This window comes from Cavia porcellus, unplaced genomic scaffold, assembly GCF_034190915.1.
Source record: "Cavia porcellus strain 051 isolate PalLab524CR breed Dunkin Hartley unplaced genomic scaffold, mCavPor4.1 scaffold_14, whole genome shotgun sequence".
Lineage (NCBI taxonomy): Eukaryota > Metazoa > Chordata > Mammalia > Rodentia > Caviidae > Cavia > Cavia porcellus.
The window spans coordinates 18,566,682-18,638,770 of NW_026947497.1; the positions used below are offsets into that span (position 1 = coordinate 18,566,682).

At 38.4% G+C, this 72,089-nt stretch overlaps 1 protein-coding gene across 1 annotated transcript; it reads right to left on the minus strand.

The window, feature by feature from the left end:
* Positions 1-12,830: 12,830 nt before the first annotated feature.
* Ndnf (neuron derived neurotrophic factor) lies at positions 12,831-50,076 on the minus strand. The gene is made up of 4 exons (XM_063260720.1): positions 49,766-50,076; positions 24,290-24,478; positions 16,653-16,777; positions 12,831-14,883 (listed from the first exon to the last, which is right to left on the minus strand). The coding sequence occupies exons 2-4, from the start codon at positions 24,475-24,477 to the stop codon at positions 13,490-13,492; spliced, it is 1,707 nt and encodes a 568-aa protein (XP_063116790.1). The 5' UTR covers position 24,478; positions 49,766-50,076; the 3' UTR covers positions 12,831-13,489.
* Positions 50,077-72,089: the final 22,013 nt, after the last annotated feature.

The following is a 72,089-nucleotide window of genomic DNA, read 5'->3' on the forward strand; positions in this document are numbered from 1 at the left end:
CCACACAACTTATAGATTGTGAAAAGACAGTCTTTGCAGGAACTTATTGATGTGAGGGAGAATGCACATTTTTAATAATTTTATGACAGACTTTTACCACTCGACCATGAATAAGCCCTAAACCAAATGTTTGAAAATTTTAAAGAATTAATTGCCCTCAGATCACATTTTCTGATGCAATGAGTTTAAGTCTATGTAAATAAGTAGAAGAAAACAATCCTAAGTAGAATTATGAAAGCTTTAATTAACAAAAATGCTTTATATAAAAATATATAGAAACCATTTCTATTTTTATTTAAAGAGAATATCATATTATTAGCCAATTTGCTCGGGACAAAATAACTGATATCCACAACTTAAGGGAGATAAGGCTCATTGTTACAGAGATTTCAGTCTGAAATGAGCTCTCTCCAAGCCAGGAACACCATGATGGAGCAAAGTTGCTTGCTTCATTAAAGGCACAGTAAAGAAGCACTAGCTGGATGTTCCCTCCAAAACACCCCTCTGTGACCCTCCCCTGAACTGTGACCCATTTCCTCATAGAACATTCAGCTATGAACATCAACGGATTACTCCATTGAGGAGTTTAGTACTCCATTATCCAATCTTCTGAGTGTCCCTTAATCCAGTCAAGCTGATAAGTAGGATTAATTGAAAACAGTCCCCTCTTGCTAGCTTGACACATAATCACATCTCCTTACTGACACTTAATCGTCAAATAAAAACAATAACATGTTAATAATTTCATCTACGAACATACAACTATCTGAAAACAACTGAAAAGTTACTAATTTCCTTCCTAAAATAGGATGCAGAGGCTTCCAGGAAGATGGCAGAGTAGTGAGCAGTGGAAAACCAGCTTTTCCAAACCTGGATGACCAGATGCTGGAGTATTGCAACTTGGGGAAGACAAGAAGGAGGGAGGTGGATATTAAATCCAGGAAAGCTCCAAAGGGAGAATTGGAGACCATGTGGAGAGTACAGTGATGGATCTGAAGGTAGAAGAGGGAGGTGGCAAACTCTGCTTTCTCTGGACTTCAGGCTTGCAGCATGAGAGAGAGGACTTAAGTCTACAAAGACATGGTGATGGTGGTAGGCCCTGCAGGCTTCCACAGAGAAATGAATTCTGTGGAATGTTGTGGACTGCAGTGGTTGGTGAGTGAACCGGGTCCAGACATCCATAGGAGAGAGCGATCAACTGAATGTCATGCTGAGATGGGGCCAGCTGAATCAAAGAGTCAGAGTAGCCACAGGCTGGCTTCATCTTGGGGTTCCATGTGTCATGGGGAGAAGCAATCTTGGGAGATGCCCAGAGTCAAGGACCTAAGATCAAGTTGGCAAGAAGCATCCATAGTGCTGTGGACTGAACAACTCAGGTCACAGAACCACAAACATAGACCAGGATCAGCCTGTATGTCTGTAGAGTTGAATTAGGATTCACCCTATTCCTAATGCAGGATTGCTGGGATTATACACTAAGGATACAGGGTCTGTCTGCTTCGTTTCTCTACCAATGACAGTTGAGATATACTCTGAAGTGAACATTACCACAAAACTGTAGACCTCAAAGATAGCCATAGGCTTGAAATCACAGAGAAATCTCTCTCTCTCTCTCTCTCTCTCTCTCTCTCTCTGTCTGTCTGTCTCTCGCTCTCTCTCTCTCCCTCTCTCCCTGTCTCCCTCTCTCCCTCTTTCTTTCTCTCTCTTGATTGCACATTCTTGTTTTTCCAGAGTGTGAACATCGTTTTTTTTTTTTTTTGTTTGTTTGTTATAATTTCTTCCTTCCTTGTTTCTAGGTAAATAGATGTACCTTGAGGACAATACTTTTAAGTGAAATGAATCAGGCGCACATTTAAATATTGCATTATTTCTCTTGGGTGAGAAACCAAAAGTTAAAAAAGGACTAAAATTTATAGTAGATGTTGGGATGTAGGGAGAAAATGATCAAATCAGAGGGGGAACAAAGAAGGGGGCAAGAGGAAGGGAAAGAAGGGAAAAGAAAGCAAAAGAGAATAGAAAAAAAAGAAAGAAAGATTTTGGGGAAGAAGGACTGAAGGGAGGGAAGGAGATGGAGAGAAAAGAAGAATCAAGGTAGAGCACGTACAAGTACAAAGTCGCTATGATAAAAGTGATTGTTGTGGATATCCTAAAACATACCAACAGAATTAATTTTTAAAAGTAAGAAGCTCAATTCTTCTTCAGTGATGCTTACTCTTCTATTTGCATTGTGTAAATAAATGCAATTTAGATTAAAAATACTGATTCTAAGCCAATCAATGTGGTATTATATGGTGTGGGATAAAAAGAAAGAAGGAAATCTTAACATGGATGTAAATGTGCACAAGTATATTCTTAATACAATATAAAGAAAATGTGACAATTACAATCCCATTTTCTTTAGCTGATTAAGTGACCATAGCTGATATTTGTAACTGTCTTTTGCTATGAACTATTTGGTATTCTCTTGACCTTCAGTGAGTACTTCAGTGGATCTTGATCTTTTACCTTTTGAGATGGTCCACATCTTCTTTCCTAAAGGATCTGCCCAGTTGTCATCCTGCGTCTATTGGGTTGTTATAGTTTCTCATTGATCTTACTAATGGGACATGATAGGACTAGGAACACCTTAATGGATTTCCTACACCCCAACATATCTTTTTTACCTCTATTGTGGAATAGCAGTCTGATTTGCCTTTGGTAATCTGGATCAGTCGACCCTTCCAACACCACACTCCCTTTTTAATCTGTTGTTGATTGGGAAGTATGAGGAACCCAAAATGGCAGGAGAAAATCTTAATTTCCGATTCAAGAAAACGAAACAAAAATAGTATGAGAAAGAAACATCAAAAAATATTCTCATTCTGGAACATGAAAGTGAAAATCTGAGTCAAATATGCTATGGTTTTTATAATCCATATATGGCTGCGTAACTTTATATTTTCTGATATCTATCTGTGTATAAGGTAAAATATATATAATTTTTTATGAATACATACATATTCCAGACTTGAACAACAAACTACATGTTAGTTTTAACTGTGTATTGTATAAAAACATAAACTTTTTTTCTGAATTATTCTGGAAATACACCACTGAAGTTTTAATTTGGTCCTCTCTAGTCCCTCAAGAATAATTTCATTTTAGTTCATTCAGATGGAATTTGGAAACAGGATGAAATGGGAAACTCAAGAACACTGAACTCAAGCTCTTCTCCTAGACAATTGTCTTGCAATTTAGCCCCCAGATAACCAAGATCTTGAACCTCCATCTCCCCCGATTTGGGCCTGCCAGGTATCAGTCCTCTGCCTCATAATTCCAAGGAGCAGGCTGGAAAAGGCCTCCAGATAATGTGAAGATGTTTGAAATTTACACCTAAGACTTAATTGTTTGGCAGTGAGTGAAAACGTGAGAGCTTTTTCCTCCCATTGCCTCCAATCCAAACAGGAAAGTCTCAAACCTCCTCAAAATATCTGATTGTGACTTAAAACATAAGTAGCAGCATGGCGATTTACTTTAGAAGGTCATGGATAAGATGTGACAAGCACATGAAACACAACCAAAAATGAACAAATGGTATTGTATCAAACCAAAAAGCTTTTGCATATCTAAAGTCATCTGTATAGAATAGAAAATATTTGCAAATGATACATCTGATAAAAATGCAATGTCTACAATATGTAAAAAACTTCCACAACACACTAGTAAAAAATATCAATGTCTAAATTAAAAATGGGCTACACAGTCAGCACATGGGCTGGGAGGCAAGAACACCCTCCACCACCACCACCCTGTAAGCAACCATCTGATTTGGAGGAGCACAGGCTGAATGGATAGCAACCGAGGTACAAAAACATGCCAATATATGGAAACAACCACAATAACAATCACAATAGTCAATATATGGAGCAATCACAATCACCAGCATATGGAAACAACCTACACATCCACAAGTAGATGCATGGATGAGCAAAATGTGGCGTGCTCACCATTCAGCCTTAAAAAGGATGTAAATTCTGTGATATGCAGCAACATGGATGGACCCAGAGAACATTATGTTAAGGCAAAAAAAAAAAAAAAAAAAAACAGTCACAGAAAGACAAATATTACACAGCTCCACTTATGAGGTATCTAGAAGTAAAATTCATAGAATGAAAGAGTGTGATGGTGGTTGCCTGGGGCCACAGGGACACAACATGAGGAATTACTTAGTGGTAGCCGTGACATTTCTATTAAGCAAGGTGGGTAAGTTTAGAGATCTGCTGCTCTACAATATACTTATAATCAACAATTATGTACATTAGCCATTCATTGAAAAATTTGTTGGGAGGTAGATATCATGGTAAGAATTTTCAACCACATTCAAACAAAATTGAAAAAAAAAAAAAAAGGAGAAAGTACTCGGCTCTTTGCTGTTGTTGGATCAAGTATTAGGGTAAGCAAAGGTTTCCAGGGATGGTAAAGAAGAAGGCAGATGACAGCGTGCTTTCAACCCATCAGTGTCACCTGCACAGGAACAGTGTCTACACAGAATATCAGTGTCATTCGCTGAATGTCAGCCTGATTAGTGTGAAGCAGAAACATCAGATCACCTCAAACAATTTTCAGTCTAAATGTTAATATAGAAATCACTGCCCTACAGAGAAGGAAAAATATCAAAATATAAGTAGGATTATTAAAAATACATTTCTTTGTGGAAAAAATTAGAGTGAAGATTCAATTTTTATGTTATGTGTTGTAGTAATGTTACAGTTTATATACACACGCATACACAAACACATACACACACAGCATTACTCTCACACACACATAGTATTACTTTGGCAATAAAAAGTATTTTTAATTCGGGGAAAGGGCAAAAAGGGCCAAAGGGCCCTCACTTCTGCTTAGCATCATCTAAGGAAGGCTAGGCAAAGAGACAGTGTGGACCACTCAGGCTCCAATGGCCCTTCCTGAATTCTGCCATTGGCTTTCTACTTTCCCTAAAAATTCCCCAGCCTTTCAGTCTGGAACTCAAGTAATGGCTATGTGTGAGCTTCTTCAATACCAAGTGTACAAGCAAATGTTTACATGAGACCAAAGCTATAATATTGCAAATCTGAAGTATATCAATGACAAACACTCAGGGTGCATCAAAGCAAATTCTATGTAGAATGAGCCCAAGGTTAACAATTACTAAGAGTAGATTTGTGCCAGTGAATTTTATGGAAATAAATCAATCTTTTTTCAAAAGGAAGTGAATGAAAATCATCCCTTCCAGCAATGTTTTATTTATAACCCATCATAGAATTTGACTCAGGGCTACACTTCTTATCAGTGGTATAAAAGTGGGGAAGTTGACTCCTTAGTTTCTTCATTAGTAAAAGGTAGAAAATAATGGTATTTACCTCATAAGATAGTTATGTGGATTAGCACTGTAATGCCTTGGTTAGCATGTAACTCTCAATTCAGAGCTTGACATGGGATGGAGACACCCAAATAACTTCTATTTCAGAAAAATTATAACAAAAGAAGACAAATACAAAGGCAAAACAAAAATTCTACATATGATTCAACACCAAGGCCTTAAATAGAGGTTTATTAACATTGTATTGCATATAAATTACGTCACATGGAGGTATATAGTAATTCTAGATAATATAAATGTTATATTCAGGCATTGCAAGGAAGACAATTTAATACAGGACATAAACTTTATAGAATTATTTTATAATAGTTACTCAAAGAATCAAATTCAGAAAGTACAGAAATCTGTTCACACACGGGCTGGGGATTTAGCTCAGCAGGCATATGCACCTGCCTTGCAAGCACGCAGTCATGAGTTCGATGCCCGGTACCAAAAAACAAAGCAAAACCAAAAAAGAATAGAAATCTATATACACACTAAAGACTCAAAGAATCCAGCTGAGTACTGGGTTCTATGGCAATGTCCTGCATGAGTCCAGCTGAAGGCCTAGAACCCATGACAATGACTCATGAAAGTCTGTTTTGCCGACCTGTGCAGGGAAGGCCCAAAGGTCAGTGGTGAGAGCAGGATAAAGGATCTGTGTTGTAGGCTGGTAGACTCCAGTGGTTCTGCACTGGGGTCAGGAAGCGGGTGGTCCAAGTAAGGACCGAAGCTCACCGGAAAAGTACCACAACCATCCTCAGCAACATGAAGTCCCAAGCTCCTCCAATGATAAGAACAGCTGAGTTCATGTCATGAAGCCGATGTGACAAGATTCTGCAGGAGATTGAACAGCACACCATTTTCCCTTCCAGAGTCATGAAGTGGTAATGTGGGACCAGAGCTCCAAAGTGAACCACAGCCATTCTCAGTGACAATAAGGTACTGAGCTCCTCTGATGATGATAACAGCCAAGTTCACATCGGGAAAGAGGTTTGACAAGTTGCTCCAGGAGAACTAAGAGCAACAGGAGAATCAACAACAAGGAGAACCAACAACACCAACTCTTCCTCCCCTGTGCTCCTTTGTATCTTGGTGGGAATCCTCAGGTGGGGCCATCCACATTCAGCACCATGCTGATTCAGTTCTTCTGGTATTACAATACCAGTTATCAATACACCATGATAAACAAATGCCAAGCAAGTTGTTGTGGTCGTGAAAGATGTACTAAAGGTCTAAGATGGGAAAATTCTGCACAAGAAAAGGAACTTAGCATACTTTGTCAATTATTTCTGTTCTGTCTCTAGCTCTCTATGTTTATACATTTCAAAGAGTTTGTTTACAGATATCCAAATAAAACTTAGGAGTGTAAACTTTCCTTTTTATTGATCTACACTTCATGTATTTTAGTGAGTTTTGGTTCATTCATAAGCACTAGAGTTCACAAATTTGCTGGTAGATTTAGAAAGATGAGTATGTATGGAGCCAGATATATCTAAATTTCAGTTGCTGTATTTACTTTGTGACCTTGGATATATTATGTAATTTCTTTATTCTCTGATCTGATCAATGAGAATACATTAATGTCTTCATCTGAGCATTTTTGTGAAGATTAAAAGACATTATTTCAAATGCCTGACATTCAGTATGTGCTTAAAGTTGCTAATTTCTCTGATTTTCCCAAAAGGAAACTTAGAGACCATCTTTTTTCTCATTTTCCAGGCAAGAAGGACTAAGTCCACAGAAGTTTAAACACGCACACACACACACACACACACACAGAGAGAGAGAGAGAGAGAGAGAGAGAGAGAGAGAGCCTGACGTGCTATTCCTACACCTTTTCAGTGCTGTGTTTTCTCTTACTAGCTTGCATAACTTCAATAGAGAAAATTCAGTGGAATCCAAATATATTCTTTTCTGCTTTTAATATAGGTAAGCCACCAAGAGACTTTAAAAGTAGTAGTGAGTTCTATGAAATGTAATAAGTAGTCTAAGAAATGTTTTAAGTTCCCAGAGATATTAAAAACAGAAGTTCTGTTTGTCCAAACTTTCCATAGAGAACATAAGTTTTCTGTATGCTTTGGCACCAAAAACTCCAGACCTCAGTATTTATCTGCACATTTCAACTCAGGCTTCTGGAATGCTCGCCCATGTAATTGGCAAAGCAACTGGCCTTTGGTATTTAGAGCAGTCAAGTTTACTCAGCACTCAGATGCATTTGAGGCACAGCTCGCTGCCCTGAGTCAATGGCACTGGTACAAAATGCAATAGAAATGGAAATGCTGTGATTCTCACCTGGCTGCCATGTTTCTGTCATCTGTTCTCATACCTGAAGATCATCCAGGGACAATCCAAGGGAACCCAGAATCATGTACAGGATGAGAAGAGACAGAATTGAACTACCTGATTTATAGCTGGGCCTCTTTATTTGTGGAAGAGTGACAAGCTTTGTTTGGCAAGAAAGAGATATTCAATACTACCATTTTCAAATGGTCAACCAAAGGAGTCTTATTTCTTTAATAACACGTTTCTAAAATGACATCTTGCCATATTAAAACTAGTTGAGTTTTATTTAGTTCTTTAAAAATTGTAGGTATGTGTGCTTGTCTCTCTCATTTAAAGTTCTTCCTACATCCAGAAAAAGCAGGAAACACTCAGTGTTGCCAAAGCTTCTTGTACTTGCTGTGATTCCTGGAAACTCAACCACTGGAAAAAGTCACTTTCTTGACTACGCGAGGAGCTTTTCCTGAATCACTCAGTTTGCGGAGCTGTATGGATCTGCGGAGGCCAGACAAACGCCAAGGCTGAGGGCACCCACCTGTGGTTATGGGGGTGACCTGCTGCTTTGAGACGTAGCTTATGACCTGGCCTCATGGAGATTTGCTATCCTGTGAGGTGAGGTGGCTGCTATGTTCAACAACATTTGAAAGGACAGAGTACGCTGTGTAAGAGATAAGACTGCAGAGCCAAATCCCTGTCCTGCTAAGGATTAATGTATTTTGTTCTGTTTGTTACACATAATTTTTCTCAGAAGCGAAACCCAGTCAGATTCATAATTAAATATGGATATTTTGAAAAAAACATGTTCTGAAACAACTATTAGATTACTCTGTGCTGCCCCATTTATAAAGTTGGAGGGTTTACACTAATAGGTAATTATACACAAGAGATGGATAGTTGCTTATTTCCAAATCATGGCCACTTGACTGGATATTAGTCTTGGCAGGTGTTTATGGGAAGAGAAACTGCAGTTTACCAGTACTGTGTGAAAAAATAAAACCAGAATCCATTACATCCCTTAACCATAACATGGTTATATTCTCATGCGTTCTAACTGAATCTCACTACCGACAGCCAGAACTGCTCTGTTCCGATCCCTCTGTTTCACACCTTTGTTTGCTTTCAGGAATATTCCAATTTCTAAAGCATCCCAGGAGCCTGGGAGGTTGTTTGATGTGCTAGTCCCTGGGTCAGAGTCCCTGAAATATACTTGTAACATATTTTGCTGAGAAAAATTTTTCGTTTCCTGAAACTCTGCTCTGTGGCTCAGTGGAATGATGAGTTGGTTCTGGTCTGCTACTTCAGTCTTCCTTGTGTTTTTAAGAGGTCTCTTATGAGGACTCGGGGTCCTCTCACGTACCTCCTCCTTCACAATGAAGGGGTAGCTGGTTTCTTTTAGGATCTAAATAAGGAAATCACAACAGTGGCACCAGCCTCAGACCTTGAACTTTTCAATCTTGGGCCAATTATTTTTCTGTGATGGAGACCAACAGCCTTATATTCCTTTTGCTCTCTGAAAGAATGTTCTAGGATACTTTTCAAAGTGTTACATGGGTAGATCTGAAAAGCTATTCTAAATTTTGGTCCTTAAGATTACTTCTCAGATTGAGAAGAAGGAATGTAAAGAGAAATGAAGGAAATCATGTTCAGATGCACACTCAACCACTCTTAGGAAATGAAGTGTCTATCAGTGAGACACTTTTAAAATACAGAGAAATGATTTAGGTCACAATCTTCAGAGTGAGTTGCATAGAACGGAGATTCCAGAACCTCAACAAAGTAAAACTTTACTATGGCTTATTTTGTTCTCTCAGGCTTCCGAGGAAGAGAAATGAGATAGAACTGTACTTCTTTCCTGCTTCCTCTGTCTACTCTGATTACTTCTACTTCCCACATTCAGGGGCCTAAATCCCCTACCACAGTGCATTTTTCTGGCCCAGACTCTCTGAGAAAAATCCGATGTATGGTGTGTGCCCTGATGTCTCCCAGGTCTTGCAGACAACTCTCAGTGGAGGACAGCTGATATCTGACAGTGGTCACTCTGCTTGGTCCTGGGGAGAGAGGCAAAAGGCCAGGTCCCAGCTGATTTCATCTGCTTCACACCATATCAAAGGGCGGAAGGGAGTGGCTGGAGATGCTCCAGATGAACTCGCTGTTCAAGTTCAATGCTAGCATTTTTTGTTTGTTTTGTTTCCAACCAACTAGTGCAGAGAGACACAGCAAACACTCTCAGCAAGTTGTTGCAAGCTTTCTAGATTGAAGATGTGCTGAAATGAGGTTCAGGATGAACCCTGATTTGGAATAAAGGAATCCAGCTTCCAATCTTAATTGGTCTTTGATTTCCTCACCTTTCAGATGAGAGAGCAGGACTAGAGGACCTCTGGAAGAGGCTGGTAAGGATCCTGGATTGATTTCAAGTCCGGAGATGCTTTGAAGTATGTGCCAAATTGTGTTTGTGTGTAGTTTCATTAAAGATGTCTGCCCTCAAAACCACTATGAATCAAGTCCTTTTCAAACTCTAAAATTTGTCAATACTGGGGATCGAACTCACGACCTTGCACTTACCCCATTGAGCTAAATTTCCAGCCCTATCAATACAATTTTTTTAAAAAAATTAATTTGTCTAGTGTTGTCATTGTCTAGTCAGGGTAGTGAAATTCTAATTTTTGTATGTGTTCTGAGTAATAAAAATCAGGAGTGAATAAGTACTTTTCAGAACTGATCACTGAATGCTTATTTAAGAAGTTAATCCAGGTATTCACTATAAAGTAATTAAGTTAACCAAGAAAATAATCCGCTATAATTCTTTCTAGATTCTGAAATGATTTAGCTTTTGAAAAACTAGACTTTATAATTAAGGAAGTAGACTAATGATCTTATAGTCTGAAGGGTATGTGCATACACACGTAGACTGGAAATACACTGTCTCCCAAACTGACAAAATGATATATTGTTTTTACTTGTAAATCTGAAGTGGTCAATTACATGTAATTCACACACTATTTTTTTGTTTTGTACTACTAGAGATTAAACCCAGGGACTTCCTACTAAACTTTATCTCTGTTTCCTTTTGCTGTTTGAAATAAGATCTCCTACGTGGCTAACTTGCCGGGCTGGGATTGCTCTAGCCTCTCAGACTGTTGGCTGGGATTACAGGTGTGCAGTCCACATGTTCCTAAGGAAATCTGAAATGGTCTTGAAGTATAAATTGTTTTAAAATCATAGAAAATTCAGTTTATTTTTGGAAACTGATCTACAGATGATTTTTTTTTAACTTTAAGAATTCTGGTTAGAATTCTGGAGCCTGGACAATGCCATTACTTAGCTGTTTTGTCTATGAGAAGTTCTTAATTTATTCTTGTATTTCAGGTCTTTAAATTTCTTTTTGCACTTGCAAAGTAAACGGTAGTGAACTAAATGTCCTCAAAACCTACATCCTCAATGACACACAAATGTACTTGGGATTTTAAATGTCTGTATAAGACATACAGCCCTCCTGAAGATTAATTTAGTGGACAAGACTGTCCTTTCATGTTAGCTAGCTTTTCAGTTCTTTTGTTAATTAAGAACAAGTTTTTCTTTTTTGTCTGTAGTTTACCACAATACTCCTAAAATCTAAGCACATTAGTGAATATGGCAACTTAATTATAATAGGTTTTCCCTTCTGTTTGAGAATGATATGGTTTTCAAAATGTATATTTTGCTTTCCTACAATTATACAAAGACAAATTTCAGTGGGGCCATGAAAGAGGTCTTGGGTTTATCCAGACTATTTATAAACCACCATCACAGCTGGATGAGAGGGGAAAGCTTGGTTAAATTGACTTGGCCTGGTTCCTAGGGTTTCCTGGGCATTAAGCAATATCTGAGAGTTAAGTCTGCCACCTTGAGAAGCAGCAATAGTCCTGATTCACTATCGTCTCACCTAACACGTTGCTCTATAAACTAATACATATGCAGATCATATAACTAAACTAATTCTCTTTCTAAGCAACCACATTTATAAGTTAGGATGTAACATCTCTGGGATGTTGTCAATTTTAAAGACTCTCTTTCCGAGGTGGTTGTTTAACATGACCAACGGGTTTGTATTCTTTACCTTTAAAAAAATTTCTTTCAGACATCAGATTTGACATAGATGTGGTCAGTTTCATCTGAGTATATTGATACTGAGGAGTTGAGTGACATGCTTTAAGGGGGATGGTTCCCCCTAATGTGTGCAGAGCACAATTCCTAAGGGTACCGACCCTGCTTCAGTTCTGAATTTCATAGACAGGCTGCTTCTGAACACTCCTATCTGAAAGGTGGTGGCACCAGCCAGAGGACAATGTACAGGGGAAGGGATTATCTTGGTCCCCACTTGTATTCACAGAATTTTGTGATTTATAGGCACAGAATTCTACAAAAGGCAACCTCTGATGACAGAAGGCATGTAACAGTTAAATCTTACCAAATTCTATCACTGAATTTATAGATGAGAAAAGGAGCTGATTGGAAGGAATACCTTTTCCCAAAGTTATATCATGTGAGTGATTGGAAATTCCAGACATTTCTGAATCTTGGTCCAGTGATCTCATGACATCTCATGATCTATGCATAGACTCCATGGGGAAGGAAACTACTTAACACTACCCTTTCTGTAGTCTCTGACAGTTTCAGTTATCACTTACTTAAACTGTATCTTACACCAAAATTACTTTTAAAAATACACCAAAGTTGATGTTAGAAGCTTTTACAGTGTTCTTGTTACTAACTAAAGTCCTGAATGATATTTGCTAAGTTGCTTCTGCTGGAAGTTAAAATACTATTTTGTAATATTCTAGCAGACAGAAATACTTGAAATATGTCAACTTTGTATTTAAAATAAATTCTTAAAATATGATACAGTTCAGCTTTTTAAGCACGATTGAATGATCATTACGCAGTTAAAAGTACTTGTCTTCTTCTTTTAAAACAAGAGTGCTGTAGCTTTTTCTACTCCCTCACAGCTGCTGGCTCCTATTCAATGCCAAAATATACACTTTAATAATTGTTTCTAATACCAGAGTAACTTTAGGGAGATGTAGCAGTCCCTTGTAACTATTAAAAAAGATCAAATTTGGTGCCAAAGAGCAGAAACGTACAATTTTAGGAACAGATTAGAAATTAAATACACCAAGGTAGCTGCTTGGGAAAATGAACAGTATATAATCTAATATCTTTAATTTTATGTACATGAATATAATGCATGTCAACTTTGTACATGAGATACATACAGTATTTAAACATTTTCTTCAACAAATAAGAATTTACAACAGCAATATAACTGACTAGAGGACTGTCCACGTAATAATACTTAGATTAGATTTGTACTTTAACAGGGAAAGAATTTAATAGTTTATAATCATAGAGACACTGACATTTAAAACAAGACTTTATAAAATAATTTATATATTTATATATATATATATCCTAGCATCTATAGACAGGAATGTTTTGCATTTGTGGATGTGTGCAATGAATGGCATATTTTAAATTTTTAAGTAATAAAATAATTTAGAAGCAGTTCATGCAGTGGTCAAAGCAAGGGATGGCAGTTCCTTCAAGATGTCCTCTATCTTTGACATCAACAGCATCAGACACATACTAGGTACCCCGGAGGGTACACTAGACCAAGTCTCCTTCAAGTTTTTATAAACATCAATATACACATGCTGATATCTTTCCTTCCATAGGTCAAACTTGTCCTAGTCACAACTTCTCTCCGCTGTGGGAGTACTGAGTCTATAGGTAAAATGATTTAAGTCCTTCCTGGGGCTCTACATAATATATGTCTATACCAGGTGACTAACAGAACTTCCTGGTTTTCACAATTTTACTCTGATACTTCACCGAATGCCCCCCATGTCCTATGACATAAACATCCAGCAGGTAAGATTTTCCAGGCTGGAGATCTCTAATGGTTTCTGTAGTCACTGCTTTCTGTAGGTTCTGGCTGTGAAAATATTTACAAAGGACCTTTTCGGATTTCTTCCTCGTATCCGGTCCTAGGCACTGGTTTTGCTCCCTTTTCTTCTGGTCTTCGCTGTAGTTATCATCCACTTCTTTTTTGTAGATGCAGAACTTGTTCCTCTCCTGGGTGCCCAGCCAGGCCACAGTGGCTGAAGTGCAGGTGCGGAGCTTATCGAAGGCTTTGATTCTCGTGTCCTCAGGAAGGGAGGGGAATGATTGCTTAGTAGGCCTGGTGGTGGCTAGAATTTTCAGCATTGATGCTCCTTTCTTGTTTCCTTTTAGTCGAATGAGGTACTTTGCTTTAGGTTTTCCTCTTAGCTGAAACTGCCGGATGCCTTCCATATTCTGAGACAGCAGAAGTTTCCCGTCCCTTCTCACTTGTATCTGGATGGCATCCAGGCAAGAGTGAATAAAGATGGTGACTTTTTGGTGGGAAGACACTGGAGCAAACCGGAGGAACTTGGCTCCCTTCCTTTTAATGAATACATCTGTCACTTTCCCGTCTTTGAGCTCCAAGGTCTTCTGTTTTGCTTCCTCCTTTGTCCTGGCAAAGGTACCCACGTAGGCGGTGCTTGTGTTGCTGTTGGTGTTGACCACGAAGATGTCAAAGTAGTACTGCGTGTCAGGTTTCAGATCCGAAATGGTGAAGATGTTCTTGTTTCCTATGCAGATCTGTTGGATGTCAACCTTGGGCCTGGAGTAGACCTGCCGGCCCAGTTTAGGAGATGGCTTTGCCAGGTAGCTGCGTTCTTTACCCAGATTATCTGCGGGAAATCCAAAGTGGGCAAAGTCAAAGGGGCTGAAATCCAGGCCAGGTTTGGGTGCTATCATGAAAGCGTCATCCGCACTCAGCTTTGCATCCACCGCACAGAGACTTTTAAAATTGTGTTCTCTGTTGATGACCACACAGTACTGGATGGGTTGTTTCAACAAAGAGGCTGTGGGGCTCGGTTTCCAGGCCAAAGTGACTGTGGTGCGTCCCAGGGAAGTCACATCCACTCTGGGGTCATAGGGTAACTCGGGGTAAGGCTGATCCGACTCTGGAGTGGTGGTGGCATACACTTTGAAATGTGTGTCTTTCTCTGTTGAAAGAAGCTCCAACTGATACAAGCCTGATGGAGAACTGGAAGAGATGAAATACTCCACATCGTTGCCCTTGTAGGAGAACAGCTCTGTGCCCTCCTCGTTAATGATCTGCTGCTTCTGCTGCTCCAGAGGTTCGGGGTCACCTGGAAGGACGAGAGAAACGCACGCTGGTGTCATTCGTGGCTTGAAATCTCAAATGTGTTTCTCAGGTTATCTTATTTTTTTTTTCTCCATTTGAGAGACATTATATGCTCACAATCAGAAAATAGGATTGATACAAAAATAACACATCCTTTGGTTCATAATCTCGAGACAGTATTTTATTACAACTTTTGTTTATTTATGTCAACCCGTACATATTTTTTGTGCAGTTGATACTATTTTCGCTCACTTTTCTCTGTAGCTTAATAACATTTATTATACATATGTGTATCTAGACAAACCTCTGCTTTTTGAATCCTGTTTTCCCACTTAATATATCAAAAAGTAATGTTGATTTTTGACTATAAATAATGCCTTTATATATATATATTATATAGAATATACATATCCATATATTCTATATATGTATATAAATGTATATATGTATATAAATCTATATCTATATCTGTCTCTCTCTCTATGTATATGGCTTTTCTGTTTTTAAGTTATTTCTTCAGAGTAGAAAACAATTAGTGGAATTTTTAAATCAAAATTGATAATGTTATTCCTGACTGCCAATCTGCTTACTGAAAAAATCCTATCAGTTTGTATTTTTTTTTCTGGTCCCAGGAATTGAGCTCATGACCTCGAGCTTGCCAGGGAAGCACTGTGCCACTGAGCTATATCCCTGGCTCTATCAGTTCATGTTTTAATGGCTAACAATCTTACTATAAGCAGGACTGGATAATCTTATTGACATATAGACAATAAAGCACCAGTGAGAGTAACTAAATTCAATACCCAGAGTGTGTATCCTGGAATAATACAGAGGAGGTAATGGGAAATTAATTTTTCCATTTTGTACTGCTGTTAACTTTGGGTATCATACAGATGTCAGTGTGTAGACAAGTTTCTAGAAGCTGGGGAAAGATTGGGTAAAGAGTGGGAACAAACTTTTTCCAAAGTGAGGTATGTAGAATTTTACAGCCCTGACCTGTGGGCTGAACACAATCAGTGTGGGGCTGTTACTCGAAGAGTTCATTTTCTTTATTTGTCCCCTCACCCTCTACAGTCATTTCCTGTATTTGCTAAGTGTGACGCTTGGTCTTCTTTGTAAGCTATAGCTTGCTGCCTGCTTCACAGGACACCCACTATCCGGCTTCATTCGTGAGCTATGACAGCCTTAAACGGACCAGCCTCTCTACAGGGCAGCAGAGGTACTGTTCCTTTTCACTTGTGTCTCACTATCCATTTTCTGCTATTTGCAGCTTCTTTAATTGCCAAATTATCTTCATCCTGATTTTCTTTTGTTCTTGGCCTTTGCTGATAGAGGCCTCTCTTTTCCTCTGTTTGATGATTCCCTAGAGGTTCTTAAACTGCTCTGAATATTAAAATAGACTAGGGGGAGCTTTTAAAAATTTAAATGCCCAAGTCACATCTCCTAGTAATTAAATCAGAACCTTTGAGGGAAAAATCCAAGAATCAATACTTTTCAAAGTCCTCCAGGTAATGAAAATGTTCAGACAAGATGGCCAATGACTATTATAGACGTCAAACCTCTCGCCCTCTCCCTAATTCTTCACCCTCTTATCTACCTTGCCTGATTTTTCGCTTTGCCTACATCGTTATCTTTCTCCCCTATCTCCTTCTCAGTCTCTGTCTCTACCTGTGCATCCCTGTGTGTTTTTCTTACTCAGAAAGGCATATGTGTTTCACAAGCCTCTCAGCCATCCGTGCAGAGGCCCAAGGCCAGCCCTGTCTTGCTGCTTACCTGAACCCTCCCCACTGGTCTCCTCTGGCAGCTCCTGGAGACTCAGCTTCCACTCTAAAGGCGCATCACAGGGAGTGACTGTGACTGACAGTGGGGTGTTGTCTTCTTCAACCACAAAGAAATACCTGTAGGAAAGTGGACCAATTCAGAGCATGGTAATTCTAATACTGACAATCAAAACTTACTGGGAAAATGGTTTAGTTTTCGTATTTGTGTCTTTACCAGAATAAAATTGACTACATGGCATAAGACACAGTGCAGCCTTCCCTATGGAAGTCCAACAGTCCCAAGATGCTGCAACCAGATTTGGCATTAACAAATAAAGCGTGAGATAATAGAAGAATTGGGCCAAAAGAATTCTGGGTTAAAAATCGACTCACACATGTCAATTAAATATTACTTAAAACAGGTCCTGGTCATGATGAAGAATTCTTGGGTATGGTGCCTTACAAGCAATGTATTTTCTATGAATTTGGTGATGCTTGTACAGTATCCTCTAGTTGTCCACTGTTTCAAAAGGTCATTTTCACAGCAACCTAGTTCTTAAATATATATTGATTTATGACAAGAAAGCACAGATATCCCATTCTCACATCGTGATTTTTATTCAAATTTACTATTCCATATCCTTTTGGAGTGAGGCGCTGAATCATCATTTGAAAAATAACTTTTAAAAGTAAAGCTACCTGTGTCTGCCAGTCAAAAGACATATTTTTCTATCATATCTTTTTGACTAATATTTCCTATTAGATTAAATAAGTTAATGGTTTTAAAGCAGAATACTAAAAAGTCAAGATTTTCAGCTCTGTGCCTTTTCCTTCAGACTTTTTAATGATGCTTCAAAAGACTTTTAAGGACAATAAAAATATTGCTGAACTATAAAGATGTGGTGTATTCTTACTCCGAGTAACTGAGATGATTTCATGTAATTATCTTCCAAACCCCACACTCATCGTGCAAAGCAGAAGCTGTGGTTTCGGTGCTTGGAGTCGAGCTCTGCTCTGGTTTTGTGGTGAACAGAATCAAGTTTGACATCCTGTACACTGTACAAGCAGGTGTCCCTTGTTTCCTTCCTCCTTTCTACATCCACCTCCGACTCCTCGCTAAACTGACGCCCTTACCTTCTGCGCTGCTTCCTTCTAACCCCAGCCTCTAAGCTCTGAGGTAACCACAGGTCTGTACATGAGCGTTTCTTTCCTGCCTGCCCTTACTTCCCGTGTGACCTTCCCCGGACCCACAGCTTTACTGCCTCTGGGTTACATCCCAGATTTAAATCCTCAACCTGGACTCTTACCTAATTCTTGCCCCCTTCACTAAGACATTACAGCAATTTCAAACTTAAGATGCTCAGTTCTGAAATAAATCAACCTCACATGTGTGAATACCGAATAGTTTCCCTAATGTAAGTAATGATTCAAATATATAAAAGTATGTGGTAATCATGATTCCCCATTATGTGGCCTTGAAGCCTTATAAAGTTTTCACTTACTAATTGGAATGGCTTTATTCTGGGCTGTTTGATATTATTGCCTGTGATGAAATGAACAGCTGTTTTGAAGAAAATAAGTCATCATAATAGCTAGTGCTGATTTACTATTTCTATCTTGTTTTGAAGCCCCACCAAACTATGGCTCTTGTCTCCATTGGTTTTATCATGATGTATCTTGCTGGATTTTATTATATGTGATAGTATAAACAAAAATTGTTATAGGCAAAGAGATGTTATAGAAACCATTGTTCGTTTTCTGTTAGGTGGTTCTAAATACCCTACAATGCCTTCATCCACTTGAATGGTTTTACACTGACTTGATATATTTGAAGGTATAGTATATCAAGTTATATTCAAATATTTCAAGGAAAAAGACACTATGGTAACTACTATTAAGTCGGGTTATTTAGTGGTGAAGCACTAGGTTGCTGAAACTGTCGTGCTTTGACCTGTATTGTTATGTTGTTGTGTCCTCTTTTGTCTCAATCTCTCCTTTATTCATTAAAAAAAATTATTTAGTTATTTTTTATGTTTTTTTAATTAAGGGGAAAAATAAAAAAAATTAGCAGGATATATTATAGTAACTATTTTTGATTTCCTATTAACTTGATTTGAAGTCCTGTAATACTCCCACTATCTTGTTTTGACTGATTAGACTCTGTTCCGATCTGTATAATAGTATCAAGTTTGAGGGTATAGGCAACTACTTTGAAGACAATAAGATTCACTAAGATGCCCATTCTGGTTTGACTATTATCTTCTTTTGAAGTCCTGTAATGTTTGCAAGGTTTAGGTTTTATTGGTCTTGTTCTCTACTGTTTTGTTCAACTTTATAATACCTAATGAGATAGACAATTCTTTTTAACGAAGCAAGACGCATTATGGTAACCATTGTTGATAACCTTGTACTCTGTTTTTACATCATGTGCTGTGTCTGTCCTTGGTTTTGACTGACAGCTTTGTTTTGCCATATTTGACTTTATTCTCTTCCAAAAAAAAAAAAAAGTAATAAGAACTAAGGAGTAATAAAACCCAAAATGTGCAAATTGTGTTGTAAAAAAAGAGAAGGAAAAAAAGTGCTCTAAAGGATACAACTGCAAGTGTGTTTAGGGGTATTAAATAGATGACCATATTAATGTTTTTGGTTGGATCATTGAACACAACTGTTTGCGGTCTTGCTGTTTGAATGTCCACTTTGTATGCTTTGATACTGTGACTTGAGCAACTATCTCTAAGATGATAGTGTGTAATCTATTAACTGGTGATTTCTTACTGTGTTTTTTTTTTGTAGTTCTGTATTACTTGTACCCTTACACTGCTTTGTTTTGTTTTGTTTTTTCTCTTTTTCCTCTTAAAAAAATTAAAAAAAACAAAGATGCTCAATTCAAATTTCAAATTGTATCCTCAAAATCAGCTTCTCCTGTAGTCTCTCCCTTCTCAGTAAAACTTCAGATCATTCAGAGTATTGCGGAGTTATTCTTTACTTTCTTTACCATTTCACATAAAGTGGATCCACAGACAGTTTACTCCACTTTTAAAATATATTAGAGTAGCCAAGTGGGGCAGGGAAAAGAAACAAGAAGCCAATTCTCCCTTCCCTTGAGCCAGCAGCAGCCACGTGGGACAAGAAGCCAAATCTCCCATTCTATGAGCCACCTGGCACACGAGCTGGGAGGCAAGAGGAACCCCCTCCCCCAAGCAATCGACTGATTCAGAGGCTCACGGGCTGAGCTGATAGCATCTGAGGCTCAAAAACAATTTAAATTTGAATTGTTTGATTGACTTCTCGGGCCTAAAACCAGTAGTCTGAGCATCTATTTAGAGGATAACAATATATAACATAGCAGCTATGGGGAATTTCCTTCTGTCTTGGTTTTGAAATCCAATATTGTTCTCACTGTTTTGTTCCTTTTCATTGTTTTGTTTTCTTCAGTGTTATATTTTGATTTTTTATTCTGTTCTGTTTTGATGGATTTTATTTTGTCTGATGGTATGGACAGCAGTTTTGAAGATAACCAGAGGCATTATGGTAACCATCATTGATTTCCTGTTACCCTGTTTTGAACTCCTGTATCACTTTTACTCTTTGGTTTTGCTTGAATTTAATCTGTTTTATTTTGTTTGGTTTTATTCTCTTTAAAATAAAATTTAAAAATTAAATATAATAAAATTTATTACTTTGTTCTAGTTTACCTGTTTCCACCTGCCTGACCCGACCCTCCCTTATCTCCCACCTGAGGCTTGCAGTCGCCTCCTGAGTGGTCTCCCTGGACACTCATCAGCCCCCTGATTCACTCTCCCCGTCTAAGCAGAGTGACCCTTGTAAACATTCCAAGTAGCATTTCTCCTTGCTCAAGCCCTTCAAGAGCATCTGATTCATCCAGCATACGAAACACAGAACTTCAATGCTTCACAAGTTCCTTCATGTTCAGTCCTTCATCTCTAAACTCTTCTTTTGCATTCTCTCTTTCATCCAGCTTCTTTTTCTTTTTCTTTTTTACCAGTACCAGGGATCGAACTCACGACCACACACTTGCAAGGCAGGTGCTTATGCTGCTGAGCTAAATCCTCAGCCCTCATCCAGCTTCTTACAAACCCCTGTCTCAAGGTCTCTGTGTTCTTGTTCCTCCACCTGACAGACCCTTTCTTCAGGTAGTGGCCAAGCTTTCTTGAACTCTTGATTCAAGTGCCATCTTGCCATCAATCTACTTTCTTTCCTTACGTGCTATATCAACTTCTTACCACGAAGCTCTTCATTATCCAACTTTTCTTCAAGACATTTATGTATCTATTGTATATTTCTTTCATTATTTTTCCATCTCCCCCAATTAGAATGAAAGTTGTAAGCAGTCAAGACACTTGATTCACTCGTATAGACTCAGTGGCCCAAAGAATTAATAAAATAATTGAATGAATTAATAAACTGCTATTTCTCATAATCTACCTCCAGATATTACCATTTATGAATCATTCGTTATGTTACACCAGAGTCATTTCTTTAAAAAGTTAACACAGTATGCAATTTCAGCTTACAGATCCTTTCTAGCTTTAGATTTTAGCACTGGAGGGAGAATCAATCAGTATTCCTCAGTGGTCTGGTCCTACCTACTGCCCCATGTCTCTTGCTATGCCACCACCCTGCTTGCTATCTGAACTTTGATCACAAAGGACTTCTCTAGCTTCCCAAACCCAGCCCATCAGGGAGTTTTTGGGGTGGGGATGTGGTTTTCTCTGTTTGAAGTTCACCATTTGGCCCCAACTCATATTTAAGTGCTGCCTCTTCTGACTAATCAGGGTCTTATATACTCTCAGAGTGTGCTACAACTCTAACTCCTATCACTGACTATAGCATACACTGTGACTACACATTTGTATGATTTTTAAGATTAATGTCATTTTCTCCCAGGACCTACTTGGGGTTACCTTTTCATGTCAGTGTATTCCTAGCATTAGTGCAGATTTCTCCATGTAGCAGGTATTAGGTAGACATTTTTGAGTGCATGAATTACTATGTTCATAAAGTCAAGAATTCAAATGCCAATCTCATTAATGTAGTCAAAGAATGTATGGATCTGGGATTTCTTTCTATCTGAGCTACAGAATGTGAATGAAACTTAGGTTTTTTTATCCTCACCACTGATGAATCTACATTGGAGAGTTGAGAGGGGGGCAGTGGGAGGACAAATAAACTCAAGACCCTACAAAAAACAAACGACGTGTTCACCAGACAGAAGACAATCATCTTGAAGCAATAACTAATCCCTGAGGTGGATACTTCAGTTCTGTGTACCATAACCACTCTTGAAGAGAGTGGCTTAAATTTAATTCAGCATGCCTTTGAAGGAACAGAATTTTGTTCCTTTGGCCAGGCTGAAAGGGTGATGTTAATCACAGAAACACAACTAAACTTTCCTACATGACAAAGAAAGATACAACAAAATAATTTATTTGGCTTTATATAGGTGAAACAGTGTTCAAAACTTCTTGCTTGCTTTGGGATTGTGTAAGTAGCATACAAAACTGATTCCAAAGCACTGGGCAAGTTCATCTATGATCCTTCCTTTTGAGCAGGTAAGTAGGTTATCTCAAGTAAGCAAGTGCATCTTAGTAAGTTAAATAAAGGCCATAGGCAACTTAGAGCAGATACAGCAATGTTTCCATTCCACAAAGATAATCCTTTCTATAAACAGCAGAAAATTGTGTGGGGACCTGAATGGCAAACCTTTTAGAGCTTTCAATGATACCAAACAGCCGGCTTCAGTAATATGTGCCATAAGTTTGCCACTGCTGCATATAAGCCAATACTTTCATATTGAAGCATTTAGGTTGAGGGAGAAATGATCATTTTAACAAATTTAACAGCTGTCCAGGCATTTGTTACCTACCATCCACAGAGCACATATGGAAAAGAGTGATGATCAGAGATGACAGGATGTAGTCTGTGTGCAGACGCTCACTTTTCAGTGCCAAAAGCCAAGGGATAAACATACCATGAGACATTTAGCTTTACGTATAGACAGAAGAATGGTTCATTAATCTGTTGTCTTTTTTTTTTTTTTTTTTTGGCTCACTACTGCTAAACTTCATTTGAAATTTCACCTTGTGCTGGAATATCAGCAATGATTATGTGTGTTTACCATTCCATAATCCTTTGCATCCCAATGGGGATCCTTGTGACTGGAATTTAAGCAGTGTAAGCAAACAATTCACTCAACTGTGAATTGCTCCATAATTATTTTGGGCAAAAAGATGGAAATAAAAATTAAACAAGTGAAAGATAAAAAGAAATGGGAAATAATACTTTGTAATGCAATAAAACGTTGTTTCAAAGTATAAAATGAAATTAATTTTTAACACTACTTCTAGGGCAAAAACATTAATTTTTAAGAAGCTGGATGAGCCGAGAGTATTAGCTGTTTATTTGGTTAGGTGATTTGATTATATAATGTAGAATGTAGGATTTAATAAGTACAGCAAAGAAAGCAATGTGTAAGTACATTTGGGAAATGAAAATGATTCCTAAAGAAAACTTTTGGTTTTTTCTGATGCACTCAAAAATTTCAAGGTATAAAACAATATGGAAAGCAACCTATTTAGTGGGAATTCAGTCAATATTAAAGATTGATTTGCAGTACTGGGACTCTTTCTGTATCCTTTCTTGTTTGACAGACTGGACTGAGTCTTTGCAAGGACTGAAATAGCAAGTTCTTTCAGTGTAACTATATTTTCACATCTTACATTTATTTGTGTGACTGCCATTTACGATTAGAATTATTTATATTTCAAATCAGTTCTTAGTTTAGTGTATTCCTGCAAAATATTATTTTACTCAGACACTGAAACACACATACTCCTTCACTTCTGTCAAAATAGGGAAGTTGATGATCTGCCCTCGTTTTGATGGACCGAATGGTGATAGCAACTGGACATTACCTGAAGGGGTTCACTCAGCCACTCTCATTATTACTGTTGCTCAAAAGGTGACCTAAAGATCAGACACATCTCATTCTTTGGAAAATGAAACATTGATGTTGCAAGACAGTTTTACTTCTTGGAATGCTAATGGGTCTAGTTAAAAGGAGAAATTGTTTTTGAAATGTAACTATTAAGAGATTAAATATGAAGGGTACTAAGGGTGAGAGGATTTCAAAGTAAGCACTTGTATTTATAACTACTTTGTAGTATATGTTCTTTATATAATATACTTTTTCAAAAAATATCTGAAAACATTATATGAGCCCAATTTACTGATGCTGGAGTTAAAGAAATTGATACAGTTTATATCATCACTTTGATTCTCTTATGATGATATGTGTTAAGGAGATGTTATCCTTATGAAATTTAATATATATTCTTGAAGAATCATGTATTAATTTCATTTTAATCCTGCAGAGTCCTTCCTAGAAAAATTCCACTATGCTGAAGATAAGGAATAATCATTCCAGAATGAAAAAAACGAAAGACTGCCCCCCCACCCAAGAGGAGACCATAATCAACAAGAATCAGCCTCAGTTTTAATTAGAAGTTGCAATGACACTTTTTTTCTCACTTAGAAAAAAGCGGTAATGCTGCTAGACTAAATTACATACGAAAAATGAAGGCAACTTTTGTGAGCTTATTGATACAAAACATACAGAAGGGAGAATACCTTTTAGGCGTATCTCTGAAGAGATAACTGCTAATTTCAGCTCCATCCGGAATGACTGAGGAGTCGTGAAAAAATGCCTTGTCCCGGATTTGCATCTGGAAAAGCTCCTCATCGCGAGTGGGTAACTTCTGGGTCCTTGAGGCGAGGGGTGCCAGCAGCCACAGCAGACACCAGTAGGGCGGCACCATCCTGGGGCAACAGAAGTGGGCACTTGGGTTAGCTCTGTGAGCCCACACCCTGGCAAGCCTGAAACCTCCTTATGTGTCAACACTACGTCAGTGGATGGAAACGTAGGGATGTGCAATGTGTTCAGATACACGCACGTGATCTTGAAGGCAGCTCTTCTGTATTTATTTTTTCTAAATCTGTTTAAGGTCTGAAGTTGTGGCAAATTCCTTCTCAACATCATGAGATAGTTTGAAGAAAAAATAAATATACTTCTTGCAAAGCCAGATTTTCCATAAGTCAGAAAATTTTTGGAGATTAAAGTTCAACTTTCTCATAGGTAAAGCAATTAGTTCAAAATTGTTAAGTGAACTATTTATTGCTATCTAATTGTTACAGATTTCCAGACTGCTTAACATTTACTCTAAAGCTCTAACAGGTTGGGAAATAGGCTTTGATTCTCACTTTCAAAACAAGCCAAGAGAGACCTTGGGAAGTTGTCTGTTTAAAACATTGGCCTTAGAACCCTGCACAGGTCTTTCACTGAGCTATATTTTGGCATTCATCACTAACTTCCACCACAGAGCTGGTGAGAAACTGAGGGTCAGATTCTGCTGTTCCCTGCTGTGGTAATGTTGTCAAGGTCAGAGTTTTCTATGCTCTTTTCCTGTACTAAAGACTCAGGTAAGAAAATTATTTATATCACAGACATCACTGACAGGCTTTGCTTCCCTGGATGATTAGGCAAATTTTCTTTTCTTTCAGAAAGCACTATGTGAAGAGTTATTTTCTCTTGCCTCCTCAACTTAGCATACGTCAGGGATTTCAAGCATTAGAGAAATGTGGTCTTTTTTTTCTATTCAAGTACTTTAGTGAGCAAATCAAATGTAAATATTTGCAATAACTTCAAATGAGGTAAATGCCAGTTTTATTTTAAACAGTTTTCACTACAGAAGTGATGAATTAACCTCTATGGAAAACATCATCTGACTTTAAATTTTTCTTTATCAAAAGTAGAGTCAGATAACTAAGAATTTTTGAAAGGAACAAATATTTTCGTTTTTAAAAATGATAAGGTGGGTAGCTTTTCATTGTTTTCTTTCTCAAAAGTTCATTTAACTTCTTTCAAATAGGTCGGTATGCCTTTTCTGTCTTTTGCATTGCAGTTTTACCTTTAAACATATCTGCAGTGACTGAGAGTTAATGTGTGTAAATCTGAATTTACTGATGGCCCGACTGTCTTTACACAAGTACACTGCATATAAAAATGAACTTTCAGTACAAATCCAGTGGATCTGATTGCAGAGCCCAAACTTTCACCCTTCGCAACATCTCTCAAAAAGCCACAGTAATTTCTTATTTCCCGTCCCTACTTATTAGATGAACTATAATTAAGAGAAAAGTTGACTGAACAGTAAGAAATATAATAGTTGGTTTCAGCTCCTAACTAGATACAAAATCTCAGGCAACTTATTTAGCTAGTCTAGACTTCAGTTTTCTAAGGGGTTTAGACAAATGATTGCTAATACAAATGGATGAATATTCTGTGCTGAATTCTAAACACTGCTTCCCAATCAGCTGGCAGTTTAGGAATAAGTCCAGCCTCTAAGATTCATTAAACAACCCATCCCTCAGATGACCAAGTGATTTTCAAGAAGAAATCCAAAGGAAGATGGAGATAGAAGCAAAAGTTCCTATAAGTTACTAGTAGTGAACAAATATTATGTCTACTAGAGGTGGCTGGATATATCAAAATCAACTTATTCTAAGCAAACAGAGACATGGTGGATTGAACAGTGGAGGACCCCTACCTACCACCGTTCATCCCTCCCCTCTGCTCTGGTCTGCCTGGAGCTAACTGAAATGGAAAATCTGAGTAGCATTTGATTTGGCTAAATAATAATAGGTGCCCTAGAAATAAATATTTATCTTAGCAAAATAAAACATATTTAGTTTACTTGTCTTTGTAGTATCATCCCCAAAACATTGTGTCCTACAAGCAGAACAGGACAGACAATTTTTTATATTTTAAAAAAAGTCCCTTTGGAAGTGGTCAGAATTTGGCTTTCTAGATTTATTAGGACCAGAGAGTGAGCATGCCACCGGAACACTTCTGTGCAAGGTACTTCAGCACATTCCCCCCAGGGCTGCTCAAGGACAGCCTACCTCATTAGGCACCATACCTGCCCCGCAGCTGTCATCTGCAGTGCCACTGGATGACGCAGCCCAGCTAAGCTGCCCAGCACCTCAGGATACTAGGGGTATTTGAGATATTTAGATCAGCACCATGATCAGAGGAATAGTAATGACTGGTAGCAGTGTCACTGACATCTGCTAAGGGAAAAGTCTCTCCATTCCATCAGCTATTTATAGTATATAAATTTTGAGGTAATAAAGTTAATGTAGACATTGTTGTGTATATGGCTTAATATCAGGTACTTTTTAACATGTCTGAGATGTATTATCTCATCTAACACCATTAACATCCCTGTGACTTATACGCACTCAGTATTTTCATTTTAAAAATGTACAAATAGGCCTAGAAGGGTAATACATAGTGCATGCTACATGATGGAGGAAATACGAACTGTTCCTCATGAGTGATTTTAAAAGCATGACAAATTGTACTCATACCTATTCTCCACATCAGCTGTTTAGCAATTTAATGTTAAGGAACAATTTCAGATAATTGTTCACCATTCTCTGTTTCTGCATTTCTTGAAATGTAGTCATTGACTGCCTTAGAGGAACAAAGGCAACTTTTCAGGAATGTTTGTAAAGTTAAGTATTCATTATCTGGAAATTTTAGGACTGGAAATGCTTTCAATTTGGAAATTTTGTGGATTTTGGAGTATCCGCATGTATAATGAGATGTTGTAGTGCTAAGACCTCAGTCTGCACATAAAATTCACTTGTTTTTTTATATATCCTTTACATGTGCCACTGCACATGTAAATATTTTCAATAATTCTAGGTATAAGATAAAGTTGTTTTCTGTTTTGCTTTTTTGGTACAGGGGTTCGAACTTACGAACTCACATTTGCCAGTCAGGGTCTGTGCTGCTAAGCTACATCCCCAGCCCAAGATAAAGTTTAACGGTATGGAATTTTCCACCTGTGGCTTCATGCTGGTACTAAAAACAACTTGAATTTTGGAGCCTTTTGAATTTTGGATTAGGGATAATTACTCTTTTGTAGAGTATGGGAAGATAAACCTTTAGATCAAAGGTGAGCATGATTACTATCCCTTATAAACCCTAAACTCAGGGCTTCTGTACTGTGGTGAACCTCACTACATGACCTGGTGCCTCTCTTCCTCATCTTATGGGAATTGGAGTTCAGGTAGTCAGCAGAAGAAAACATACCTACTGCTACTGCTAGAAGTAAAAGGTCCTATAGCTGTGACCCAAGTCTCTTGCCTTCTTCTAGTACTCTGCGAAACTATGGAAACCTATTAGCTAGCAAATTCTTTACAGATCTGGACATTAAGCTTTTACTTAGGAAATTATTTTATTGGTTCATTCCTTGATCGTCTCAGGTAGACATTTTAATTTAAATTACCACTAGTAAGGAATAGGCTCCACCTTGTTATTTTATTTTTAAAAATGTTTAACACATAATAATTGTGCGTAGGTATGGGGTATAGTATGATGATTTCATACATGTTTACAAACGTGTAAGGATAAAGTCAGGGTAATTAGCATTCCATTTCCTTAAACATTTATTATTTTTGTGTGCATGTCTTGCAAACTTTTGAACTCTTCAGATTCTTATATAATATATAATGCATAGGGCTGAGGATTTAGTTCAGAGGCTCAAGTGCCTGCCTGGTAAGTACAAGGTTGTGAGTTTAATCCCTGGTCTACTATACTGTAATACTATAATACTGGAATTAATTACTACTATTCAACTGTTATGATTCCTGATAGCCAACCTTCCTCCATGTTCCTATTTTGTCCCAGAAGAACCATTATTTCCACCAACTAAAGTCCTATCAGGCCACATTTTTTATTTCTAAAACATTTGACCATCTTAATCATCATGCCAATTATGGGCAAAGCAGATATTTTTCCCAAATTAGTATGACTCCAAAACACAGGAATTTATCTTCTGTTACATTATGGTTTTTAAAGTGTTATCTAATAAAAACCAATGATTATTAAGAAAATATTTACTTAGATATTAGGGAACACTAATCATTTGTTTAATTTGATAAGATCAGGGACACCTTTTTTAAAGAACAAAAGCATTTAAAAGGAGCACCAACTACAAATAATCAGAAATTATCTTGCAGGTACACTATATATATTTTTTATGACATACTCTCTTACCAAAAATGAAGTTTGACTTAGAGACTGTTGAATGCCAGTTTTGAACTTTTATAAAGCTCTATTCTCTAAAATGTTTTCTCTGAGACATTCACTTTAAGGATTAGCTACCTTAAACAAACAGCTGTAAATTCATTCTTCTGAAGGGTAAAACTTGGTTACGTCAGTGTATAAGAGCAGATATCTCAGAAATGTCTAAAACTACTAAAGTGCCCTCTAATGGCATAACTTTTCTTTTCATTTCTTTTTGTTTGTTCTAAGCATTCAGAGCTTATCTAAACTTTAAATTAAATAAAACTAACCAGAATTTCACTTTTAGCACTATTCTCTTTTCATGACTACCTTAGGAAATACATCTGTAGAGGAAGAAATCCTGCTATCTTTCTATATATGCCTGCGGTGCAAACAGCAATAGACAGTTGCTAGGATGCCTCCAAATATTTTTATTTTGCCAAGCAGATCAATCAACTTTCTACACATTTATTCACAACCAGGAAAAAAAAGTGGTATTATCCTAATTATTGAGAACGTTGACTTCCATGGTCTGGGTGTAAAGTTCTGATGAATGAAGCATACAGGTGCCAGTCTAAAACTGTGTCAGTGTCCATCTTGTCAAAATTCTTTTTCATATTTACAACATATCTTTATAGCCATCAAAATCTTAGAAAGAAAAGATTCCTAGTAATTTGGTGCACCTCAATCTTTGGAAAATAGACCACTGATGATGGAAATAGTTTTATTTTTTTGAATGCCAGTGTATCCCAGGTGAAAAGGAAAAACAGTATGCAGAGTATAATTGTCCAAAGATAAACCAAATGTTCCATTCCGATAAAAACAGGGTGTGGACAGTAAATGACGTTATATGTAGTTATGTACATACACGTACATGTTTTTAATTCAAAATATTTAGACCATTATGAGTCCAATTAGTTGATGGAGAGATTAACATAAAGAAGTAGTGGTCCTAAAAGAAGAAATTTTTCAAATTAAAAATAGAGGCATTTGCTGCCCGCTGCCTGGTGAGCAGGTGTGGATTAACTAATGGTCAACATGAGTGGGAACTTCCCGCTGAACTGAGGACGGCTACCAACGGCATAAAAGGAGAACGTGAGGGGAAGCTGGCAAGCGATTGCTAGAGAAGCTTGTGGCACTGGGTTTCTGATACAAACTCAGCTGTTCGCATCAACTGAGGGGCTCAGGTCCTCACTGTTGCTGACGACAAGAGCAAGTAAACACTATAGCTCTTGAGATGTGAAGAATCATTTTCTCTTTAAAATTTTAGGACTGTGATGCTGCAGCTGCTTCTAACCCCTCTCATTCTGTGCCTGCTCAAGGGGACATGTATAGCAAGGGAAAAATTGAAGATCAGTTTCCATAAAATGCCAGTGAATAGATGTGAAGGATCTTTATTGTTTCATAGGAAGCCAGGAATGAATGGTAGATACTGGAAAACGTATAAATAATGCTAAGACAAAATTTTCAGCATTAATATAAAATTCTTATTATGTTGAACTTTTAGCATAGTTGAAATAAGTGGTTACAGTTTTCCAGAAACCTATGGAAATGCAAGCGAATTTAAAATGGTTCATAGGTGGGCAAAGAAAACCTTAAAGGGCATTTGAGTATTAATCAGTGTATTAAACAAACACTTAGGATGACCTCTATCAGCACACAATTCAGTATGCCTAACAACAAACGCAACTGCTCACAGTATCTGTAGCAGCTCTCCTAACTGCCAATTTGCACAATTTATCTGCAATTACATGAGATAAACTAGTCCATTTGCAGTCTTGATTTAACCTCTGATTCATCTAGTGAACATCGATTTATTACTTGAAATTGTGTAAACAGTGATAATGAATATATAAATCTGAATTTTTTTACTCCCTTAAAATGTATTCAATGGAGTTAACTACAAGTTCTAATTAAAAATATAGTGTAAGGAAATATTGCAAAGCACGATAAAGCTTGCCTTAATGTTTCTAGACTCTTGTTTAGTTATAATATCTCCCCAGTGCAAGGAATTTATAAATCATATAATTTCCCCTGTATTTTTACATAACTGCCTGAGGCTTTCTGCATAGAAGGTCTGATGTGATATAAATGAAGACATTATGACCTTCTTCAGCTCTGTAGATTCCCCAGAACAGAAACCAACAACTCTATTTACCTGTGATAATAGGATTAGAGAACTAATTCCTCCACCCCTCTATCACCAACAACCAGGGTCCTGCAAATTCCTTAAAGAAATATGTGGATGTATTTGACAAAAATGTGATCAAGTGCTTATAAATGTAAGATCAAATTCATTAGGATAAATATGGTATACCATTTAAAAACATAGAGTAGTATCAAGGTTCATTTAAACACTGCCCAAAGCAGCCAATCATGTAGGCCACAAGTTTGGAATAAATTTATAGTGACCTAAAAGAAGGATGGTTACTCTGACTTACTTGAAACAAATGCATCTGGAAATAAATGAAATCTAATGTTTAAATACAGAGACTGGAGAGTGCATGATTATAATTTAGTGAGGATAATTTTAAGTAATGGTCTGCCGCAGAGATTTCTGTTATTTTCTTTTCCTCTTAAGTGCAAATACAGTCTTTTTAACTTCTATTTTTAAACTGGGGGGGGGGTGGGTGGGGTTGTTTGAATCATTCATGCCACATCTGATAGGCAATCTGAAGCTCTGATCTAACCATGAAGAGCACCCATAGGCTGGGCTGGAGAAAGAGCCCCCATGCCTGCCATGACCTGGTGGGTGGCCAGCAAACGGGCTGTGCTCAGCAACATAACTGTATTCACCCTTCCTCAGTTCACAGGGGAGGGATCCCCTCAAGGCAGAAATGAAGCAATTAAAACATTAGAATTCCCAGAGGCTGCTTTTTACAAACAATGAAAATACTGACTGAAGTTAGATATTTATAAAAATCCAAAAATACCCTATGCCATGGTTGAAAATCTAAGAGACATACAGCATGTTGAGGTTTGATCTTTCCAAATCTGAAAAGAGAAAGGTCTAAATCAGGAGCAAGGAAAGGGCTCCTGGCCTGTCTCAAGGAGTAGCCTTTGGAATGAATCGGGTGAGGGCTCCCTGTGCCCTAAACTGTAGCGTGCAGGAGAAGAATATGGTGAATGTTCAAATTAAAAACAAAATCCACGCCAGCTCCTACCTGGCCCATCAAAGTAGAGCCAGCATGCTGCACAGAACCCGTACTCTAAAGCTGTCTAAATACAGACTGTCATTACGTAGTGGCACGATTATGAAGGGTTTAGAGTTCATTATGGCAGTAATCTATGGATTAAGGACCTTCATATCCATCTTAACTGCAGTGACTCCAACCTTCTCAGGCACTTCCCTAACTGACTGCCAACTTTCATTCTGAAAGGAAATTGAATTAGTGTAAAAAAGCAATGTGAAATTAAAACATGCCAAGGATTCAAATAAAGTTTCCATTCTGTCATCCACCCACTCCGAGCTTCATGGCGCTGAGTGGTTCATAACAAGGCCAAAGTGAGGGCATTCTAATTTTAAGAGATGACCAAACATACAGAAGAACTACTTGAAAGAGGATCATATTTTAAAGTACGTAACCCTGTTTTTCCATCATCAACTCCAATGAAAAGCATCATTAAGACTGATATAGCCAAAATAAACGTCCTACAAATAGGCATAGTGTTTGGCCCAGAAAGCCCTGACTCAGTTTACTAAAAGAAGGAGTAGATGAGGTAAAACACACCTGATGGGTGATCAGAACACATGATAAGGTTCAAAAGTAACTCATGAGATCATGCCAAGTAAAGTGGGAGCGAATTTCAAAATATCTTCTTCCTATCAAAATGTCCCTATACATACAACTGAAATAGCTGGAAAACGTCCACCACCTTAAGAGACGTAAATTGTTCCTTGAGTAATGAAAGCCCCCAGGGAGGGATAAGATGCTTGGTTACTTTTCTTGCTTTTGTTTGGCAACTCAGCCTTATTTCCTGTTGATCTGCTGCAAAATGAAAATGGCTTCCTGTGCAATGTTCCCCAAAGCAGTTTACAAACTGTGCTTCTCATTCTGTCCTGGAATTTAGCTGAGATGAGAGGTGGCAGCAGGCCAGTAGCATAGAGCAACGGCACGCATCGGCCTAAAAGGTGAGACATTAGTCATCTTGCTCATCAAATACTGAGTCTCTACAGTATGTGGCACCCTAAACTTTTGATTTTGTTTTAATATTTACTTTAGCCAAGAAGTGAACTTTTTTGGTAAAATACATTATAGATTCCCAAAACTAAATATAGCCCAATTTGCTAACAACAGGAGAAGAAACAAGTTGTCAAACAAACTGCCAACTGCCAAGCCATCAACTGGCTCATCAACTGATGAGTGTAGAAGCTGAAATAGCTTAGAAATTTATAATTTACTTATAAAGGCAAAACTTATATACCCAGGCAAGAGTGTCCAAATATGTCAGTATGTTCACTCAGTTCCTAATTTTTTAATCATTATCTAGGAAGTGAGTCCTTGCTATTTGTTAAGCACTCTTCCCCAGGACCGTGATGATACCATGAAGGGTGGAGTGTAGGAGGAGTGACGGATAACATATAAACACAGACATCAATAAGAAAACAGGGCTGGCCGGTATTCAACACTGTGCAGAAAATTAAAATAGGTTTGTGGATCGTGATGGCAATTTTAACCTTTAAGTTTAGAGAAAGTTTTGTAGACGAAATGACATTTACACTGAGATTTAAGTGACAAGAAGAAGCTTGTGAAGCAAATGTCAGGAAAAGACATTCCAGGTGAAGAAATAGCTGGTGCAAAGGTCCGGAGGTGGCACTAAGCTTGAAGTGTTGACAAAAGGAAAGGCCATTTGCATGGAAAGCAACGGGTCAAGGGGAGAATGGAAGGTGAAGTGTAAATCATCCCAGCTTTGCAAACACACTAAGAAGTCAGATTCTATCTTTGGTGTGGCGCTAATCTCTTTCAGGGGAACTTTGACCTAATTCATGCTCTATATAGTTTTTTAAAAGCAATGTAACTGTCTATTGTGTGGAAAATTGATTTTAAGGAAAAGATGAGTATAGAGGCAAACTACAACCTCATCTTTATAGAAGCAAAAAGATTAGCTGGAAACTATTGCAGTTGTGAGTTATAGCATGAGATGGCTTAACCTTTGCACAGGAGATGGGGAGGAGGCAAGGACTTGGATCCCGGAGTGTGCAGGTGATCTGGAGGAGGAAAGAGGAAAAGACAAGAATTTAAGATAACACATTAATTTCAGGAGCTCACAACACAATGACAGAACATAAGCAATAAGGAAAAAATTAGAGACATTAGCATTGAATAGGCAAAACTGGCATCTATTAAGTTATTGAATAGTAATTTTAGGTGCAGTTTTTAAAGCTAATTCTCATATGAAATAAGATACTAGAGCAAAAGAAAAAAGAGCAAAGCATTCCCTTCAAATCAAGAGACACAAGAAAAGAAAGGCCAGGGTGAAAGTCAGTGAGTTCCCTGATTCCAGCTGTCATAAGTGGGGAGCGGGTTCTGTCAGACACAGGAATGCTGGTGAGACGTCTCAGAGGAAAGCACACACGAGGCATCCAAGTCCCTTCTGTACACTGGCATTTCAAGTGCAGGGGTGCATAATATCTGAAGCACATTAATTTGCCAAAAGTACTCACAGAAGGAAGAAATCTGAATTTGTATGTATTTTAGGTCTGCTAAGGAGTCATTTATGGCAAGTGAATAGGAAACAGAATAAGAAAGATCAGACGATACGAGAGAATTTGACAAGAAAATGGAATAATTTGGTCTCTTTATGTGAATCTCATCATAATCTACATCCAAATAGTTCAGCTACATAACAGCTGTGAACCTTCTTACAAATTGACGCCTGGAAGATGTCATGCAGCTTCTGTGGGAAGGCTCACATTAGGGGACCAACACTACTGGCGTGTGGGATCCTACCAGCTACAGGGTAAAATGCAGGACTCCGTGAGCCTGAACCAGAGGGACCAGACAGCAGATCCGTGAAGGAAAGAGAAGAGAGGAGACACCTGACGTCACCGAGGCTGGCCGAAAACACAGGCAGGGTAAAGAAGTGACTGGCAGGGTCAGTAGGATGGACAACGTGCTTCAAGGCTTAATAACCTGCATGGGAAAAAGCAGCAAGCTTTTTATACATTCATACTCATACTGAGTGCTCATTAAAAACTGATGGACCAAACTGAATCATCACTGTACCTTCTGAACTGAGACTGTGACAGCAATTTTAAGCTTTAAGTGTAGAGGAAGCTTTGCTGTTGTTGTTGTGGTGGTGGTTGTGTGTGCATGTGTGTGTTTATTACTATGTATTGAACCCAGGACTTTACACACACTAGGCAAGTGTTCTACCATTTATCTACATCCTCAATCTCTCCTCTTTTTGAGGTACTGAAGATGAAACCTAGGGTCTTTGCATTGAGCTATATCCCTAATGCTTTACTTATTTTTTTATTTTAGACAGGTGTCACTACGTTACCCAGGCTGCTCTCAAACTAGTGATCCTCCTGCTTCACCCTCCAGGAAGCTTGGATTACAGGCATGTGACATCATCACTAGTCTTATCAGTGACAGCAAAGACAGGACTGAAAGACTAAATGAATATGCATCAGGGGAAAAATTTGCTAAAAACTTTCAGTCTCTCCATTTATCTATCAGCAGCAAACTTGAATTCTTATATACTTTCTTTTAATTCCTTCTCAAAGAACCTTAAAAATTCAAAAGACTTTTCTACTTCTACATACCACATAAACAAAAGGAGGTATTTAAATTATTCCAGTTCAAATATTTGTTTTTATGACAAACCTGGTTTTAAAATGGCTTTGGTGATTCTGCCAGGCATGTCTGCTAAGCACATGGGCTGCATCTCCCATAAAGTTCTGATCAAAGAAATCTTGCATAATCCAGTTTCTAGTGATATCATAAAAAGTGATTCTCAGCCACAAGGCAGTGACAACAGAAGCATCTTAAAAGTTGGAGCCTGGTGGAACTGGAGAGTTCCTTGGATGATTTGACACTGTCCGGACACTGATCATGTGCTAAGCCATTTCTGAGGGACAGGGCACAGCCATGAGAAAGACCTGCAAAACAGGTTTGCATGTGTGGCTTTAAAAAAAAAAAAAAAGAGGTCAACACCTAAGAGTAATTACTGCGACCATTCCAGAGGGGGCAAACTCCATAAAGAAAATGTAGCTGTGAACAGAAGGTGTTCTGTGGAGAAGGAAGTCCTTCCAGCCTGTGTGGTCACAGGAGGCCTTGCTGATGTGGAGAAGTACCACCCCAGTGGGCATGCCAACAAGAGTAAGCTGTACAGAGCCCTAGAATGCTGCAACCAAGAGGGGCTTCTAATAGATGAGAGCACTGAGCAAGTGAGAAGGGATGGATAGTCTGGTCTCTCAGGCTTCACATCTGGGAATCAGCCTCTCCTCCCAGAGGAACCTGCTTTCAGCTCTGGGAACCAGAACACAGGCCCTGACTCTAAGGCTCAGGCAGCTACAGAACGTGAGGAATAGCCATCCAGTGCCAAATCCATAGAGGGCGGGAGCTGCTTCCATATCCATTAGCAGATGAACGATGGATTAGAGATCTGCAGCTCACCCTAGTTAGTCCAGGGGCCAGTGGGGCATTAGAGCAAAGGAGATTGGCCTGCAGAGACCTAAAGCCTTATCTGACAAGGCCGTTACACTGCAAAGAGGGGTTTCAAATGCAACAGCCAGAGGAGGCTTCCTGACTTGCTGGAGTAAGCGACCAAAACAGAAAGTGCTATAAAATCTCCGGGGAGACTTTCTAGGATTGCAGCAGGGTGGTGTTTATTTAGATGGTCCCTTATCTGAGCTCTCTCTGTCCACTGTCAGTAAGTCAGCTTGTGTTTATTAAGGGTCTATTGCAAGTCCCCCAGGCACCTCAAGGCTGATAAGGCCAGATCACTGTCCTCCAGCGAGACCAGACGTTATTTTTTGTATTCTTTTCTTCTCTCATTTGAATTATAAGTATTTGTATATATTTTTTTTCTTGTCTCTTCACAAGGCTATGGGAAAATGTATTTTTTTCTTCATCTTTATATCAGCTATTTATCCATTTTTTTAGTCTTTGTGCTTGAAGTAGGCACTGAATAAATTCTTGCTTAATTATACTGTTTTTCAGAAAACTAATAACAGAGACTAAGACAATCTGAAATATCTTCCGTCAGAAAAATCCTGGTAATTTCCAGGCTGCACCAGGAAGTTGGGGATGGAGTTGCTTCCCAAAACCTCCAGGCTGATTCTTGGCTTCAGATCCCCTTTGAGTCTGTGCCCCAGGACCTAATGCTCTGCAGAGTAAGCAGGATGCTCTGGCCTCTCCGAACCATGTTCCAGTGAGGCGGGAATGTGAGCCCCATTCATTCCTCGGCAGTCCCCATGCTGTGAACACAGGCAGTCCACGGCACACCCTGGGACCGGGTTCCTATGCCAGGGGGGAAAGGTAACTGTTGTTCCTGCCGAGGCAGCTGACATTAGCTGAGATGCTGCATGGGAATCAGCGCACGATTCAGTCACCGCAGCACTTTCCTGTCACTCTGCTCGGAGCTCTAACGGCACCTGTTTTTCAGTCCACAGCTATTAGCCATCAAGTCTGTCCAATCCACCTGTTGCACATTCTCTCAAATTTGTTCTCTCTCTGTCCAAACTACCAGTGCCTCTCCCCTACTGCCCTCATAAAACACATTTCCAACATCTCTTCCCACTCCTGGCTTTTCTATAGCACTGACAGTGTTACCTCTAATAAACAGTAATCTGCTTCACTCTTCTGCTAAAATAAGTCAGCTGCTTCCTATTAACCAGAGGATGAAGTCTATTACACATGAGGCCCTGCAACCTCCAACCTCTGCTCACTTGCCAAAATCACTTCCTACAACCTCCTCCCTCTGCACAGCCCCAGCACTTGCCTCGGGGCCTTGACACAGACTGCTCCTCCTTTTCTAGGGTGCTTTAGCCATAAATTTCTACTTGTTCTATAGGAATCAAGCATCTACAACAGGGAAATCTAGTTGCATAATTTTTCATGCCCACACTTCCATTGATAACCATCTTAATTTTGCTTGTACAGAAGAGATCCCCAAGGGTAGAAAGGTAATGCTATGTATGTCTACAGCAGTTGCAGGTGCTCATCACAAAGCTCAATATCAGGCAGATGCTTGTGACATTTTGTGGGTATACAATAAGTACCTGAAAATTCAAGGATTAAAATTGGTTATTGTTGTAATGCGTGCAACTGCTTCACCAAGTAATAGTCTAGGCCAAGTAGGAAAAGAGGATGGGACATTTCTAACAATTTTATGACAGCTAAGCTTATAATAGTGTATGAAACAAACAGAAGAGTATCTTTAATGTTTTGGCATAGCTTCCAGGGGTAGGCTGTGTGTTCTGGGTGGTATAGGGCATGGTGTAAAGATGTATCTTCTCTCTCCTTAAGAACACAAATTTATCCAAATAGGGATAAACATAGTACATACCACATTATAATTTGTACAATTTGGTTTGGTTGGGATACACTCTGGTGTGAGAATAGGAATATAGAGACCAGCTTTTCTCAAACTTTAATATTTAAAGGGTTGGGGATTTAGCTCAGCGGCATAAGAGCCTGCCTTGCAAGTGTGCGGTCATGAGTTCGATCCGTGGTACCGATAAAAACAAAAAAGACAAAAAAAAAACTTTAAGATTTAATAAATCACCCAGCTTTCCCATTAAAATTAAGATTCTGATTCAATACGCATGCATGTGGTTCCCTGTGAGTAGCTGAGTTGCAAACAGCTTTATCTTTTCTATTCCTATGTTTCCAATGGATTTATTTTTCAAACTCCTAAAACATTGACACTTGCAGTGATTTAAAATGAACAGTAATAAAAATCATAGTCCAGAGATAGATGAGTAAGTTGACGCATCATTGAATTTAAACAGTAAAATGACTGTTATTATTCTAGTTTTAGAAAAAAAAAAATCTGGGAACACACTAGTACACAGTTGTTTGTTTCTGTAAAATATGGAAATTTAAAGCAAGTCTTTACACATTTCTGCTGCCAGTGCTCTTATAAAATATCAGATCCAATAAAACTGGGAAAAAAGTCTTTGGAAAGAAAGATGACATTCTCCAAGACCACTGGTTCTTGGCAATGCAGGCTTGGGGGCAACCTCGCAGCACAGATACCTGGTGTGACTTGTTTCTCTGTCTCTAACTTGCTCTCCCCATGACTCAGCTGAGCTCTTCCTGCAGCTTGGTTCCTCATGGACTCAGGAGAGAATTTTCTCAAGTCTGAGTTGAAACCCTGACTAAATTACTACTGACTAGACTACTACTTCAGTCTCCGGTTCCTCATCTATGAAACAGAGCTGATCACCCGGCATCGCGGTTCCTGCCTGTAATCCCTGCACTCCGGGAGCACCCTCAGCAGAGACCTAGCTATCCAGATCTGGTCCCAAGACTAAAAAATAAAAAATAGGCTGGGAACATATTTCAGTGTAAAGCCTCAGAGTTCAGTTCTCCCAGTACTGCAAAAACAAAACAAAACACGAAGTTATTATTGCCAGATTGTCATAAGATTAAATGGAATAATGGGCACGAATGTCCCTTTATAATCACAAAGTTTCAAGTTATCTACAAATAGTGTAACTGAATTTTTTGTACTCTATATAAAATTTTACTTGACAGCACAAAACACATATTTTTAACTTGCCCTTAAAACAGATGTGAGGTATTTCAGCAGCAAATTATTCTATTTTTACTTACTTATCAGGCAAAGGTTAGATTGCTATTGAATTAGACTCTATCTAAAAGCACAAAGGGGAAGCCAAGATGGTGTTTTTTTAATCACATATACAGTAAAAAACTTTTAATATTCTTTCCTATACATCACATTTGAGAACATCAATATTACTTAATAAATATAGCTGGATTAAATCTGGCTCAAAAGGGAGCGTGCTCAGGCGCCTGAGGCCCCAGGTCTAGCTAAGGATTTAAAATGCACGTGTTGAGATTAGAACAAGGAGGATCAGGATCAGTTCCTGGGATGTTCTGCATTATTATTTCTGGATTAAGGGATGATTAAAGAAAAGAACACTTTCTAAAAGCAGATAATGCAAACAGACCCTACAGTTTTCTTTTAATGAGAAATTCATAGCAATTATGCTGAAATAATGCCAACATCTACACCTATAACCTTTAGAAAGATGATAAACCAAAAATACTGACCTGATATGGGAATTCAGACCCACAATTATATAATGCCTTTTCTCTCCAAAGAAGTAGTATATACAGTGGGGAGGGTGTGTGCCTGTGTGTGTGCCTGTGTGTGTGTGTGTGTGTGTGTGTGTGTGTGTGTGTGTGTGTGTTGATTTTAAAGAAGCACTACGGAAGAAGTTATGACTAGTGGACGCTGGAGGTCACCAGTATTCAGCCATCATTACCCAAGATGGAGAAAAACATCTCAAAGCTGTCTGGTGGTAAGTTACTACTCTGTGATTTTTATTCTGTTTTATTCATAAACTCCCATTTAATAGCTGATGTGATAAATACTTTCAGAGTATCAGTTCATTTTTGTTATTGTAAAAGGTTCTAAAGTTAGAATATTCATGTGTATAATAGCTCCTATTTCACTGAAATATACAACTTCATTCAATTTTTTGAGGTCATTTATTTGAGAGTCTTATAAGTGATCTAACTTCAGTCACTGTCTTTCAAGAAAATCACATACTTATTGGAATAGTGGAATAACCGCAAAAGTGCTTCTAAGTATCAGCAATTTCAAAAACAATTCTAAAGTCTATTGATTTTTCTCTGATGCAGCAATATATTCTGGCATCATGATTTATGCATCTCTAATAAATTACAACTCATTTTTCTCATCTTAATTTTTCTTACTAGGCTTTACTTACTAGCGAATGTGTTTATATTTTCCTTTTTCAGATGACTTTTCTCTAAGATGTGCTAAAGGTTTTGTTTATTACACACACACACACACACACACACACACACACACACACACACCCCAGGGATGGAGATCAGATTCAACAAATAGTGTATCTTAAAGCATTTAAATGCTCAGACTTGAATAGCAGGTCAGTTAGACTAATTAAGAGGAGGGCTGAAGAAAAGAAAAGGGATTTACCTTTAAGGGGTAATTTCATGGCTACAAGTAGACTCACTAATGCAAACTGGTAACTTATTTTGCCTTTCATGATTGGGAAGAATTTGTGAAAATTGTGGCTGGGGATGTGGAGAGATCAAGTGAGGGTTATAACAGTACCCAACATACTCACTGATGGATACCATATTTCACTTTTGATCATTTCCTCCACTAAAACAGACTCTCTAAAAGGACAGCTATAGGACATTATTTACCTATTTATCACAGATATTGCTTGCACTGTTTAGAAGCAGTGTTTTCTATGCTTAGAAATAAATTTGCTTCTGCTTTACTTTAAATAATATATTAAAAATGAAAAAAAGTTTAATCAGTTTTCCTAAAAAAGTTATCTAATCATTACCTTAATAAGTCAATATCTAATGCACAGGAAATGTACAGTTATGGACATGTAAATATAGGCTAAAGAAATAATACTTTAAAAATCAGTACATTAAGAAAAAAGGCTATGAAAATTGTGTCCATGGAAATTAAGTTGATCATTAATCTGAACTTCAAATTGATAAGAATTTTTACCAATTTTGCTCATGAAGCCAAAGGGTAAGTACTCATTTAAAAAGTTTCTGTGAGTTTAGGTGGTTCTCTTCACTGAAGCCAGCTTTTAGATTTCTCATGGTCAGGAGGACATAGAAGGACCTTGTAGCCACCAAGGGTTATCCAGAATTATGTTACTGACAAATGGACACATTTCCATTTATGCTGTGAAATCCCAAGCACAAGAAACAACTCCAACTCTAACTCTAACTCTAACCCTCAGTCAATACCCGACAATTTAATGAAAAACAGAATTTAAAAAATTAAAATATGCATGAAAAAACAGGAGAGCATTTTAAAAACTCTTGCAATGCTAAATTTTCAAAAGATAATGGGGTATAATATCCATTTATTGATAATAGGGGAATTATGACATGCTTATTCAAACAATTAGGAATATTCTTAACAAAAATGACTAGTTTTCTAGGTGCGGTGGGGCGTGCTTGTAATCCCAGCATTTGCAAGCTGAGGCAGGAGAATTTCTGCAAGTTGAAGGCCAGCCTGGGTTACGTAGTAAATTAAGGAACAGTCTGACCTACATAGTGAGGCCCTGTCTCAAAATAAATAAATATAAAAACAAATGAACAAACAAACAAACAAAAAAAAACCAAAAAGAATAACTAGTTTATTTGGGGCTTTTTTACTCAGCTTCCTGTTTACTTCCCACTCTGTAATATATTGTTTACACTGCAATCTCCAAACCTCCAAATGTAATATATGCATTTTATAATACCCCACTGTATAATAAACAGTGTAGTTAATTGTAGTGGTGAAATTATACATTTTAAATATTTTCCTGAATAATTTTCAGGGTACTTTATTCAACAGAGTTGATTAGAATATCACAATTTTTGCCTTGTGTTATTTTTAATTCATAAAAGTTATTATCTCTGCCACATGTTGTTGTTCAGTGACCATCTAACAAGCTAATTAAGAGTGACTTTTACTAATTTACATGTTAAGTGATAGTCACAAGGTTTAACTTTTCTTTATGCATAAAAGTAAATATAAATAGAGCTTCTGATATTTCCTTCTGAAATGCCATATGAGCACACCACACTGTGTGCCACAAATGATACAAACATGAAACCCCCTTTAAAGACCTTTGTAAGGTTGACGTTATCAGATGGATCCCCATAAGCAAAGAGAAATTGTGATATTAATTATTTGAAGAAGAAATCCATCTCTCCAATTTTATTTAACAAACAAGTTTTTAAATATATTTATTGAACCTACCCTTGCAAAGAAAACCTAAAATGTCCTGCTTCATACCTAGACATGAAATTTTATTTCTTAACTGCACACCAAGCTGTAATGGTTAAATAATTTGTAGGAGTGACTGTAAAATAAAAATCTATGTAGCTTCCTAGTGCAAAACTCTCTGTTCAAAAGTTAAGAATTTCAAGATAGCAACAACAAAAATTCAACCACGCATCAGGACTTTCTAAGTGAAACCCTGGATATAACTTATGTTAAATACAGAGCTTATGTTTTGAAACAGCATAATCAGAAGAGAAAACTAAAACAGAAGGTAGGCTGTTCAAAAAAAGGAAAGACAGAAGGAGTTAAATACACATAGCAGCTCTTAACTAAAATTTTGTCTTAAGATATTTTTGTCTCAAGATAATTTCTTCCTGGTTTTGTTAGTAATGAACATATCTTTATACGATGTTAGCTGATATCATTTGCTTTGATTCCTATTGTAGACATATTTTCATGTTTATAGGAGGCCCTGGTTTTGTTAGTAATGAACATATCTTTATAAGATGTTAGCTGATATCATTTGCTTTGATTCCTATTGTAGACATATTTTCATGTTTATAGGAGGCCCTGAATAACAAAATTACCTTAAAAAATATAGGTATCATTTTCAAGTAATAATTTACTTCTCTGCAAAGTCGTGGTACACCTGGGGGCCTTCCCAAGTACGCCTGCCATCTCTTCCACAACCCACTTGTTAGTTCAGCTACTAGTATCTGGAGTGTTAAATTTTTATCCCTCACTTAAGAGACAGTTTTATTTTTCCGTTAAGAAACTAACAGATTTTTGTAGAACATTTTGAAAACTTCAAAGCCTCGCCAACAGAACAGATATACCAGAAGCGGGGGCAAATAGGTGAAGGACTTCTGGCTTTTGATGGCCCTTGGGTGAGTTAGTTAGCGCTGTTGTTTCTGATCTCTGTTATCAATGTGGTCACTGTGGCTACAAATATCTCTTCAATTACAGACAGGATCCACTTATATTTGAATCAGTCCAAATTTGTTTCTTTTGTTTGTTTTGAGACAGGGTCTTGCTATGTAGTTCAGGCTGGCCTTGAAGTTGCAGTGATCCTCTTGCTTAGCCTCTAGAGGGCTAGTATTACAAGTGTACACCACCTGGGCTGGCTATATCAGTCCATACTTGAAGTTTTTTATAATGTTGATGGATTTTAGTGAATATTATATACATGAAGCTACAACATCTACTGAGTATTTGTTAACATTGCATGATATTTAAATCAACATTATGAGATATATACACATGTACACAGTAATGTATTTATTATGTTTCAAAATTTTCATGGGGTAACTTAGATCAAGTATGCTTATGTTTGTGTGGGTTTTTTTAATGACAGATAATTCCACTGCGTTTTATTACTGAAATAAAACACACAGTGATCTGTGTGGCAATGCCTTTGAGCTCAGTGTATACAAGATTTGAACTCCAGAGAGTCATCAAGGCCATCTCCAAGGTGTGTATGGACTGCCCCAGATCATGTTTCACTACAACATGTGTCATAAACTGTGACCATCTACTTCCGGTAAGCTCTGAAAACTTGCAGGATCTAAAAGAGCCCAGTCCTGAACAGATCAAGTGCTTTTCCACAAGCTTTTCTCTTTTAGGTATAAAAACTCTCAGTAAATACCACAGCACTTCCTGCCCCCTTCATTGTGTTTGCCAACTGTCTGAACAGAGTATTGATGAGTTTTGCTCATGATAACTTGCTCATAGCTCCCATATTTTATAATTTTTAAAACAGTCATGATTTCCAAAACAAGATATGATTTTCAGCTCTTTGAAATTCTGAGTTCATATTTCATTACTTGTTTTAGAAAACGTTGAACTTCAGATTTATTTTATGTCCAGCGGTGTAGGTAAGGATGTAAGGGATAGTGCTGGTGGTTTTTAGCAGTTGACGAAACACATTTCTTGAATACAGTCCATATTTTTGGCTGTGTTTTTGGACAGTGGAATAGATGTTCACTAAGCACACAGAAATAAGAGTGTTTACCTTCATTTTCTCTTGAAGAGACAGAACACTGACAGAAAGTTGTACAGCCTCAATTTATTTTAGCCAGTCACCATCATTCATTATATTAGCTGCAATCATTCCAATCAGAAAACAAGCATGCATGCCTATTAACTTTCTATAATTTGGTTATTATCCTGAAATCCTGCATGTGTCCATACAACAGAGTTCTGGTCTCATGTGTTGCTTTCCAATCACGTATCAACAAGTTTTAATTGAGTTCTTTCTATACTTTTGTCCTATTACTTCTGAAACTGTTTTTCTCTTCTTATAACCACAAATGGCATCAAATTGTTTCAGAAGTGATATTTAAAGTGATATTAAAAGTGATATTTCATAAGCTAACTACAGTTATATTACCTTATTCAATCAGATTTTTACCTTTTTAAACAAAATATTTGTTTTCTACAGTGATACTAAAATATGTCAGAGGATATATAGAAAACATTAAATATGGCCGGGCGTGGTAGTGTATGCCTGTAACCCCAGTCCTTGGGAGGCCAAGCCAGGAGGTTTTTTGCAAGTTCGATCCCACCGTGGACCACAATATGTGCACAAAGCCAGCCTGAACTATATAGAGACGCTGTCTAAAAAAAAGAAAAAAGAAAAAAGAAAAAGAAACATTAAATATTTTTCCTGTTCAATTTTGTTACAGAATAAATGATCAATGAAAACTAAGAACTATTTACCAGCTTAATAAAACAAATCCATTTTCAAAGAATCCAGAAATTAGTGAAAAAATAACATATACTTTTAATACTTTAAACTTGAGATCTACAGAATGTAAACTGAAGTTTAAATCAAATCTAGCTTAATGAGTTCCTTGAACAAAAAAGACACTGTAACGGAACCCCATGTCCAGCTGTTCTTTAGTCAAAGCTATTTCTTGATTCCAAAGGGAAAAGCCTACAGATAAATCCTCCTGGCTTGATTTTGCTCCACACTGATAAAATTTTTTTACCTTCAATTTTCAAAATGCCAAACAAGCAACTTTCTTTTGGAATTCATATTACCACATATACACATTTCAAAAGTCTAAAATTCATGGATTTGTTGTGTTACAGTTCTTGGTAATATACCAAAATGAAGAGAGGAGGTATGGGGGGGGGTGTTGTCTTTAGGAATCAAATACTAAGAGTACCACTGCTTTTGGCACTGGCTTGGGTACCTACCTGTAGGGTATGGAAGAGCAAATGTCAGATGGGATTTCAGAAGTGTCAACAGATATATGAGTCTGCAAACATAGCCTCATACTAAAATAGCGTGGCTTCCCCTCCAGAAATATAACCGAATTGATGATTCATACACTATTACTTAATACAATACAGTATCAGCATTTGTGCTTTTTCATATCATATCACGTACCTATTTTTTGACAACAGCAATGAGGTATTTTATTTTCTTCCAAGTGGAACTTAACATGGAGGTATAACTGCACATACCCTAGGTGTCATTTCATTTTCCATTTGCATGTAGAGGAAATACAAAGCAGTGTTTAATCCCACCTGAAGGGCATACAATGAAAAGCTCTTGAAAAGTAGAATTTAAGTACTAGGAGAGTTAGTTTTTGGAATCAGTTTTTAAGGCAAAGAATCGGTGCAGTTTACTTTCTTAACGACTCCAATGTGCTGTGGTTTCTACTAGATGACAGTGAACCTACAGGGGAAGGATGAATGCTGCTCTTCAAAACAATCATTCCGCAACCAATATTTAGAAGCTCTAGAATTGATTTCAAAGTCAAATGAATTAGCTGAATGATTTTTGTAGGCTATGCGTGTCTTTGACCCACCACAGATGTGTGTGGAGTACACTTTCTTCCTAGTGACTGGCAGTTAACAGCAGACCCATAACATCCAATACTCAGCCCTGTGGGTGCTTTACTCTTCAGAGAAGAGCTAGTGAGAAGACAGAAGGGAAAAAAAAGTGAGAAAAGAGGAGGAGAGGAAGTGCTTTTTCACCGGAATCAATCATCTTATTTCTGAGAAAGTAAAGATCAGAGAATAAGAAAGTTTGAATCGGCTCCCATTACACGGATTTCACACACTGCTTAATGCTGTCTGCTAGTTCAAGCATCACCATTCATTCCCAACAGATACTCAACCTGCATTATTAGTTTTGTTCTAAGTTTTGTAATTCCTGGTTTTTTATGTATATAAAAACACAGTGAAAATTCTGATCTCCAGATAGGCTGATTAGAATGCTGTAGAAACAAACACAGGCAGATAACTACAGGTACTTTTTATTTCTAGCTTTTTCTTTTGTACGATTCGTTAAGAGTTTTAAAACACCACTCCCCAGCAGAATCTGCTTGTTAAATCCAAGTGAAAAAACCAAAGTCTGAACTGGCAGGTTCATAAAGTCAGCTGAAAACGTCTCCACATTAAGTTATGTGAAGACATAGCTCAGGGGCTACTTCAAACGCAGCCCCTCCCGCGGTATGCCAAGGTTGTGACATCAGTCTTCTGTCTTTAACATTCACATGAATGTTAAATAAACTTAAGACAAATAAACTGAGGCAGGGGGCTCCCTTCATTCAGCCAAGGATATTTTTCAATTATATATTTTGTTACATCCTCAGAGATAAAAGCTGTATCTGCAAGTGATTAAAAGTTGTTTTATATTCATGGTTTCATTTCTGCAGAAATAAATGCATAATTTAAACCACACATAATTCATAGCCATTTAGGCCCATTACAGAGTTCTAGCTTCTTTTTCATGATAGTTACTAATTAAAACAGAGCGTTTCTGTCACGCTGAGCCTAGTCTTTGACATACAGGTTTAATGAATAAAACGTCTTGACACAAAAATGAAAACAATAATACAGACAAGGCTGCAAGCTGTTATGTTTCCAGCGTGTGGGAGAGATTAAGGACAGTCACTAAAGTTAAGAACTGTGCGGAGGGAGAACTTGTAATTCCCTCTTTTAGAGAAGTGAAGGACTTTGTGAGGAAATTGAAATAGTGCTTACTTCTCTAATTTCTGGGCCCCTCATTCCCAGTTGCCCCCTCTCCCAGTACTAAGAATTTAAACTCATATGAGTCACTTTTGGAAACTAAACGATGGATGGGGTATTTTAATATAATCCTGAATATAGGTTTAGATTGAAAATGGGAATTGGGACCATAATTAATTATGTTGCAAGGTTTTTTTTTTTTTTTTTAACTGTGAGAAGGCAGAGAGGCAAATGATATTTTGTGAGACAGCCACTTTCTAAAACTTTGGTAAAATGACAGTATCTCTGTGACATTTGATTAATTCCATATGCAGAATGAATGCAAGGAATTAATAGGGTTTTGGTGTTTTCACTTTCTAAAACCGCAGTAATAAGAGACTGACATAAAAATCAAACCAAGTGTAAACACAGTCCTCAGCGAGGGTTAAGGCCTTATTATCACTCTTAACAAACAATAATGAATAATAATAATAAATACTGGCCCTCTGGCACCCGGGCTCTCCACCCATATCCCCACTCTCAGCCATCCATCACTTTCTTTCAGGGATAATAAAACAATTCAATCCCATCAAATCCTCAGCAACCGCTCCCTTGGGAGGGATGTTTTATCTCTACTGGGGCAGCGCGGGGAGGATTTTAGTTGTTTGAAGGGGGCGGAGAGTGGAGCCGGGTCCTATTTATTCCCATTGATGACTCCCCTGGTTCTCACAGGCGCTCGGGGACGGGTGGGAGGAGGAGAGGAGGAGGTGAGGAGATTCCCTCCTTCAGCAAAGAAAAAGGGTTCAGCAAGCAAGGCCGGCCGGCGGAGGAGGGGTGGAGGGGGGCAGCCAGGGTCTTGTCTTTGGGGCGCTCAGCAGCTCAATGATGCAATCGGTTTTACTCTGTGACTTAACGGGGATTGAAAGATGCAATGAACACATTTACCAACTCCACTAAGTGTTAAAAAGAACTCTGAAAAACAAAAGCAGACGACACGGCGGGGGTTCATTTCTCGTTAGAGGTCCAGGCTGCTCCCGGGAGCTGGGGTTCCGGGAACAGCAGATGGACAGCGCCCCGAACCGGGTCGGCCGGGAGCCGCGCCCGGGTGGCGGGGACCGCGCGGAGGCGCCCACCGGTGGCGCGCTCGGAGGGCCCGGTCACCTCCGGGCACGGCCGCGGGATCGATCGCGGGGGACCCTCCCGCCTGGGCGCAGCGCGGGGGTCTGGGGAGCGGTGGGCGCGGGTGGCGCGCGGGGAAACGAAACCGCACCTCGAACTCTGCAAATTGCGAAAGGCGCCCCGGGCACGGCGGGGGCTGAGCCGCGCGTGCGGGGTCCTGCGGGTTCGGGGCGCCGCGGTCGCAGACGCGAGCGAACCCCGACTCGCGCGTCCGCGGCAGGGTGCGGTCTCCACGCCGGGCGCGCTCAGCTCCGAGAAAGTGTGGCGAGTCGCTCCGGCCACCGCACTCCGCGCGAGGAAGTTTCCATAGCGATGCCCGCCCAGCGCGCAGGGGACAGGCGGGAGCCCCGCTGCGGGAGGGCGTCCAGGGCGGCCGGGCGCCGTCCCGACCCCCGCGGCGCGGACCCCAGCTTCTCCCGAGCACGCGGGCGTCCCCGGACCCTGGTCCCGCAGACTTTCTCCGGCGGCGGGCACAGGGCAGGGACGCGTGGGGGAGCCACGAGCCCACGGGCAGCGGGGCTGAGTGAGGGTCAAGGTGAATGGCTCGGGGGCTCTCGGACCCCGCGCACCGCGGGTAGGGGGCTCCTCCTCTCCCCAGCCCCAGCGACGTCCTTCACCTCCTAACGCAACACGGATGCACCCTAAAAACCTGCAGATGACCTGCCCCGCGCTCCTCACGCCCGCCCCGGAACCTGGCTGGGCCCTTTTCGGTTTGGGGGTGCGCGCCCCAATCCTCTACCCTGGAGAGCCCTCGGGGGGAAGCGCCGCGTGGTGCCAGATCCCGGGGTGGCGGCTGGGCAGTCGGGGAGCCGCCGGGCTTTCGTGTCCCTACTTACCTTAAAAACCGACTTGTTCGTCCTAGAGGCAGAGGAGAAATCCCTCCCCGAGGTGTAGTGTGCGCAACGGCCCGCTTCCCCGGCTCCCGCCGAGATGCGACGCCCCGGGATCCAGGAACCGCGCAGACGGGGCGGAGGCGGAAAGCGGGCAGAAACGCGATGGGCCCGGGTGGCCCAACTTTGCGGTCGGCGCTGCAAACTTCAAAGGCGGGCGCGGGGCGGGCGGCGCGCGGCCGCCGAAGTTGCAGCGAAGTGCAGCGGGGCGCCCGCGGGCCGGGGTCCCCCAGCAGGCGGGTGTGCGGGCGGCGGCCGGAGGATGCTGGGCGCGGGCTGCACCGGCGGCTGCACCGGCGGCTCGCTCGGCTCTGCTCCCTCCGCTGTCTCGCGGCTCCGGGCGCGGAGTGTGCGCTCCCGAGTGTCACCGCCGGAGCCCAGCCCTCCCCGCCCGCCGGCCCCGCCGCTGCCCGCCCGCCCCTCCCTCCTCTGCCCGCTGCCTCCCCCTCCGTCCGTCCCTCTTCCCTCCCTCCCGCTGCGCGCCAGCGTGCACAGACACACAGACACACACGCGCACACACACACGCACAAGCACGCACTCACACTCTGGCTCCCTCCTCTCGCTCTGCTCATGCACACCCCGCCCAGCGACCCAGCGCCCTTCACACAGGACCCTCGCGGGCGACCTGGAGGGGGACACCTCTCTGTCCTTCCCTCCTCACCACCCGGGGAAGGACGGGGAGGCCCCTCGGCGACCCTGGCAAAGCTGCAAGGCCCCGCAAGGCGCGCACGCCTGCCTTCGCCCTGTGGGAGACCCGGGCACACAATAGAGCGGACTCGGGGTGGACCGGGGGCGGGGTGGGCAGACGTGTGAAATGCAGGGGGCGGAGGGTGCAGGCGGCGAGAGCGGAGCGTGCAAACTGTGCCTCGGTGCCCCACTTTCCTCCCGAACGCCTGTCTCCGCAGCCCTAGCTCAGAGACGCGTCTACCTCGGAGCAGCTCCAGCCTGCCGAGAAAACTCCAGCAGCTGTTTTAACAATTGAAAAGCGGCCCTGCAGGACCAGTGAGGGGAGTGTGTGAAGCCATTAGGGCTGACTAGGTAATTATGATAAGAAGTTACCTAATTAGCAACCTGGCCTGAGCCTAGGAAAGCCGGGAAGGGGGAAAAAGTACCCCGTGATTTAGTGATCTCATTTTCTTACTTGAGAACTTAGTTTCCATCAAACCTGGGTATTTAGACTTAGCTAGTTTTTTAAAATAACATTTAGTGCTAACATTATTAAGGTGTAACATCAGTATTGCAAAGATAAAAAGTAATTGCCCTCTTGTCATTTTGTTTGTGACATGAAGATCGATAAGATAGAAATCAACTTTACCAAGACCATATTAAAAACCGGTCTTTTGGTTCTGTACTTTGAATTCCTCCTCACGGTCAGCACTCCGATGCAGCTGCTCTCGTTTTGTGTCTACCAGATGAGAATACTGACGTAGGTGTCGTCAAGAAACGGCTTTACAGGCCACAGAGTAGCTTTGCAAAACAGTGGACTTTTAAGTGTAGAAAGGGATCTTTAAGATCTCTGTGCAAGGCAGTTTTGTTTTCAGATAAGAGGATGAGGTAGGAGAGAGGCAGCCCTGATCACAGCTCAGATCTGCAGAAGTGACTCTTGTGATTATGAGATGTGGCACAGAGCAGGTCACTCCCACGTTCCTTAACAAACAGTGAATTTCTACCACTTATTAAGTGGGTCTTCTGTGCTGAGAGTCAGGGTAAGACATGGTGCCCACCTTCAAGAGACAGCAAGGCAGAAGGATAGGTGTGAGTGAAAACGTGGAAGGTGCCTTAACAGACTTTTTTGTCCAGTCCTGTGCAAGCCTGGAAAAGGAAGCAGCTAGCTTTCCTCAATGAGGCTCTCTGGAGGTAGAGATGTTAGTGTAAGCACTGACGGACAAGGAAGAAAATGCTAGACAAACATCGGTGGGGGAGGGTGGGCATTCCCACGAAGGAAGAGAAGAGGTTAGGCAGGGGTCAGAGCACTCTCAGTGTGTTCTGGGAAATGGGCGAAGTTCGGTGTGGCCTGATGCTGGAGAAGTGAGCAAGACCAGGTCACACCAGGCTCTGGGGCCCAAGCAGCCAGATCTTCCCTGAAGGTGATGGGTGTTAGGGACACAGAGGTTTGAAGCAAGAAAAATGCTTAAGGTTTTCAGGCGCTATCAGATTTGGTGGTTTTTTAAAATTTATTTATTTATTATTTATTTTATTTTATTTTTTTATTGGTACCAGGGATCGACTCACGACTGCCTGCTTGCAAAGCAGACACTTATGCAGCTGAGCTAAATCTCCAGTCCCCAGATTTGGTGTTTTAGAAAGCTTCCTGTGATGCCATTGTGGGAAACAGACAGGAGAGAGTGAATGCAGGGGTTTATTTCCAGAGGAGAAAACTAGGTCTGAGGGAAAGCAGCATAAGTGCCATTTGGGAAGCTGGGACAGTTCCTGAGACAGGGAAATCAAATAGATCCAAATTGGTGGTACACGGGATATGGAGAGGAGGAGGGTCTAGCTGGGGCACCAGATTTTGATCTGGAGTAACAAGGCAGGCAGTGGTGCCAACAGCAAGAAAAAACAAGAGGGCAGATCAGGAGGAGCATAATGAGTCCTGTGTCACATCTGTTGGGTTGCATGAGCTTAGGTGATACCTGCATGCAGCACCTTGTAGGCTGCCAGAGGTGGGTACGGGGGAGAGGTCCACACTGGAAGGACACACCAGGATTCGGGGATTTGGCACAGCCAGGGAGAAGAAGGGCAGACAGGAAGAGCAGGATAGGGGTGGAACGTGGCAGGGACATGATGTTGCAGATGTGGAGAGAAGAGGAGCCTGCAGAAGAAAGATGAAGACAGAAAGGAAGGAGGAAAGCCACAAGTGAGCAGAGCTGGTGATGCCCAAGGAGGACAGGGCTGGTGGCCAGGGTGGAATGTGATAGATGGATCTCAGTGACCAGGGGGAGAGATGGCTGCCGCTGCTTGGAGAATGTCTGGGTGAGCCTGACCTGAGTGGCAGCGGTCATGTTATAGATGTATGAAGAAACCAGATACAGCAGAGAGAGAAAGCGGGGTTTTGGGGCAGAGACATGAGGTCCTTTACTTCCCAGTTAGGCCATGAGAGGGTACAGAGGGGGGTATGAGGGAAGCATTTCTGTAGTAGTTGTAGATTTGTTTGACTATCCCATGTGAGTCACCTGGTCTGAATTGCATGATGAGGCGGGAAGCAGCTGGATAAGGAATACTGAAGGCCAAAGAGAGTGGCCAAAACTGTATCCACCTCATAAATTTCATGGATATAAGCAAGGAGTTCAAATAAATCTGCAGTCGTTGTACTGCTGAAAAATTGCCATTGGAAAGAGAACACATTCTGAAGGCATTAAAAGATTTCTCACTAACCGGGTCCCTTCACCACAGACTGTGTCGTGGGGAGAAGTTCCAGGAGAATTCTGTGAAGCATATTTTTAATAATATTTCCTAATAATATCTGTTTTGAGCATCCATATTTGCATATATCAGTATGTTCTGACTTCTCAAAAATATGCCATTGGTGACACCAGTGTGTGTTTATATATGTGTTTTCAGTGTGTTCTGAGAAACTTGCTAAATATGCTATAACAGACAAAATCAACAATTATTTAGTTAGACAAACTTGTACTTAATTCTAGACTCTGATAATTATTTGCTTTAAGTCAAAAGTTTTCTGAGCATCCATGCTTTAAAAGTGGAACAAATTATAGCTGACTTACAGATGTTTTACGAGGTTTGGATACTATAATATATTCAAGCATTTGGCAGACAGTTGCTTATATATGTCCAAGCTTACTTTTACACTGTGATATTCATAAATATTTAATAAATTGAAAAACCCCAAATAATTATAAAATTAACAAGATAAATTAAGTCTATTTAGGAGAACTCTGGTTCAGATCTTAAGGCCACTGTTCTCAAAGTGTGATCCATAAACCCCTAAGGGCTCCTCATGCACTTGATTTTCAGGGAGGTCAAAGCCATTTTCATATTAGTTCTAAGATATTAATTTGCTTTTTTTCCTGTGTGACATTTGCACTAATCATACAAAAGCAATGGTAGGAAAAATGGCCTCTACCTTATCGTGATCAAGCAACAGAACCAAACCATCCTTGCAGTTTTTATCTCCCCCCCGTCAGTTGTTTTTGATGAGACAATAAAAATTATTCATTTAATTAAATTTCAAGCCTTGATGATATCTTCTTAATATTCTTTTTTTGTTCTTAATATTTTGTGTGGCAATAATCAGAAACACATAGAGCTGTTGTACATTCGAGTATGTACAGTGTTTATCCTGAGCTAAAACACTGGATAATTGAGTTATGAGCTAAACCATCTGCTTTTTTCATGAAATATATTTTTACTTTGAAAAAACAACTGGCGAACTATGGTTATTCAGACTTGATTGAATGTTGGCAGACAATTTTTTTAATGAATGAAATGAGATTGTCACTTCAAGGTAAACAGCCAGCAATATTTATTTGCCATGAAATAATTTGAACAGAATTTAGCGTTCGTGTGTCCACCACCATAAATGTTACAATTTTCCAGCGCTTAGAGTCTCTTCTAATAAGATTCTGATCATTTTAATGTGGTTTTAGACATTATACATTTTAGACATTATACAATAACATTTTCTAGGTTTTCTAAAAGATTTTCTAGATTTGCATAACCGAGTGAGCAATATTTTTCAAATGTTGATAATACAGGATGTTATATCGTGTGTGAATGAAAGATTCATTCATAATACAAAATAGACCAATAGATTTTAATGTGCCCCCGTGTGAAATGTTAATTGATGTGGTTACAATTCCACATTGAAATGATAAGATTTAAGAAATTTACCACTTGTTGAGTTTTAGTGGAACACTGAAGGAGAAAAATATCCAGAATTTGAAAAAGTTATTAAAATAAATCAGTTTTCAGCTGTGTGTGTATGAAAGTGGAATTTCCTCATTCACTTCAAACAAAACAACAAATTGAAACAGATTGAATGCAGAAGTGATATGGGAAACCAGCTGTCTTCTATTAAGCCAGACATTAAAGAGATTTACAAAAATGTAAAACAATGCCACTTTTCTCACTAAATTATTTTCTCTGGAAAGGAAAATATAATTCTTAACGTAGTAGGTTAACTGTAGTTAGTTTGTGATAATAAATATTTTAAAGAGATCGGTTATAATTCATAATATATTTAAGACTGATAGAAACAGCATGTAAAATTATGGAGCCCTTTAAAGTCCTTAGTCATTTTTAAGGCTATAAAACGCTTCTGACAGCTTCTGTTAAGATGGAATCAACCCAATCTGAAAATAAATTAAAAGATCACCACAAACTTATCATAATATTCTGTCTACGGACTGGCTATCATTGCCTGAAATGTATGTGCATAATATGCTTTTCATTTTACCCAAATGTAAACTTAATTGCTATAGAATATTATAGTCACCATCTGTCCTATGAAGACAAAGGACTGATGGAAGCAATCTTATCAGTCCAGAAGCTTGGACAAAACAGTGTCATGTATGTGGCCATGCGAGTGCCTGTTGTCTGTCAGTTTCAGGCCCTCCCCAACCCACTCTCTTCAAGGCAGGAGTGGTTAAACAGCTTGTGACATAGAACTCTAAAGTCTCTTTAAAATGAACGATTATCTCTCATTTGACAACTCAAACACATAATAGCAAGTCTTGGTCACCTTTCATTTCTCCTGAGCTCATTTAATACACAATAATATTTACCAGATAAATATTAATTTTCTTAATAAATATTAAAGTTCACAATATTTGTTGAGCACCTATTATATACCAGGCCTGTGTGAGCTTCTAGGCATGGAGGACTAAGTGAAGCCCTTGCTTTGAGGGACCTGTAATGTAATGGACAATTAAGTAACTGCCATGAGGTATAAAGGAATAAATGGGGCTTTGTCCAGGTCCACAGGATGGGGGCGAAAGGACTGTTAAAGGACTGTTAGAGAAGGTGACACCTACGATCAGGCATGTAGCTCCCTGCTGAAGTGCTGGCTTAGCATGCACAAAGCTCTAGTTCAGTTCCCCATATTGAAAAACAAAGCAGAGATCCAAAGGCCTGCCACCTTGGGTTAAAGAATGGCATTAAATGGCATGGTGGGACCCAACATACCTGTAATTCAGCATTCCAGGAGGCCGAGGCAGGAGGATTGTAAATTTGAGCACAACCCAGGCATCTTGGTGACAGACCTTTTCTCAAAACCATAAATAAATAGGATACACATGTGAAATAAATACAGGTTTCAAGGGAGAAGAAAAAGGACAGACTTTCACATAGTCAGAAAGGCTTACAAAATTAATTGTTACCATAGAAAATAAGCCAATTTTCAACATCCAGATAACATCAGTATATTTTTCTTGAGATTTCATTTGAGCAGAATATTTTCTAACTGTCATGGTGTATATAAATATATTTAATTTAAAACAGAATTGGAATTATCTTATAAAAAATCACCAGGTTAAAAAGAAAATATTAAAATGCTGTAAAAAATTCAAACGCAATTTTCATGGGTTTTCAAAGACTGATTTAGCACTTTTTCAAAACATTTAAAATTTTTGCTTTCTTCAAGTGCTAAGATCAGTGGTTTGTGTGAAGTACTCACTGCAAAGAAATCAATGACAGTATTTGCCAGAAATCTGTATAATGAGATTAAACATATTTTCTTTCCTTCCTTCAGTCACTAGATTAATGCACAGTTAAATGCCTATTACCTTGTAGACCCTGAAGATACATTTTGAAAAAGACAGATGTTCCCTCTATCCTTGGAGAGCATAAAACAGGACAGTGACATGTTAGTTGGCTCTCAAACATCATTCACAGTATTAGACATCAAACGATAACTGTGAGTAGTAAGACTTAGAGGGTATAACTTAGTTACTGTTGGGAAAATCAGAATTGGTGGGGAAGAAGACAAGAGCATCAAAATCAGAAAGAGTATCCAGGAAAGAGTCATAGGGAAGAACCACCTGGGTACATCTAACAGGCAGTTGGTAGATAATTTGGCTGGGATGGATTTGTTGATGGAATTAGAGCAGAAAGCACTGGATACATAGTTAGGTAGATTAGAGACATCACAGTAGAAAAAGAGCAACATTTTCTGGGCAATGGGTGTATAACTAAACATTATAAAAGCAATAAATGCATAACCACATTTAAGAAAAACACTAGTAAGTTGTAAAAGAGGAATTCTTTCGATTGCAGTTACTGGGTCCTGCTTAAATAAAACTTCGTTTGTTTCACTTCAAAGAATATAACTGCCCATTTGCCCTATTTCCTGTGAACATCATTATTAATCAACATGTTATTCTTTACCAGTTGTGTGATAGGGAATCTCAAGTGTTTTTAGTGTTAATCCAAAATGCATTTCCTGAGAGTTTATAAGGTTTTAGAATCATCTGGAGGGTGGGGCATCAGCCTGTGGGGTCCTACTCTGGTCCAGGCTGCTTAATCAAGTCAGGGTGGACCCCTGCTTTCGGTATTCTGCAGTATATCAGGGCCTTAGTGTCGCAGACAGCACCAGCTGTGAGGGCACTCAGGCTCTGTGCCCTCATATAGCCACATGCATGCAAGATGAGAAAAATACCAGGCCAGTGCAGGGAATAAAAAGAGATGAAAAAAACAGGGGTGGGCATGGACCCTTAAACAGAACAGGGAGTCTGGGACTGTGAGATAAATAAGTTCCTCCAATTTGGGTTCATTTAATAATTGCCTTCTTTTCTTCATGCCCTGGCTTGTTTAGGCACACTAAAAAAGAAAATCTTTCATGTGAGCAGTTTGGCTCAAGTTCCTCGCAGTTACGTGCCAGTGATATCATACTGCCTTAAGGCCACACAGACACAAAGCCCGGTTATTTTTTAAATGTTGTGAATCTGAATGGACTCAGATGCAGTGGAAAGAACACAGGCTTCTGAGCCAGAAGTCTCGGGGACAGTTTCTTACATGGCCACTCACTAATTTTAGGACAGCGTGAGTTTGGAAAGTTATTTTTCTGAAGTTCTGCTTTCTCACCTGTAAAGTGGGGATTACAAAATCTCCCTGATAGGATTATTGTCAGGATTAAACTATTTTGAGTATGTAAAATTCTTGCCATTTAATAAGTGCTAAATCACTGCCAGTTCTTATTCTTCAGATTCAGTGTTTCTTAAAATGCACAAAACATTTGCCTTGACCTAACCAGAAAATAATTTGCAAATGAAAAACAAAAATGAATCATTCAAAGCCCAGTCATTAGGGTGACTGAAATCATTACTTTCAGGTTTGACAAACAGCTCCAAATCTAATATTCTTTTCTTTAAAAATTTGATCTCATTTATGCCTAATACATCAAGTAAGAGAGTTGTGATTACTTACTTTTCACAAATGGAGACATTGAGGCAGGGGGAGGTAAGTGGCTGAGCCAGACAGAGCCTCTTTGATGTCACCCCACAACCTCTAATTCTGACCAGCTCAGGTGGCCTGAGTTATTGCTGTGAGCCAGATCACAGATCCCATCACCACAGATTCCTTTCTCTTTTCTTTTGGCTGTCATATTAATAGGAATTTTTTGAAATAAATTTTACCACAGAATTCAATTTGGTGGCTCGTTTTTTGCACCTACAAGAGCAAATATAACCACATGTACTGTTTTTACACAAGTGAGCCTATTCATCAATTCTACCCACAAATCTCTAAGGTCACAAGTCTAGAAGATTAAATCAGAGGGAGGTAGAATAGTCCAAGCTGATTTAGCAGCTTGAGTCTTCTCTTTTATTTGAAAAGCATTTAAACTCTGTCATTGACACAGTATGAGTCCTTTCCTAGAGACATTTAGCAAACTTTCTTGTCTACAAGCACCGTTGTGAATAAGAGGCCTCATATAATTTTTAAAATATTAACATGCACAGCTCAAAAATAATAGGTATGTGGTTAAGTATTTGTACCTTTGATTCAACCAGTTTTTTGCAAGTAACTTGCTTAGAGTTTATTTAGTTGTAGAAGACATCTTTGTATTAACTTGTGGCTGATTAATCACTGTTATTTCTTGAAGGGTTTCTGGATGTTTTCTATTCCTTTATTACCCCTCAGATCGACTCTCTTGTCCCCCTCAGATCCATCTCCAGTAGATATTACTATGATTCCTATTTGTAGGATGTGGTAACTGAAGCCTTCATAGTTCTTATCAATAAGATACTTAAACTGTGTGCATTTAGTGCATTTAGCTTTTAAATTTCTTCCTCTCTTTCTGGAATGAATTCGAAGTGGTCCCTTACATATGTGGAGAATGAACTAAATAACTAAATAATAAGCAAAGTCTAGTCATGTCAACATCCATTGCTAATGATTTTCTGGTAGTTTAGCACATTAAAAGTTTCTTTTTGAGAAAATAAAATTTTTCTTTAATAGGACTGAATTATTTTAAAATTACATTAAGGTTTCTAGTGAGTGTTATCAGATTCAAATACATTAAATTTCTTATTGGATTAAACCAATTAACATTGCATTCTTTTATATTTCTGCTTTTAAATACTACATCTAGGAAAGAAATGTGTTAATATTTACTTCATTGTGCCAAATTGGATTCCAAAACCAGATCAAATATAAATCACTAACCTATAAAATGCAAAATCTGTATGTGGAACATAATGAGAAACAGGGTTTTGTTCTCATTTTTCTCAGTGTAACTTCTCAACTCTATTATGTTCCATTAAAGAAAAATAATTGCATTATATTGAGTCATTTAAAATGGGTTCAGCCATTTTTTGGGGGTAGTAAATTGTAATTGAATCACTGAATTATTCTGGAAAACAGTTTCCATACCAGTGGAGTTGTATGTGATTCTGAAAAGTCTTGATGTTCTAAAGAAAAACTTGATTTTCTCTTGGTGTAAGCTTAGATTTATCTAGTCTAAATCTTCATTATGCCTTCAGTTTGATCCTTGTATATAATTTTCTCTTCAAAGAGCCTTATATTTTTCTTTTTCTTGCTTCCTAGACTTTGATCAGCACCTTTCCACATTTTGAAAGCAATAAATTTTCATTGCTGTGATAATCATGGTGTTTTATCATTTCCACCTCCAAAACTTAGACTCCTTACTCAAAATTTGAGGAATTTTTATTTTAGAAAACCTGTAATGTTAGGGGTTGAACATTCCTGCTCTTTTTTTTTTTTTTTTAACTTTTATCGGTACCAGGGATCAAACTCACGACCACCTGCTTGCAAGGCAGGTGCTTATGCCACTGAGCTAAATCCCCAGCCTGAACATTTCTGTAACATAGTAAGTAAGTAACATAGTTCAAATAGGTTTAAAGTTCATGTGAAATATTAAATTCATTTATACATTTGTCCAAACATGAGAAAGTCATTTTGATTTTGAAAAACTTTCCAAAGACCCTTTCTATGTGGAAAGTTGTATACTAACCTATGAAGGAATATGTAATTTGTATTAAATATGGAGTCTCATCCAAGAACTAAAGATAATCATACATCCATCCAATTCTAGACCAGAATTTTTGTCATTTAGTTGAGTAAGAATGTACTTGATGGAATGAATCATATAAATGAAACAGGATTCAAATGTGGAATGCAATGCAGTGTGCTAGTATCATCTGACTCTGTTCACCTTTGCACCAGCAAACACATTTACAGTCTCATCTGCCTCTTTTCTGTATTTCAAGACATTACTGCAGGGCACAGTGTAGTAGAAGAAATAAAACAAGATGAATAATAAAAGGCAATGGGTAATAAGAGAGACAAAGGAGGGAAGAGTGAGCAGGAGACAATACCTAAAACACAGCTACGAGAGAATAAAGACAGGTGGTGAAATCATTAGGGTTAAGGGTAGTCAGTCAAGAGCATGGAGACAGGATACGAAAAATGAAGAAGGCCAGAAGATGCAATAATGACTAAAATGTCACATGTGCATGCACCAGTTCCTCAGGATGATCATAACTGTTATGTATCACAAGCATATACCAATTATATATATATATATATATATATATATATATATATATACTTACATGGAAAATACCAATATACCAATAATATATATGGAAAAAATGAAGAGGCCAAGGAGATGAAGAGCTCTATTCTGACCCACTTCTGCCCACCCTGCCTGATGCAAGGAGGATGAGTTGTGTAAAACACACTTCTGCTTCGTCTGCTGCTCCTGGTGAGGTTCTTCCCAGCAGGGCCAGGGAGGGAGCATGCGGTGCTGGGGGAGGGAGCACGTTCCCTTTCAGCGCTGCGTGCGTGATTCCTGCCCTCACTTTTGCTTCCTTTTCCCGGTTGCCTTTCTGTAGTTTCTTACTTGGCAGGGGCAGTGACTCAGTTTACCTGTTCTCCGAGCTTTAGAGTCAGCCTCATCACAACCTCTGGGAGACACTGGCGCTAACTTACCAGTGTCTTCTCCTTGGAGGCTGGAACCTCTTCTACAGGTGTTAGAGTTAGATGGGAGCGCTCACCTAATGATGCTTCAGCCTCAGAGAACAGAGCTTCAGCTCTGCACAGGCCTCCGTGCTTGTAGCTCCAACTTCCAAGTTTTGACAACTTCATATTTTCCTGTCCCAGGGATTATGACTGCTTTCACAGCTGCAACCACTGTGAATTTGTATTGTCCTCTTTTTGATTTTCACTTCTTTGATTTCAGCTGTATTAAATTTTCTCTGTTTAAAATAATAGATACAGATTTTGTCTTATGAGTGGGCCTGATGGATATATATTACTTCCTGTATGAAATAAATTCAAATTTTTAGGTCAGGTCCATTATAATGGAAGAAATGTTGTTAATAAAATGCTTAAGGAGTTTACCAAACAATTAAAGATGTAATGCCTAATTTTCCTAATGTCTTTCAAAATAATGGAGGTGCACAGAAACACTTCCAAGTTCATTTTACCAGGTTAACATTCCACAGTCAAGCCTAACAATCATACACAAAGCAAAGGAAATCACAGGCAATAATCCTGATGAACAGACATGAAAATTCTCAACAAATCACGAGCAAATTCAACAGCAAGTGAAAGAAGCAAACACCACTATCAAGAGGAATTTATACATGAAATATATGAATAGGTAAATTAATAACCACATTAACAGAATAGGTTATAAAACTCATGAGAGTTTTAATGATGCAGGAAAATATTTGATGAATTCAACAGTATGGTAAAGTAAGATTCTCAACAAGTCAGATATTGATACAATGAATATAGTAATGACCATATATGGCAAACTCACGGTCAAAATTATATACAGTATCAAAAAGCTGGAAGCTTGTTCTCTAAGATCAGACATAAGACAAAGATACTTATTCTCATTACTACATATATTTATGACTGTTGGAAGTCCTAGCCAGAGCAGCTAGGTAGGAAAAATAAATAAATGACATATAAATTAGAAAAGAATTTTTTTTTCTCTCTGAAGTAGACTTGATTTTATACATAGGAAACTCCAAAGGCTTTATTAAAAACTGTTAGAACTAGTAAATAAATTCATTGACCTTTCAAAATATGAAGTCAACAAAATCAATAGTATTTCTACACATTAGCAACAAACTATCTAAAAATTAAGAAGCAATGTCACTTATAATTGACTCGAAAATTAAAACAAATGCAAAATCAAAGAAACAAATGAAAACATTTTCCAAAATACCCTAAAAATAAATGATGGAAAGACTGTACAATGAAAACTATCAAGCATGAATTGGAAAAATTGAAAAAGAAACTAACAAATGGAAAGATACCCCATCTTTGTGGATGGAAAAATTCATATTTTTAAGAAATACTCTCCTGAGTTTGATTCCTAGTTAGAAAAAACAAAAGAGAAAGAGACATTCGTACAGTCCAAAGTGACTTACAGATTCTGTAATATTTCTATCAAAATTCCAATAACAGAAAATAGGAAAAAAATTGCCAAAAATAGGAAAAAAACCTACATTCATACGATGCCACAAAAATGCCTGAAAACCAAAGTATTTTAAATCCAGTAGGGTCATACTATGTGGTTTTAAAATATATTACAAAGCTACAAGTAATTCAAAATAATACAGTGTAGTATAAAGACATACACAAGGATCACTATAATACAATGGGGAGCCTAGAAATAAATTCATTCAATTATGATCAATTGATCTTTGACAAAAATGTCAAAAATAAAATGGTCTGTTCAATAAACAATTGTGGAAATACACTGGACATTCAGATATAGAAAAACAAAATCAAATTCTTAACCATGTCACATACAAAGAGAAACTCAAAATGGATTAAAAAGTTATGTGTATAAGGTCTGAAGCCAAGGAGCTACAAGAAAAACACGTAGGGAAAAACATCTTGACATAAGTCTGGGCAATGAATATTTTTAGATTTGACTCCCAAATTGGAGGCCAAAAAGCCACATCAGACAAATTTTACTGCATCAAACTAAACATTTTCTGCACAGAATTGGAAAAACCAACAAACTGAAGAAACAATCTATAGAAAGGAAGAAAGTATTTGCAAAGCGTATGTCTGATGAGTTAGTCTTTAAACTATATAAAGAATGTAAATAATGGAATAGCAAGAAAATAAGTAACCTGATTAAAAATTATATAAGACACGAAGAGATTTCTCAAAGAAAGGCACTCAAATGGCCAGTGAATGGGAAAAATTAACATCTTTAATTATCAGGGAAATGTAAATAGCCACAAGATGTCACTGTATATTTGTTAAAACTGCTATATTTAAAAAGCAAAAGATAAGTTTTGGCAAGGACGTAGAGCAAATGAAACCCATTTTCACAGTTGTAGGGAACATGAACGACTACAATTTTTATAAAAAACTAATACGGAAGTTCCCTCAAAATTAAACATAGTGCTATAATATATTTATTGCGTGCAAATCCAAAGGAAATAAAGTCAGTGAGTCACAGAGATGTAGCATTCCTGGGTTTAGTTTAGTATTATTCACAGTAGCCAAGATACATAATCAAGCTGCGTCCACTGATGGGTTCAAAAAATGTGAAATGAAATGTGATTTACGCATTAAATATAAGAGTTAATCCTGTCATTTACAACCATATTGATTGGCCTGGAAAATATATGCTGCATGAAATAAACCAGATACAGAAAGACAAATATGGCATGATCTTATTTATATGTGAAATTTAAAAAAGCTGAAATCCTAGAAAAAAAAGAATAGATGCTGAGTGTGGTAGCTGTAATCCCAGTATTTGGAAGGTTTAAGCAGGTTCGTGCCAGTATGGCTCCACAGTGCGCTCAAGACCAGCCAGGAATACATAGTGAAATTCTCTCTCAGTAAAAAAATAAAATATTTTATTAAAAAACAAAGAAAAAAGAGTGAGATGGTGGTTACTGGGGAGTGTACGTATGGAGAGGGGGTGGGCATTGAGGAGGTGTTGGTCAGAGGGTACAAACTTCCAGTTAACAGGATAACAAATTTCCAGTTAAAATTCTGGAAATCTACTATTTAGCACGGTGTGATTACAGTAAATAATAATGTATTTTGACTTGGCTGTTCCTATGAGATTTGCTCTTAATGTTCACACCAAAAATTATTTAAAATGATGGGTACATTAGTTATTTAGCTTTGTTTAATGATTTTGCAATGTATGCACATAAATTGAAACATCATTTTATGCATGATACATGCATATTATTTATATTTGTTAATTATTCCTTAATAAGGCTGTGGGAAAATCTACTAAAAAGTAACAAAGGTGATAAAATAGTAACATAAAATTAACCTTGATCAATTTAAGTGGGGTTTTAGAGGTTTAGGATGTATCTACCAGAAAGTTCTAAAGAAATAATTTAAAAATTTTTAAAATTTATGTTTACAACACTTATTTGAAGCACTTTATTAATGCTAAAATCACATATTAAACATTAAAATAGACCGTTCACTCCCTGATTTGGAAGTATTTTATAATATTGTCACTTCTAATTAATCTTCTCAGTAGTCTCACTAAGATGATGGGAAGTAAAGGTCACACTTAAAAACTAGGCAGAGTCCTGTTGTTCCAAGACGTGTCTTTTGAGCAAAGCAAGCAGAAATCAGATACATAAATTAAATGCAAGTAAGTTCAGTACAGGCGTGTGGAAGAGAAATATTCGCTTTCGGTGATTGCAGATTCAGATGGAATGTGTGAGAACAGGGGCCATTTAGTTATTCCGGCTCTGAGTAGAGGATGCAGCATCATCAGACCTCCTGGGGCCCTGCCTTCGCTGAAGGGATTATGTGCTGAGACTGATGGCTTTTTCAGACGTGGGACAGAATCTTCCTCCAATTGAGCGACTCTTAATAGTAAACACAATTAGCAGTGCAAGTAGGCCAACATAGGTGCCAGCCCTGTGTGTTGCTGACTTCAAAGGTGTGAAGAAGAGCCTCAGGCTGGAGGAAGGTGTGGAGGGGGGAAGTTGGAACATTTTATAAATCATATAACAGCTTGCATATAAATAGAAAATCTACAGAGGACAAAAAAGAAAGGCTTACATCTGCTGTCCCTAGGGAGTGCACCGGAGGGGCTGGGGTACAGGCATGGGAGAGACGCTTGTGTTTCACTGTCCACTTTTTGAGTTATGCTTTTTGAATTTTGTGCAATTAACAAGGATTAGGATAAATGCAAGATCTTCTGCCTCCATTCCCAGTGTTTTTCCCATCATATTTATTGGGTTTGATAAGGACCACAAAATAGATTGAGTAGAAAGAAAAACTTGCCTATGCAAAACATGTTTTGCTGTGCGCTACACAGCCTGCTAGTCTGATAGAAAGATTGTAGTTGCAGCCACAAAAATCTGTAGGCCAAAATGTAGACCCAAAACTCTATGCTACATGAAATAAATAAATGTATGTTAAATGATGATAGTCCAGGCCTTAATTCTTCATATGCATCATTTGATAGCTTTACTAAAGATTACCTGCAATAAAAAGGTATTATGACAGTTTTGAAAACAGGAAAACTGAGGTGGAGAAAGGTCATATAACAAATAGATTAGGTTAAAAAAAAAAAAAAAAAAACCAGTAACACTCTGATTGTTTTCAAGTTGTTTTCCCCAATGCTCACTCTTTTTAAAAGGCACCAGGCTAGTTGTTCCAGTGGTCAAAGCAGACATGCATTGTGGAGCTCAAAGGAGAGCCAAGAATTCTGAAGATTCTATTATCAATGAACTTAAGCATTGTTAAAGATGTTTAAGAAAAACATCGTAAATGTTCAAAGGAGGATACAGTCTTGACTTTCTTGAGATGAGTTCAACTTGGCTTCCTTAAAAAATAAAACAGAACTTGGATATGAAATAGATACTGAAGAATTACTAGGGACTTGAAGTGCAGAATAAATGTGTTGAATGTTTTCATGACTGTCTGGTATCTGTAACATAAATTATATTTAAAAAATACTTGTCTGTTGACCCCTCTAATTAAATCTTTAAGTCACAGGGTCATTTTGGGCACTGCCAAAATGCTAGTTTCTAAAGCCCCTTGGGAAGGGGCAGTGCCAAAAAAAGAAATGATACCCCATAATCTGCAGGATGAATGAATGTACGGTGACTTGAAAGGAAAGAAATAAAGCATGAGAGGTCCACTTCTATTCCCCAGCGTTCTGTCATTTTGTCTTGGCTGAGTTCTGTCTCATTAAAGTAGTTGTTCAGTGCTTGACTGTGATTGAAAAGCTCAACACTATTAAATCACATGGTATTACCAAAGTAAGCCAATGAAATATTTTGCTGCTCCAGCCATCTCTAAGTTCAAGGGGAATATTAGGTTGGTTGAATAGCAGGCTCAGTATGTTAGCTGGTCAGTATGTTACTGATGTGCTTAGCTATTATAGTTATCTTATAAGAAAATGACAAAGAAAAACTAACTGACTAACCACTGACGGCTTTATTCTCCTCAATGGGTTAAGCTTTATTACATTTAAAAACTGATCCACCTTCTCAACAGTTTCTGCTATGTGCTAGACACTGTTAAGGACAGTGATTATGGCTGTGTGTCAGATAGACACAGTGCCTGTACATTAACTAATGAACCTACAGTCATATAAACAGGAAAAATCAATGAAGTAGGATCTAAAAAGTGGTGATACAGAAAATAAACACTGGGCCCAAGTGTTATAAGTTATTGACATTCTGGAGGAAGGCATATGTGAAGGCAAGGACTTGGCAGATGATAAAGAGTTAGCTTTATAAAGGGTCTGCAAGTTGGAAACAGAGTGATTAAGATAGAGGAAACAGCACATGTCAAGACCCACAGGTGAAACGGTCCATGGCATATTGAGAAAATTCAAGTTAAAAGAACTAGGAGATTGAGTTTGAAGAAGGTGTGACCATGTGAGAACGAAAGAGGGAGGAGAATCCAGTTATAACTGGATTTTACCCTAAAACTTATTCATGAGATTGAAATGTGTAACCAGAGGAATAATCTGATTTTTCACTTGTCCAATTTATTTTACCTTCAGAATGAAAAATGGATTACTAGAAAGCAAGACCAGAGGCAGAGTGGCAGCTAAAACAGCATGACTGAAATTCAGGTAAAGAATTACAATTGTGTTAACCAGAGTAGTAGAAAAGCCAGGAGGGAGCTTATTCAAAAGCTTTGCTGATGTCTGTGTTTGCTTAAAATATATCAGCTAAGGGAAAGGGACAAGAAATGGAAGATATTCTTGTTTCTCATTTGGGAGACATGGCGGATAGTATTACCTTTCAATGCAATGAGGAGCAAAATATTAGCAATGACTTGGATGCAGGGGAGGTATGTGATGAGTTAGTTTGGCTTAAGACACAGTGTGTTTGGATACATGTGAACTATTCCCAAATAAAGACTACTTGACCATATTATACTGGTATAAAGTTCAGAAAAGAAATTAAAACAGCAGCTATCATCAGCCAAATGCATCTGTAGCTGTAGATTATGAAAGTGTGTAGAATTAGAACAGAAGTGGGTCAAAGACAGAACACGACCAAGTCCACATTCTACGAGATGAGTTGGGACATAGGAAGATATCCAGGAACACAAAGTCACAGAAACTAAAGGGAAGCAGGGAATGTAGAGAGGAAAGAATGGTATCAGTTGATGTAGAGATGTCAGATAAGGGGAGCTTTGAGAAATGCCCATTGGATTTAGCAAGCAAGTCATGGGTGTCCCCTGTGGAAAGTTTCATTTGAGTGCTGGGGATGGAAACCAGATAAGGTGGGTTGAAAACTGACTGGAAACTGTGACTGTGGTGACAGCTGTGTAGAAAAGCATTTCAAGAAGTTTGGCTATTAAGAGGATAAGGGAGATAGGGTGAGAGTTGAAAGAAGTATATCAGGTCAAAAATGTTTTAGAAGACACTTGAACACGTTTATATGCTAACAGGAAAAGCTAATAAAGATAAAGGAGGAGGAGGTTTCTCAGGAACTGGCAAGGGGGCTCAAGGGGGCTGAAGAGTCCAGGCAGTGGTGAGCCTCAGCCTCTCCCAGGAAGAGGCAACCCCCCGCAGGTCACCAAAGGAAGGCACAAACGTGATCCAGGCAGACACAGGCTGGGTCACAGAGGCAGTGTGGTAGGATCTCGGCCCTTTTTCAGTTTGGAGGAGAAAGAGAAAAGATATGCAAATCATTCTATTACTCAGCAGAAACTGAAAGAAAGGCATTCAATCAAAGGCACTGAATGGTAGATTAAAGACTACAAATGCTTCTGATTAGTGATGGAGTAGAATCTTACCAAAGTGGTGAAGCTGAGATTTGCCTTCAAATACACAGGGAACCTGGAAACACAGAAAGAGCACAGATTCCGCAAAAGCCAAGTATCAGTAAGGTGAAGCTTGTGGTTAGAGAACGGTGAGCAGGTAAGATATGAATGAAATATGATATGTGGGATCCTAGTGGAACCTCTCAAAAATGTAAGTTAGAGCTGCTGTGGAGGAAGCCATGCATGGCAGATCAAGGAGTCTGGATTTATTTCCAGCATACAGTAGGAAGTTATGGAAGGTTTTTTAATATTTAAAAAGTGGAACGTCTGATAATTAGAAAGATATGACAACATACTTGAAAGTAAAGGCACAGAAAATGTAAACAATTGTTAGCTGTTGACAAATTAATGAAGGAGTAATTGAATGGGGAGAAAAAAAGAACATAATATCGTTCTCACACTGGAATCAAGGCTTACATTGTCTTGGGTTTACCATGTAACCTGACTTCCATCCAACTGACTTCCATTCCAGGGTCTTCAGTTTGGGTGACACATCAATACTCATTTCTGTGATAAACTGGCCAACCATTCTCTAGTAGACAGATTTAGTTGTCCAGCTTTAAGACTAGAAAACTAATTTCTAGAGTTTTCAATGTATAAAGATTTTATAAGTAAAATTTACAAAGTGTGAACAACTTTTGTTCCTGTTATTAAATCAAAACCTAATGTTTTAAACTTCATTTTTACAAATGACTTACAGGAAAATGTTACGTTCTATGTAAGTTTTCCAGAACTATAGTTCATTTGCAAAATTGTGCTAAGTAAATAGTGAAAGAACTGTTTACTCTTAAAACTTTGCAAAACCTTTTGTTCCTTTGTGAGGGCTCTGTAAAAGAACTTCAAAAAGTATTACAAGTATTCCAATTTAACTTTAAAGTATTCCCTCTGCTTAACAGACCAACAACCAAAAAAGAACCACAGCATTTTTAATGACATCATGGTGAACCTTACTTGCTTTCTCTAGTACATACTACTTGGTTTTCTAATTATTACCTCAAAGTCTGTGTTGAGTGGCTGACTTTTCTTTATAATATGTGAAGGAAGCTTGTCATTACGTTAGAGGTCTGAAACCTCCAACTAAAATGATTTTATATTGCATCATAAATTTGCTTCTTTAGTATTGTATCCCTGGAAGATAATGTTGATATTTAATTCCAAATCATATTTAATTATAAAACATAAAATGCCATAGGAGGCTACTTAAATATTTATTTGTGTATTAATCATAAAAATTATAGTAAGAACATTTAAATAGTACTTGTTATTTTAAGTTTATTAAACTAATGGAATACTATAAAACGTTTCAGTTAACAAAGAAATTTGTATCCTCATGATAGTAACAGCAAATAAGAATGGAATGCAGTTTGCAACTCTCCTATGCCATGTGCATTAGGTAATAGTCAAATCTGCACTTTAAATACAATTATGTGTACTGGACAAGAATGTGTGAAAACACATTGATGGTGTTTCTCTGGGAATTTGATGCTCACAGTTAATCTTTGGTATCTTTTTCTACACTGAGGTTTTTATTTAATCTTTTTGTTAAACACTTTATGTTTAGAGTTTTGTTTAAACTTCTGGGAATTTTTATTTCAAAGCAAAGGATTCTGATTTTGAAACATCTTTTAAAGTGATGTATTTATACTTTCAGCATATAGTCAAATAACATGCATTTCAAATGTTAATGTCATTTATACAGAATGAAAAATTAGGAAAGGAAAGGGACAATGATTCCTTATCATTTTCTTATGAGTTAATTTTCACTGGGGAAGTTTTTGTAATAGATCATCACCATCCCTGTTCTTTTGAAACAATAGTTCCATCTAGTGGACGTTTTACTTAAAACAAACCTTTGATTCTAAATGTTAAGGTTTCTTTTACCAAAAGTCCACATTAAAGGAGAAAAAAAGTAGAGATAACTTATTTGAAGTGCAAAATATACAATAAAACAAATCAAGTGAAAAAATGAAAGGGTTTGCCTGAAAAATTAAACATCTTTATACATTTAGGAATGTACTAGGAATTTGGTAAAAAGTAGGCTACAAAATTTGTAAACACATTGCTAAATCCCTCACTTGAAGTCATACTACAAATTTGCTGTAATGAAACAGAGAAGTACTGGAGGAAATAAAACAGACCTGAGGGTCAGTGGAACAGATTAGAAGATGCAGATACAAACTACAAACACACTCAGCCACCTTATCTTTGAAAAAGGGGCCAAACGTTCACTGGAAGAAAGATAGCCTCTTCAATAAATGGTGCTGGGAAAACTGGCTTTCCACAAGACAAAAACTAAAACAAGACCCATGTCTATCTTCACGCACTAAACTGAAGTCACAATGGATCAGAAAGATCTAAATATTCAAACAGAAACACTAAATCTACTGGAAGAGAAAGTAGACAGAAATCTTGAAGATGTGAGGGTAGGCAGAGACTTCATGAACAAAACCCAAAAGCATGGGAAACACTTCAAAGAATCAACAACTGAGATCTCATCTTATTAAAAAGCTTTTACACATCAAAAGAAATCACCAACAGAGTAAAAAGAAAACCCACAGAGTACAAAAAAATTTTAGCCAACTGTGCGTTAGATAAAGGATTGCAATCTAGAACATATAAAGAATTGAAAAACATCAGATCCCCCAAAATAAAAGATGCAATCCAAAAATGGGCATCTCCAATGAATATGTACTTCTCAGGTGAAAAAATACAAATGGCAAATAAATATATGAAAAAATGCTCAACATTATTGGTCATTCAAGAAATGTAAATTAAAACAATATTGAGATTCTATCTCATCCTAGAAAGACTGGCTAGTATCAAGAAATCAGCCAATAACAAATGCTGGAGAAGCTGGGGGAAAAAAAGAATGCTTCTCCACTGTTGATGGGAGTGTAGACTGATGCAATGACTGTAGAAATCAGTGTGGAAAACCTAGGATTAGAGGTCCCATTCGACTCAGTTATTTCCCTTCTGGGTATTTTCTCAGAAGAATTAAAAGCATCATACCACAGCAATATGGGTGCAACCATGTTTATAAGCAGCACAATCTGTAAGGGCTAAATTTTGGAAACAACCCAAATACCTATCAATTAAGGAATGGATTAAAAAGGTGTGGTATATTTATACAATGGAGTACTACTCAGCTCTAAGGAATGATCACATTGAGATATTTATAAGTAAATGGATTCAACTTGAGATCATATTCATAAGTGAAATAAATCAGACATGCCTATATAAAGACTATATTGTCTCCCAACAGTAAGAAACTAAAAGAGTAAATAAGATTCAAACTGTAAAATAGATATTGTGAAAAGGGAAGGAATTTCTCAAAAAGAAAAAACAACCAGGATGGGCGAAAGGGGAAAGGAAGGGAAAAAAATATACACACATGCAAGATAGCTATGATAATTATACTACCGACTTCTATTAATTCATTGAAAATAATAGTTTGTGTTTCTATTGTTTGATCAATTTTCATGCTTATATCTTGTAATCCAAGCAATTACTTTGAAGATAACAATATGCAATATATTAACC

Coding starts and splice junctions, on each gene's coding strand:
- Ndnf (XM_063260720.1), bottom strand. CDS start 24,477: ATGGTGCCGCCCTACTGGTGTCTGCTGTGGCTGCTGGCACCCCTCGCC. Junction 16,778..24,289: donor TTCAGAGATACGCCTAAAAG/GTATTCTCCCTT, acceptor ACTTTCCTACAG/GTATTTCTTTGTGGTTGAAG. Junction 14,884..16,652: donor GACCAGTGGGGAGGGTTCAG/GTAAGCAGCAAG, acceptor TCGTCCTTCCAG/GTGACCCCGAACCTCTGGAG.